This window comes from Solea solea, chromosome 21, assembly GCF_958295425.1.
Source record: "Solea solea chromosome 21, fSolSol10.1, whole genome shotgun sequence".
Classification (NCBI taxonomy): Eukaryota; Metazoa; Chordata; class Actinopteri; order Pleuronectiformes; family Soleidae; genus Solea; species Solea solea.
Window position 1 is genome coordinate 2,891,475 of NC_081154.1, and position 60,948 is coordinate 2,952,422.

The 60,948-nt window shown below is 40.5% G+C and overlaps 4 protein-coding genes and 1 long non-coding RNA gene across 5 annotated transcripts in view; 3 read left to right on the plus strand and 2 right to left on the minus strand.

Moving 5' to 3' along the window:
• Positions 1-105, minus strand: part of dcun1d3 (defective in cullin neddylation 1 domain containing 3) — an 8,084-nt gene extending 7,979 nt beyond the window's left edge. Inside the window, exon 1 of the mRNA XM_058621601.1 lies at positions 1-105. This exon is cut by the window's left edge and continues 115 nt beyond it. The gene's annotated coding sequence lies outside the window, so the exon portion shown is untranslated.
• Positions 106-372: 267 nt separating this feature from the next.
• lyrm1 (LYR motif containing 1) lies at positions 373-3,919 on the plus strand. Its single transcript, XM_058621602.1, has 5 exons — positions 373-465; positions 2,590-2,755; positions 2,886-2,946; positions 3,437-3,468; positions 3,551-3,919. Exons 2-5 carry the CDS (start codon positions 2,603-2,605, stop codon positions 3,662-3,664), a joined length of 360 nt encoding a protein of 119 aa, XP_058477585.1. The 5' UTR covers positions 373-465; positions 2,590-2,602; the 3' UTR covers positions 3,665-3,919.
• Positions 3,920-30,195: 26,276 nt separating this feature from the next.
• On the minus strand, positions 30,196-47,617 carry LOC131448525 (uncharacterized). The gene is made up of 3 exons (XR_009234203.1): positions 47,536-47,617; positions 46,852-47,050; positions 30,196-30,930 (listed from the first exon to the last, which is right to left on the minus strand). It is a non-coding gene; the product is annotated as an uncharacterized LOC131448525 (long non-coding RNA).
• kcnj12a (potassium inwardly rectifying channel subfamily J member 12a) lies at positions 37,657-39,762 on the plus strand. The gene has a single exon (XM_058621071.1). The coding sequence runs from the start codon at positions 37,672-37,674 to the stop codon at positions 38,902-38,904; it is 1,233 nt and encodes a 410-aa protein (XP_058477054.1). The 5' UTR covers positions 37,657-37,671; the 3' UTR covers positions 38,905-39,762.
• Positions 47,618-47,655: 38 nt separating the features above from the next.
• Positions 47,656-60,634, plus strand: med24 (mediator complex subunit 24). The gene is made up of 26 exons (XM_058621070.1): positions 47,656-47,810; positions 48,210-48,340; positions 49,085-49,167; positions 49,275-49,313; positions 49,408-49,481; positions 49,926-50,149; positions 50,258-50,369; positions 50,473-50,623; positions 50,900-51,013; positions 51,700-51,753; positions 51,846-51,928; positions 52,042-52,128; positions 52,320-52,419; positions 52,502-52,644; positions 52,766-52,803; positions 52,907-52,989; positions 53,139-53,317; positions 53,788-53,887; positions 54,157-54,332; positions 56,676-56,940; positions 57,832-58,013; positions 58,102-58,195; positions 58,311-58,410; positions 59,255-59,335; positions 59,560-59,708; positions 60,249-60,634. Exons 2-26 carry the CDS (start codon positions 48,211-48,213, stop codon positions 60,363-60,365), a joined length of 2,958 nt encoding a protein of 985 aa, XP_058477053.1. The 5' UTR covers positions 47,656-47,810; position 48,210; the 3' UTR covers positions 60,366-60,634.
• The last annotated feature ends 314 nt before the right edge of the window (positions 60,635-60,948 follow it).

The following is a 60,948-nucleotide window of genomic DNA, read 5'->3' on the forward strand; positions in this document are numbered from 1 at the left end:
TGCAGCTACATTATAGGCATTTTTCCTGCATCACTTCCTCCAACAGCTGATCTTCATCTCCGCCGTGGCAACAACACACACAATCTTCTCATTTCAACACATTTGAACAGCACATCACACCCGGATGCAACAATAACGTCAGAAACAATTACAAAAGCGTGTGTTTTGTGGATGACATTTCACAGAGATAATATTTAACACGGGGAAATTAAAAACAAAACAAAAAAAACATTGAATGGCTTTAACTGAACTATAAACAATACATCGTCATTTTTTTGGCCAATAAATAAAAATACCAAACCATTGCAAACTTTGTATGTGATTAAAAAAAAATAAAAAGTAGAATTTATCTTTCTTCCAGCTTCTGCTTACGTCATCAACAGGCGACACATATGTGTGTTCATTTTTCTCCTTCTGCCCTAGCCAGCAACTTCTGGTGATTAACCTCGTCTACAGACTCAGTCGGTAGGTTTAATGTCAGTGCTGTCAGTCACATATAGTTTTAATAATTGGAGTAACATGAATTTAAAGTGGTTAAAATGAATGTGCGTGACAGAATAGGCTGAGGTTTGGGCTTATAGGAAGCTCAAGGAGAGCTAGCATGATTTAAACTGGTAAAGCGAGTAAACACTAGGACTACAACTAACTAATCAGTCGATTATTTTATCGATTAATCGAGTATTCCTTTGTCCATAAAATGTAGGAACATGTTGAAAAATCTTAATCAATGTTTAATAAACTGGGAACTCATGATGTTCTCACATGTCTCCAGTTTTAATACAGATTTTTTTTTTTATCAAATGGAGCAAAGAAACCAGAAAATATTCACATTTAAGAAGCTGAAAATCTGAAAGCTTGTATCAATTGTTAAAAAAACCCCTCTAAAACCGATTTATTGATTATCAAAATAGTTGACAATTAATTTAGTCATCGATTAATCATTGCAGCCGTAGTAAACACACATAGCCAGTATGTACACACGCATCGGTTATGTAACTGTTTAATAATGTAAGCACCACAAAAATTATGTTCCCAGTCAGCCATCAGTCTGATAGCTAAGGTTATGTAAACAGTGGCGTGCACAGACATTTGCAAGGGCAGGGGAAAACATTAAAAGGACACCTCCATAGTGTTTTCTCACTGGGGGGGGCATAAGACAAAAAAAATAACATAAAAGGAATTAGTCCATTGTCTGTAGAATACATTTGTTTTACTCAAGTCTGATCATTTTTATACTCAAAGTCCCCAAATGTGTGCATGTTGCTGCTGCAGAGTAAATGTGCTTTTGCACCGCTACAGTATATATAACATTCTTTCTTAGCCAAATATGTACCTCACCTATGTGTATGTAAAGAATGCTGATGAGATGTGAAACAGCATGAGAGGACACTGAAGAGTTTTAAATGAAAAATGCACCTGTACAGAACCACAAGTTTATCCCTGAACATCAAATTTCTTCTCTGGGGAAAATTTCCCACAGGTATACAGGGACGTTGTTTACAGCACAGCATCACTTTCTATCACAGAGATTGACATTTTCTATATAGCACTGAATATAATTTCCTCTAATTTCCTCTGTCATATGTAGGGAAAGCAGAGAACTTCATAACGGCATCCCTTTTTGGCCCAATTTTTAAAATGTATATTTTGCTTTAAAGGCCACATATGAATGGCAGCCATTAGGGCACATCCTCATGTACTTTAGTGTGCGTCTTATGACATGAGTGTGCATTTTAACATGTAGTGTTTCTGTCCATTAGGGCACCAGTGCATGCCACTGCCAATGCCACTACTACAGATAAGCTCCACAGCCAGTTTGGTTTTAGGGACATCTAGTGGATTACAAAGCTGCAAAAGTGAGCAGCTTTCTAAAGCCAGCCTCCCAGTGACATGAACTTGAATATTTGCAGGTCACCACCAGCTATGTTGTTTTTTGTCTGTCAAATTCTGTCATCATTGGTATTTGGAAGTAGTTCTTTTGAATACAGAAAACTGCATACATCCATCTTCTACCACTTTATCCTCCACATGAGTGTCATGGGGGGAGTACACGGTGGAGTACACGGGTTAAGTTTCAAGGCATTAACTGGTTATGGATAAACAAACCTTTGTGTGTGTTTCCCATATTTTCTGGAAGTATTATCTAAAACTTAAACTACCCGATGAAAGTTTCTAAGAGCAAAAATGTATAATTCATATAAATTGCCAATAATCGGCTGATGCCAATTTAAAAGTAATGTAAAAAACAGCTTGATTAATTTGTCTCTCATTGATTGAGCCTTAATTCAGCGTTACCACTGAAATTTAACAACGCTGTATTGAAGTCATGTCCAAAGTACTGTATCTCAGAAGTTAATCCCATTCTCTCTATGCAAAACTCCTTTAACAATCCTGGAGCGGCTTAAATGTGCTCTCTTTGAGTCTTTACTTTCTGCTCGATGTTGCATAGTGTTGCTTTAAAGATGTAATCCTTCTGAAAATTCAAGCACAGTTATTAAGACGGAAGAAAGAAGTGACCATAAGAAACCAAAGGTACATTGTCATTGTGTTTAATTTCCTCTTTTGTGTCAACACCCATTGTTTCCTCAGATTGTGATCCCAGATGACGCCTTGCACACGCACGACAGTGCTGTCGTTGTACATGCGGGTGTTTCGCATCGCCCGAACCTGGCAGGCACAGAGTGGCTGTGAGACAGAGACTGAGAGAAAATACATACTTCAGGAGGCTCGCTCTCTGTTCAGACAAAACCAGCAGGTGTGTGTGTGTGTGTGTGTGTGTGTGTGTGTGTGAACGACAACACGCTGCTCACAAAAGAATGAAAAGTATTTTTTTTTCTGGAAGAGTGCATGACTAATCTTTTATTCTGGGCGCGCTTTTTTTTCAGCTCACAGACCAGGAGTCAATAAAACGGTGTGTGGAAGAATGTGAGGCGAGGATAGAAATAGGTAAGAGTGGAGGAGAGATGGCGTATGTTGTGCTTGCATAACTCTGGAATGAGTGTGGATAAAAAAGCAAGCCTTTAAAGCTACACTGTTAATCACATGAGAATGTCAGGATATCGTGTGATTTTTTTTTTGGCTTACATAAACACGCTAAAAAAGGTGTGAAGGGCTTAATACAGTGACACATCTGCCAGGTGCTGATGAGGAAAAATCATGTGACTAAGTGAGGGACTGTGTGTCACTGAGTTCACTAACAGAAGTAAACACTGAGCTGACTTTGTCAGTGTTGCTGACTAAAGAAAAGCCACAAAAGCAGAGCCATCAGCACGAGCAGGGTTTTTACCATCAACAGTTCAGGGAAATGTGAACCTGGTGAAATGGCTTATGCAAACACGACTTGTTTGCCCAGTTGTGTTTTTTTGTTAGATCATAAAATAGTCCATTTTAAAATGAATGATATTGGTAATAATGCCTGGCAATATTTTCATCATAGGTCTACATTACAGGAACCCATATCCAAGGGCTGTAAGTTAACATTTATTTTATTCCATATTAGTGGGTATTTTATTAAATAAACCTAATTAAATGATGTTGTTGTGTTTTGTAGACCTACTTACCGCCATTGGGCTTGGCAACTCAGAAGGGCAGGAGGCTGCGGGCACAGCAGCGCCTGAGGAAGCAGGCCAAGCCAATTTACCTACAGTCTCATGACGAGACCTGATGTTCCGTTTCAGCGATGTTCGCGAAGGGTTCAGGTTACCGAGGACAGGGAACAAGAGTGCAGTCACAGGTGCCAGCGCTCGGTGAAGCAGGAATACCTGTCGTTCAGGAAAAAGGCCGTCTTTATCAGCATCATTTATCGCAGAAAAGGAGCGCCATTGAGGCTGTCAGTGTGGTTTGACATTGTTATGTAAAGTTGAGTTTTATTTATTTTTCTGTGCAAATTTTGTTATGAATAAATTCTGATTAATCTGCAGTCTGTCGTCTTAATTCAATTTATTTATTGATGAAGTCACTTGCTTTCAATGCAACATATTTTGATGGCACTCAATAATTCTTTCTTTTCTCAGCATTTACCCTTTTCTATTCTTTAGCTTTTCCACCAGATAGATGGATGGTTTGTTAGTTAGTTAGGTAGGTACGTAGTTATTTAGGTAGGTATTATTTACTACTAAATCACACTAATATAAGGTACAACTATGGCAAAGATTCTGTAGTTATATGGGAAGTTATTGCCAAATATATGCCATAACTACTGTTTCAGTAAAGTTACAGTAAACACCTTTAGATTTACAAGTATTTACTTGTATATAATACTAAAAAGACTGACTGTAAAAACTTATATTCACTTATATTTGACCTTTTACTAAAAAGTAATGTGCTGCAAAAGCATAGTAGCCAGAAATGTAATGTAAATGTGAAAATGTTTCATATTGTGAATAGATAAGACAGATATTTCCAAGAGAGATGTTTAACAAAATGAATCACAACTTCAACGTGTTATTGAAAACATATACACATGAGTCTTGAGTAAAAGACGAGAAAGCTGTATAAACCAGTCCAGGTGAATACAAACTCCTTGACTTATATGATCACAATACAGCAGTGCAATAATACAGTATTTCCTCCCTTTGAAACTCCCGGCTGCACTGTCAGACTTCATCCACCAGGGGTCACACCATTCTTGCATACTGAGTACTGCCGCCTTCCACTCTGCAGTTGAATGAGTTCAGAACCATGACTGTGTTCATCGGTGTGCGTGGACCGCAGGCTTTGCTCAGCATTTGAAGTGCCTGTAACAAAACCTCCCGGGTGACATTAAACACACACTTTAAACACACAAATTCAACTTTTAACCGGAGTTGAGTTGCACAATTTATTTATTTCCATTTCTCGGTGGACTGTGTGACACATCTGCTGACGCGTCAGACTTCAGTGTTTGTCTGATGCACTGTAAACAACACTTGGTTGGAGTGAGGGGTGTTTGCTGCTCTCTGGAGACCACATCGATCAATGAGTGTCCTCACTGTAAGTGACCACTGATGGGAGACGAGCAGCAGCAGCAGCAGCAGCAGCAGACAACTGTCTTTACATTGATGCTGAGCGATGACTCACTCCGTTGCACTCATGCTCAACAATGATTCCTGAGTCATTTCATTCACTTGACCTCTTCCCAGCTCATACACAAAAGTGTGTGAACGGACGTGTTTTCCACATGTTTTCTCTGACTTAAGCACACAGACTGTGAATGAGGTGCACATATTGAGTTATTGTATACGCTGCCAGTGTAGTTTCACACTCTTAATTTGTTGAGTGTATGCTCACTTGCCAGTTTAATAAAAGTGGCACCTGGTGTGGTCTTCTGCTGCCGTAGCCCAATCTGCTTCAAGGTCTCCACGTATTGTGCGCTCCCAGATGGTCTTCCGCACACCTTGGTTGTAACGAGTGGTTATTCACCTTTGACCTCTGGCATTTCTTTTTCAGATCATTGTGAAAATCCCGGTAGATCATTCGCTTCTGAGAAACCATGAGAGAACAACCATGCCACGTTCACAGTCACTGAAATCACATTTCTTCCTCATCCCTTAACCATAATCATGCGTCAGAGAACCACAGACATAACCTTGTAGGGATGTAAAACAATCAATTTGTCGGTGCCTTTACGTGTATGTTAAAAGTCCAATTTTAGCCGGACTAACATACCCGGATAATACGATTCATAGTCCGATTACTCCTGCATGTATACACATCGATTTTCTCATGTATTCCTCAGACTCTGCAAGTTGTCCGGTTGCCTGGCTTAGTCTGACTACTGCCTTAGTCTGACTACTGCCTTAGTCTGACTACTGCGTTGGCTCGATTAAACTGGTGCATGACGATGAGTTGACAATAGTTTGAATGTATGGACATTGATTTATTTTGAAAGGTTACACACTACAGCTTTAAGTATATGAGGATACAAAAGATTATTTACAGCAGAAATGTATTGTATTTTTGGGCAATAGCAGCTAATTACTGGCAATTCTATTGATGTTTTATGTAGAACAAGTTGCTGTCATTTCCATACAAAAATACTGTAACAATGTTTCCTGGCACATTTCTTGCCAGGTATTTCCTATTACGTCAACTAAAAAATGTTTTACAGTGCAACTGTTTGCCCTACAGATCTATTCTTGTACTATTGGATACAAGCGTCTGCTAAATGACATGTAATGGGAAGAATTCTCATTTGAATCAGGTGGTTTATATCACCTAATTACATACCGTGTATCTACAGTGTAATTATTCTTTACATCTCATCTACTTTGTTCCTTCTTGCAGCAACGAGCTGGTTTACCCAAAGATATTGTTATAAGTGGACTATCACTAAACATTTTCACAGTTAAAGTTCAAAGTTATGTTTATCTTTAGTTCATTATTTGTTAAAATAGTTGGATATTTATGTATTAACCCCACATTTATGTCTTGTATTATTTCTACTCTTATATTTTTGCATATTTATGCCTTAAAATGGTCTCTGGTTTGCATCATAAAATATTACAGCTTCGTATTAACATGCTGATACCGATTTCAATGTCCTTACATATGCTTTCAAAATAAAAGCCCGTACAAGGGTATGTGACCCATTTCTGCTGTGACGACACACGCTGAAAACTGGATCATGGGAGGGGGTAAAAAAATGCTTCTTCCCAAAGGTCTGTCACCGGATTCACCGGAGAGGAGTGTTATTATGGTGGTGATGAATAAGCTTCAGCACAGGAAGAATATCACACAGCTCCAAAAAGAGGAGAGTGATCCATCATGGAGCCCCTTCAACCGTGTGTGCATTATTTAGGGGGTTTGGGAGTGAGAAATCAATCCTATATGAACCCAAAGATGGATCTAATGCTGCTTTCTCACATATATACAGACTCGGCTCAGCCGTTACTAAAATGTCAGAGAGTGTCGTCACTGGAAGAGTCATGAGCGCGGCGTCCGACGCGGGAATCAAACTAAACAATGCTGAACTGTATGTGTTATATTAAATATGTGTTCATCTCCAAACATTAAGCAAGGTAATTTCCAAAATATCAATATTTAACAGAGGAGTCTGGTGTATTTAGCGACAGTGCTGCTGAAAGCCGGCAACCGTGAGCCGAATCACAACTGGTTCAGCCGTATTTCAGTTCAGTGACTGTGTTAATCTTTTTAATTAACTGATTCTAATGATTTAATAACACCGGAAACTGCTTTGCTCGTCACTAGTTTGTGTGTTTGTGTTGCGTATAATACAGAACTCTATAGTGAAAAAGCTACACTTTTACCCCTCTTCCAACAACATAAACACATTTTAGCATTTCCAGTATTTTAATTTAACTAATTTCCCCAATCTCATGGTAATGTTATGACTTAATACAACACATTTCTTACCAAGAGCTCCTTGAAGGAGCTATAATACGTTAATTAAAGGTTTATAAATGCAGCTCCTCGTGTTACCCGGTTTAACTGGCCTTAATGCTCTGATGCCGATCACATTATCAGCTGTCCCGACAACACCTGAACCAGTCATTAAATAAATATCAAGCTTGTTTTCACTTTACAAAGCAGCCAAATCGTCGCACAGGATAAATAAAACAACAGTGCTACAGTGCAGAGAATGACTTTTCCATTCTCTTCTTGAATGTACAACGCAAAGCTGTAGCTCTTGATTAGACTGGTGCTGGCGCACTCGTCCTCATCAGCCGTAGTATATATTAATTAAATGGCAATCAAGCAGGATCTAAATACATACATTTCAGCAGGCATGTGGTCTCCTACGCAGATTAAACTCCCACACATGCACTCCACGCGTTCATTTTCCAGTCGCCTTCATGTAAACATAACACTAATGAAGACATTTCACGTGACGTTGTCAATAGATCTCTCCGTCTATGGTGTGTGAGGCGACACCTCGGGTTCATTAGTGCAGAATCAAAAGAAAACAAAAAAAAACAAACCTGTTACATTTGGACTGACACAAGATATTCTTTCATGACTAGGCTGTTAATTGCTTTTCCATGCCGTCTCATCTCCAGCTCCTTTGCTCACTCGCGTCCCACTCACTTTCCCTCTTGGCTTTTTGTTTGGGCTACAAGTGTCACATTGTCTCCGTTTGAGCAGAGTAACTCCTCGCCTGAGGGGTGTGTGTGTGTGTGTGTGAGTTGATACAAGTATGTTACCAGAAAATGACTTTGGTAGAAGTTTGAAGTCACTTTTTTTTATTATATTATATATATTATATATATATTATATTTTTTATTACTTAAGTAAAAGTACTTAAGGTATATGACATTTACTGTACTAAATTTTCTGATATAAAATGTACTTTTAGTAGTAGTTTTAGAACTTTAGTAGTCAGTGTTGTACTTTGTTATTTGTATTTCTAGCAAGTTGTACTTTTATGCTACTACATTTCCTCTAACTACATTTGTTACTCATTACTACCAAATACAATCAGAAGAGTTGGTATTATGGTCTGTATTGCTCAAGGACACATATAGACTAGCAGAGCCAGGAACCCACAACCTTCCAGTTGAGAGACAACTCACCCTACCAGTGAGCCACCATGGCTCAATCCTCACTTTTTTAATACTTTTACTTTTACTTAAGTACATTTTTATATCAGAAAATGACTTTTGATACTCAAGTACAGTAAATATCATCTTGTACTTTTACTTAAGTAATATTATTAAAAATAATGAGTTCAAACTTCAACTAAAGTCATTTTCTAGTAAGATACTTTTAGGTACTTTATACAAGACAGAAAGTAGTGATTGAGAACCACCACTTTAACCACCACTGATGTAATAATATAACAAATCTTTTTGCAATCACCAGAGTCGCCCTCTAGTGGCTATTCAGAATATTCTTACTTCCTGACTGATTTCACCAGGGCAACCAGTCCGGTTTTTTTCATAACTGGTAAATGGTCTCTATTTAGAACTGAAACAATTACTCGATTATTAATCGATTACTAAATTAATCGTCAAATATTTTGATAATCAATTCATCGGTTTGAAGCTTTTTTCATGATTAAAACAAGATTTATGATCGTTTCAGCTTCTTAAATGTGAATATATTCTTCGTTTCTTTGCTCCGCGTAAACAAATAAATCGTTAAAACTGAATCATTTTGGTTTGTGGACAAAAACAAGACATTCAAGAATGTTTTTTGACGTTTTCTGACATTTTATGGACCAAACCATCGCTTGATTTAGCTCTACCTCTATTTATATAACGTTTTCAGTCTTGATGAACACTTTAAAGCTGCCTCTCATAAACAGCCCCCACACACGGGGGCAGAACACCTGTATGACTTTATACCGGTGGTAAACTGAGGGCCACTAGTTTGAGAGTGCTTTAAATCACCTGCTAACCAGAGTCATGTGTGAGCCAGCGCTCGCTCTCTACAGGTGTTTAACAAAGACAGGATGTGCCCGAGGTCCAACTCCAGTGTTGGGTCACAGCACGACTGCTCCTGGGTAACTCGAAGAAGCCATGAAATATTCAGCCGCGGTCCCTTGTCATGACCACAGTATGTAAACAAACATAATGTGTGTCTGTGTGAATGCTCCTGTTAAAACAAAGATTCATCAGTAAAATACTGATGCTGCAGCTTGCTGTGTTTTTTTTAGGACATCTTTTCTGCTGAATTTGCACCCTCATTTTAACATTTCTGATCATTTAATTTTTCTCTCTCTCTCCCCCCTCAACTTTTAACTTATGTGTGCATTAACACACTGCAGTGAAAGGATATTAAAGTGATCAAACACAATAATTGTTTCTTTTATTTGCGGTGGACGGACACGAAGGTGGACGGAAAACTCATTAAAGGGGGAGCGGATGAATAATGGAGAAGGGTGTGTTGGTGCGAGCTTAGTTTACATCTTCGCTGGACGGAGAGCGGTTGTTGCTCTTCAGGGGGGTGGGATGTGGGTTCGGGGTAGGTGGAGGAGACGGAGATAAAGCGAGACAGGAGGGAGAGGAGGAGGAGGAGGAGGCTGGCAGGGCTCAGTGCCTCAGACTTGGCACGGTGCAAGTGAGGAGACAGCTTCACTGAAAGGCATCGGCAGCGACAGCCTCATCAGGCAAAAATGGAAAAAAGAGTAGCCGGCCAGAAAGTGAGCTGCAGGGAGGCAGCGATAGCATGACCATTGGCTGCACACTACAAGAAACAAGGGTTGTATGACAGAGTATTAGTGCCACGCATGATGAAAAACATTCTTATTTTGCCATAACGACCTAAACTTTAATCTCCACATGAGATTTAACGAGATTTAAGTCATATATTGTGATATTTATGCTCGCCTAATAAACAGAGACAGAGACAGCTAAAAGTAGCCGTTGACTTCAAAAAGTACTGAAAGTTCTTATTATCTGAAAATCCGGGGTTATGAAAAGACATTTCATAACACTTTTATTTGCTTATATATGAAGGCGCACATTTGTACTGTGTCCTGTTTTTAGAGGCTCTATTCATTTTGGTCCAGCATTTTATTTTTATTTTTTTAATTATTTTTTTCTCTACCCAGCATTGGCTCAGTGAACACTTGAGTAGGCAAAGCTAAAATAAACCTTTCTCTTCTACTTGGCCTGATTTTCATTATTTTATTATTAGCAGAGGCAGCTAAATGTAGCATAGGAATAATAAAACAGAAAGATGTGGCTACATGTTGTGTATCACTGTCGCATTCCATTTAGAGAGATGACAGACTGATGTGTGATGTGGAAATATGACTTGTGGATTGTTGTCTCGAGGAATGCATCAGTTTTGGTTTAAGGAGGAGAAGAAAATCACAATTGTTGACGCTATCATGTCACGATAATCACAATAAATCTAAATCACAACGCAAATCCAATCAGCTACACCCCCTAGTGCAGAGATCAGCAAGTAAATGTGGTCGAGGGCCAATTTTTTTTTGTAAGCAATTAAATATTTTGGGCCAAAACATCGTCACATCTTCATCAGACAAAACTGCCTTCAAACGTCTTCAGTCAGAAACCAACAAAGAACCCACGTTTGCTGCCTTAAGCGAACAATAATGTGTATGTTGTCTTTAAATCAGACACATGCGTGTGTGAGATACAGTATGTACCCACACTGTAAATATTTATTACTGCTACTACAACTTCTTCTTCTTTGAGCCTTACATATGCATAAGTAGTTATTTGATGGACATTTACTCCCCAAAACTGGCCAGTCACTGATACTGGCGGGCCAGTTTTGGCCCACGGGCCACCAATTGCTGACCACTGGCCTATATTGCCATGCAGTGTTTCTGGTCCTTGACTGTCAGAGTTTGTCTGCATAACCTTTTTAGCTTAGCGTCTTTTCCAAATCCATTTCATATTTCTAGTCTATTTGTGTTTCATAGTGTGATTTTATTGTCTTTGTAATAAACAAGCGATACAAACAAGGTATAAAGAGCACAGCTGAGACCACAACAGCTGTCACTGCTGCTGCTTCATTAAGGGTGTCTTGTGTACTTAATAAAGTGACCTTTAAATGTGCTCAAGGACGCACTCAACCCCCCCCCCCCGAATCTCTTAGATGTCTATTTTTATTCTATGTGGAAAAAAAAAGAAAAAAGAAAAACACGATTCACAAACTTAACATTAGACGAGCACATCACTGTCTTGTCTCTCGTAACAAGGCATATGTAAAGGATGTGCAAAAGCTCACACCTCAAGACCTGTGATTATTCATTTTCACTTCTCACATGCTTGCAGACACCTCAGAGGAGGAGGAGGAGGAAGCGGGGCGAGGCAGGAGGAGCCGCGGCGACCGAGCAGCGCAGTACATTAAGCAACATTAATTTAGTGTGGGAGAGCGTGCACCGATCTGTGGTTTCCATGTACCTGTTTTTATGCCTGGTTGTGTAACAGTCAGTCATTACTCGCCATGTGCCGCGCTCCTGTCAGTCCCCAGTCCCGGCGAAAACAGGACATTATCACGATGGAGACTCTTTATTCTCCGGAGGAGATTCCAGCTCTGGTTACCACATAAAGCATGCAACGCTGGGCACCTGAAAGCCAACACCTGCAGCCACCTACAAACAAGTCGGATTCATTTGTCACTTTCACCACACGACTGTGCTCATACTGTCAGAGTGCGCTCTCTGCTACACATGCAGCCTGTTCTCTGCCTTAAGGAACAGTCTGATAGCAACATACTTTAATTTTCCCTGACAGCTGCAAACAGATGGTGTTGATCATGTGATAGATGTGTTGGGAAAATTCAACAGAAGAAAAATCCAGCTCACATGCAGGAGGAATTAAACGTCATGTGACATAGCAGTGTGATGCTAGGGAATCACAAATGTCGCACTGACCCTTTAACACAGAGCGTGTCGCTGACAACACGTTTGATTGCTGACTACTGATTAGATATTTGCAGCTGTACATAATAAAGTGGCTGATGTGTATATTTATTACCTGGATCCAAGGGAGGAGGAAACATGACTTATTTATTCGCCTCTTTACTCAACAGAAGCAGACCGCTTTCCTTTTTGTCAATGCTGAGTTTTTGTCTCTTTTGCATTTCTCACAATAAAGTGGGACAACAGGTGCAAACTCACAGAATGACTGTGGCAGAGACGCGGTTGGTTTCGCGGCTGATGCAGCACAGGTAACCGGGTCAGAAACAATGCGCTCAGAGGGGCAGATGATTCACGTTGTCGAGTGTGACTGCACGGGCAGCACAGGAGAGTAGAGACACAAGCGTGGTTGAGAAAACACTCACGATGAGTAGGAAGACCAATAACACACATCTCTGCTTTTCAATCACAATCAGAGTCCTCTTCGCTGCAGTGAGAGCGGCCGTGTGTTGAATCTACACTGCAGATTAACATTCAAATACAGTATTTTGTTGAATTTAGTTTAAGATACCTGCAACAGGCAGGGTTGTTTGTGGTGAGAAAAAGGGTGAAGCCGTCACAAACACATGAATAGATAGAAAAGTAAATGAAAAGCTTGTATTTATATAGCACAAAATTCTACAGCTTTGACTAATTTGCCCAAACGCAGAGGGTTTGTCGTGTCAAATGTGTCAAATGACGCGTTTTTCAGGTCGGTACGACAAACCCGATTGGACGAGTTCGCTCATTAACGTAGGGTGCAAATTGCCGAAATGGTTCTATAGAGCCCTTGAGCAACGCATGGGTCTGGGAACTGTGCCAGACCTGACCTCCATGCCAAGCTTCAAGTGTTTGTATACACGTTAACTGCCTCAAAAATGGCCACAAAGCCATGGACATAATAATAATCTGAAGGAATAACGATAGGTTCCCTCGCACAAATTCGTGCCAGGAGACGCTGAATCATTAGCAGCAGCGGCAGAAAATCAGACATTAACTGATATCAACATGCGGAAAGTTCTTAAGAGTAATTAGTGCACGGCTCACAGCCGGACCACAGAGGTCACAGGGACGGTCGGCTGACCTAGATTACTAAAAATACCCCCAGCAGCACTTAATTAGTTGAGTAATGTGATTATATTGGTTGATTTGAAGGGGAAAGAGAGAGGTTGGAGTGGAGGGGGAGGAGGAGGAGGAGGAGGAAGAGGAGGAGGAGGACGAAGCTGCTGTGAGGTTATCACAGATTCTTCTACTTCTGAATAAGTCAGTAAATGAAAATGAAAAAAAGTTGATGGTTGATGATAAACTGTCAATCTTAATAAAATGGTATCATCATGGTGGGATTACACGTACAGAGCACTGGTTTTCCCTCACAGTCGCATCGTTCAGTCAGACATAAAAAAAACAAAAACATGATCAGTATTACAGCAACAGTATTAGATGCATTTTTTTCTGATATGTCTGCTTGAAACAGCATTTTGCCGTTGGCAAAATTAGCCGGCATCCATAAAAATACAACAGGCGTCAAGGCAGCAGATGGCCAATGTGGGCAATCTGTAATTAAAAAAAACAAAAAAAAAAACTGATCATGATAAATTATGCTTTTGTGCAGGTTTTTTTTGGCCCACTTCTATCACTGCTGTTACAGCTACTGCTCTCTGTTCCACCTGATATACATTAAAGGTTCAATTAAATCCATCACTGTGGCTCAAACCTCCAGTCAGACCTGGTCCCATTAAAATGCAGAGTTTAATCAAGCTAAGGCCGTAGTCTGACTAAGACAGGCAATCGGACAGCTTGCTGAGTCCCAGTATACGTGCAGAGGAGAAAAAACATTTATTGGTCTGACGCCGCCTCTGTAGGTGGCGCTGTATCTCCCTATAAGTTAGTTAGTGCGTATGGAATCAGCTTCCTGTTGACCTTTAAGTCATAGACTCCAGTCCGACTAAGCGTATACATGCAGGAGTAATCGGACTATAATCGGACTATATCGATTATATATACTGTATATAAGACTAGCTCGATTTAAGTCGGACTAACATGTTTATATGACATTAAGAAACCAAATTATTGTCTTAGTCTGACTAAAATTGGACTTTTAAGTGTTTTTTGTTTAGCTTTAATTTACATTTACTCGTACATATACTGTATCTCTAATTTCATTTTAAAATCTGAGCTAACAAGACCGTAGAACCCGGTTGCTAGAACAGTCGTCTTTGTACAGTCTATGAAATAAGCTTCCTGAATATCTGGGCTCTTTTAAAAACTTCCAGCTCATTTAATCCAGGCTTTTATTTATATTTAATTATTATTTCTTCACTTTTAACTTTCAAATTTAACTTGAACTGTTTTTTTTTTTTAAATTATTCTTGGCGTCTTTGTCGTGCCTGAATGGAGCCATATTATGCATAAAGTCGCTTTGTCTTTGCATATAACCAAATACTGAATGTCCTGTTTACTGTTAGTTTGGAGCTGTCACTTCTTTGACAGTGCAGCGATTATTACTTTGCTGGATGGTGCTGCGGTTTATAAAAGCACGGAGCACTTTATTATTCCTCGGGGACGACGCGTGAACAAACACAATGTGACACCCACCAAGGAAATACACAATGAAGTGAGACGGTTAATTGCAAATCCCATAACAACTCCTTCAATACCAGAAACGACTGCCACATGCTGTTTACAAGCAAGTACAAGTACTTAATCTAGATTACGCTGTGTGGTTATTCCTCCAAGAACATGCCGCACAAATGTATGCATTTGTCTTATAGTGAACACACAATTTAAAGGCACTGTCAGACAGAGGACAATTATATTCACAAATAATAATACAAACCTATAAATAATGCAAAACCAAGCCTGAGAGCAACGTTTTAGATAATTATGCACTTTCTTAAAGGTTGTAAGGTGGAAAAAGTGAGGAAATGCACAGTGTTGTGTAAGACTTCCCCACTTGTAATGTAAGCGAAAGTACCAATGTTGAAGTAAAAATTGCCAGAGCGCAAGAATAAGTGTATGCGTGTGAGATCGGACATGATGTCCCACTCCTGCAGATCATCTTAATGCAGCTCCCATTACACAGATGATTCCATGTTCCCTGGTAGAAAAGGCCGGGACCCAGACAGAAGAATTACATCATCCTTACATAAATATAAATGTACCATACTATATGTACTATTATAATAGAGATTTCATTTATCATAAATATTCTATGAAAGAGTATTAGGGCCACATGTAAAAATAAATAAATAAATAAAGCAGCATGAATTCTGAGAAATTTTGACCACATGTAAAACCCCCAAAAATGAAAGAATGAAAGAAAAAAAAATCCCCAGCAGAATTATGACTTTTTTCAGCCACGTGTAAAAAAAGAAGAAGTAATTAGCCCGTGACTACTTCCGGTCCAGTGAGCTGTCGCTCCAAAACTCAATAGCCAATCAGCAGGCGGCGCAAAGAAAAAACCATGGCGCAAAAAACAAGTGAATTTATTGTCTGAAATTCTATTATGACCATAGACCCCACTTAGTAGGAGGATGAAGCCTTGGTCTACAGTTCACTTGGTGGTGGTTAACCTACATCTCTTAGAGAGTCTCCCACAGAGCCTCTCTTGTGACTGGGTGTGAACCTGCTGCATTCAGCCGAGGCTTCCATGCGTTCAGGAGTCAAGAGTGTGCAATTAAATGTTCTGGAGTGAGAGATTTTTCAGCTGAGAAAAGCCCAGAGTAAGCACAGAGTGTCTTTTGGCTGTGTTGCTTCATGGTCTCTCGAGGCCCCTGTCTGTCTGTCTGTCTGTCTGTCTGTCTGTCTGTCTGTCGGTAACGATGATGCCTTTAACACATCTGTGATGGATTTCCAAAAAGTGACCTTTGTGGTCACTGTTGTGTTTGGATGAAACGGTGCCTGCTAACACCACCTGCTGCTTTTGGGTTGTGGGGATGAATGATAGTCACTTTGCTATTTTGGGCCAGACTGAAATATCCCTGGTCCTTAAAATATTTAAATGCAGACACTCTGCAGAGAATGAAGCCCGTTATGATCGTTGATGTTTGTGGTTGAAATGCACTTTTAACTATTTAAACTATTGGATGGATTGACGTGAGTGGGGAGAATTTCCCTGAGAATAAACAGTAGAAATGAAGATATGCTGAGCATCGTAAACATTTGACCTACAAACATCACAATGCTAGTATTGGTCTACATTAAGTACAGTAGCAATGTGGTAGCATTATACTAATCTTATTTCTTATGCAGCTTTGTATTATTTATAATTATATTATAATAATTCCATAATTACTTTTTTCTCAGCATTCTGAGAAACAAAAAACAATCTAACAAAAAATTCTGTTCATTGCAAACAAAAAGTGCACTTTCAAACAAATAAAATACAATATTTTTGAATGATTAAAATCCATATTTTATTTGCAATTTGTGCATTTTGATTTCGTGCTGTTCTTAAAAAGTGTTGCTTGCTTCGTGACAAGACACAAATCTAATTCCATACCCAGTCAAATGGTCTGTATTTTTCTCGTCTCAAAGCTGCTTTTACGCTACAGTTTTGCCAACACGCTGCCGGCACAACGTGGGGTTCACTAGTGAACTAGCACAGCTGGGAATGGAACCTACAACCTTCCAGTTGAGCTTAAAATGAGCTTAAAATGATGCTGAATGAATTTATAAATCACAAAAATGGAAACGACATTGCAATAAATCAAGTCTCCTAAAAACATCATTCAATATGTTATTACTCCTCATACTAATGAGTAATGGAATAAAGTGTTTGATGACAACTGTCCATCCATCAGAAACACACCCTCCCTGTGAGGTTGTCAGCGGGGGTGGAGGTGAAACACAATCCAGGAGGATAGAGTGTTTGGAGGCGATAAAGCAGCCCAGGCGATGGCGCTCGGTGGACGGTCAGAGACCGGTTATCAGGGTGCCACCGTGGCTGCCACCGCACCAGCTTCCTTACCGGCCAATTACAGTAATTAGAGGATTGTTTCCAGTCGTTGAAAGATTAAAACGCTCAGTTTCCTGGCTGCTAAGACCGCTTTTGCTGGACATGTTTCAGTATCAGTGTGCGTTGTGAAATTGTTTTTAACAGTGTGTGGAACGCATCCAATGCAACATGCAGCCTTTCCTTCTATTATATTTATACAATATATAAAAACTGAGGAGCTATGTTTCCTCTGATGAGCACAGAAAATGATGTTTCTGGAAAGGCACCACTCTCTGTGTATCAATACAAATGCTTTAGAGAACGTATGAGTAGAAATTATAGTGAGAAAGAAAAGATTCTTCTTTATTTGCAAAGTAAGCTTCACTTATGTAGCGGCACCAGATGGCTGTCTACCTAAAGCAAGTACATATCGTTACTTACTAGTCTAAGTAAGGCAGGGTTTCTCATTCCTGGTCCCAGGGCCCTGCATGCTTTAGATGCTTCCCTGCTCCAACACACCTGATTCAAATGGTCAGCTCGTCAGCGAGCTCTGCAGTGTGTGTGAACCAGGATTGAGAAACCCTGGTCTGAGGTTGGGATGGGACGACACCACTTTTGTGCACAATACTGATACCGATATCACAAAATCGAGTATCTACCGATACTGAGCATTTATGAACGTATGACGCTGTTAACAACACATTGGTGCTGAGCCATTTCAAAGACATCAAAGTCTCCTCACTGTGTAACAAATAGTGTTCTCCCAAAAACATTTACATTTGTATCTGTCCGATATCCGATCCAGTGATTTTGACCAGTATCGTACCGATACCGATTCCCATCCCCAGTCTAGGGCTTTTTTTTTTTTTTTCATTTAAAAGTAATTAGTAGACACCAATACAAACACACCTATGGGTAATATATAACATTTCTGCCAATAAACATTTAATGAATTAGCTGTAGGCTGAATCTCCATAGTAATGTGTTTTAACCTGTTTCCATCATGGTACAGTTCGGATTGCCACAATTTGGAATGGTAAAGCCCTCGGTCGGGCTAGCGTTTTGACAGTAACAGTAACTTTTCTTGGTAGACACTGCGTTGTGCGTTGTGCACGATGGCGAACAACGACATTGACATTTTTTCTACTTGATTTGTGGCTGTTTGTCCCAACAAGACGTCAAGCTTTGTATGACAATAGCCTGCGAGCGTTAAAGAAACACCAGTCACAAGGGCGTGGCGCTTTTCTGTCGCCCCATCAGCTGACTGTCCTGTTTCTAGCTCCACCCGTACCGGACTATACCATTCCCTTGGTACCTCAAGGAAAGGGTATTAAAAAATGGAACGGTTGGGGCCAGTTATTTTGGTACTATTCCTAATGGAAATGCAAAAAAACCCCACATGCCGTACCAAACCGAACCGCTCCACTCCGTTTCCTCACACTTATCAAGTCGGCTTAACTGATAAAATGTGAACTCTAATGACAGACACTTCATGATAGCACAGGCTCTAACTGTCATGCATTAATGACCGAGGCTGCTGAGGTTACCGTGCAGTGCTTTCGGCACAGCCACTCGAGCTCCTGTGTGTGTGGAAAATGAGCCAGAAATAAAACAAAATGAGAGCATGAAGCAAAACCACTTGGGACCCCCTCCTGTCCTGTCCTCTCACCGTGCTTTTGCCTCGCGGTAGCGCTGATGCAACACACTGACTGAACAATCCTGCAGCCCTGCATAGACGCACACTGCTGCTGATGCTGCTGCTGCTCGGTAACACCTTTACACACAAAGATGACATTTGCATATTGACAGAGAGTTCACGTTCTTTTGTGAAAGCGGAGGTTTAAAGAAAAGCTGGATAAAGAAAGCTATAAAAAGGATTCAGGAAATACAGCTGATGGCAATTTTGAAAACACTTCTTCACACAGAAAGATAAACATAAATGTTACTTTCCAGGAAAAACAGATATGTCCACAATTTAAAAAGAAAGATGTATGATGCAGTAACATTGGTAGAATTCTCAATATCAATTATTTAGTTTAAATAAAACAAGTTAAATGTGAATATTTTCTGGCTTCTTTGCTCCATTTGACAAAGAAATCATTAAAACTGAACAAAGGTTGGTTTGTGGACAAAATAAAACATCGGAGAACATCATCATTTCCAACATTTTTCAACATTTTCTGACATTTTATGGGAAATATATTATAAGGAGGACTTTTGGTGCCTTCAAACAGGATGTCTCGACTATCACATACTTGGAATAAAAATGCAAAGAATGAACACAGAGGGGGTTAAAAAAGACAATTCTGATCCCCATATTACTGAAAACATATTAATGTAACATCTATTTTTGAAGACATCTGGAAAAATGACACAACTCATGAACTCTGAGCCCACTTTTTTCACATTGTTTAGACTGAAATCCACTGTCAACCCTCTAGGAGACTGGTAATGCATGACTTAATGACCAAGAAGTAAGGTTTATAATCCATAAAAAACCAGCTGTGAGAGTTGTGAGAGTGTGGCGTCAGTTTGTCCGATGTGTGACCGGATGACAGAGTTTAGAAAAGGTGAGGTCGAGTTACAGGTGAGACAAAACCTCCGAGGGTGTTCGTTCTCTCCCTCTCTCCTCCTGCTCTTACTGACGTGTGCATTGTCGGGTTAATAAGAAGCTTCTCCCCATGCGTCGGTGTAATAGAGAAGACCGCTCGCTGTCAGTTTGCACCTCTTCTTTCATACTGCTGCTGCTGCTGCTGCTGCTGCTGCTGCTGCTGCTGCTGCTGCTGCTGCTGCTGCTGCTGCTGCTGCTCTGACCCTAACGGTGACACGAGCACTCACTCAGGAGGCTCTTTGCCATAATGAGCAACACCTCAACCATCGTCACTGGTATGAGCGCTCAGACTTTAAAGTAAAGCTCAATGTTACACAAGTTTGGGTTTTGAAATGAAACTTTATTCCCTTGAATGAATGAAGAGGGCCCGACTCTTGCTGCATATTATAGTTACTATATCAGTTCTACCTCATTAAAGTGACACTGACGTCACCCAAAAGAATCCAACTTCCCTTTTTGAAACCTGAAGATTTGGCAAAAGATAGTTCACGGCAAGGATTATCATAGTTAACGAAATAACGAAAAAATAAAAAAAAACATTTTCATTAACTGATAATAACTAAAACAAACTAAAATTGTAGTGAAAATGTGCTTAGTTTCTTCGTCTTTGGGTTCATATATGAAGGGTATTTTTTTTCGGCAAATTTTGAAAGGTTGTATTTTAAAATAAATGAAATGTTTTCAATTTGTTTTTGCTTACAATGCGGAACATACGGTTATGTTAAGTTAAACATGACATTCGTTATGTACAGTAGTTACTTGGGTTGAGTTGGTTCATCGAAGTGAATTAAACCTCTAGTCTTTTAATGGGTTTATTTAAAATGTTCTCATGTTTTTCCTCATGAGGGTTATTTATTATTATTTATGTTATGTTCATGTGTGTTTTTAGTCTGTTGTGATGTGATGATGATGCACATTTTGCACTTCAGTCTACTTTCCTGTAGACTTTTATATTTGATTCAGGGATGGTTATTGATCTGTCTAATAAACTTTTAAAATGGCATCTTTTGCCGGGTTTTATGACCTGGCAAATACTAAAACGAATAAAAACAAAATTTTACAAAAAATAAAAACAAAATAGCAAACCCACTCTAAAAACTAATTAAAATGAACTAATTTTAAAAACAAAAAGTCAAAACTAAATAAAAACGTCAACTGCAACAAGGCTCTTACTGGACGATACCAGCCGTTAATGACACTGGTGTCCATGTGCTGTGGATCGTATATTTTCCTCTAAACAGGTTACATCATCTACAAAATTGTCATCATGTGCTATTAAAGAAGACCGTTAACTAGCAATTGAAACGTCAACACAAGTCGTGTTGTAAATCAAGTGCGAACAGGTTAATTTTAGTCTGCTATTCAAAACAAGATATTTTTGTAACCAGTGAAGTCGCCCCCTGTTGGCTTTTCAATATTTATTTAGCATCAACCAGAAAAACCAGAAGACTATGTCTGCATGACTATGAATTAGCTGAGCTGAGCATTCATTATTATATTAAGAAACCTAATTTTAACACCAGCTAAAACAGCAAATCACTAAATAAGCTGAGAACGACTGTTTTTTTGCACGATGTGATTAAAATGAGTTCTGGTTGAAAATGATTGACTGATAAGAATCTGTGGGGGTTTGCCTCCTCTCTCTCTCCCAGCGCCCGTGTAATTCCCCACGACTAAAATAAGGGCTGACTTTTAATTATTTCACACAGCCTCAGTCTATTTCTCACTTCTGGTCCACACTCCCACAGTGAGAGGTGTTAAAGAGGGACAGCAACTCAAAAAGCTCAATTCTGAGCGCAGCCAACAAGTGAATCTCACCGGATTATCTCAGGGTCAGCGACGACCCAGGTAGATGCAGAACAGTCAGAATTTCACTCACTATCAATTAAAAATAGAAGTTACAGCAGCACAGTTCATCCATGTCAATAATCCTAGCAGGCTAAAAATTGCTGAACATCCTTTCCTTCGCCAGCAATCCCTTCAAATCCAGCCTCTGTGGAAAACAATGGGTGAAATGCTCGGCCACTGAGCACAGCTATTGAATATCTTGCTGCAGGGTCGGATGCAGTGAATTAGAGTAAAGCCTTGGTGGATGATAGAGCTGACACAACAGCGCTGCTATCACCGTGCTATCAGCTCCTGCCACGCAACACTGCCACTGAACAATGTATACTATCACACTTATGGCATTTTTTCCACTATATAGTACCGCCTCACCTCGCCTCGCCTCGCCTCAGCTCAACTCTACACAGTTTGGTTGGTTTTCCATTACAATGTAGTACCTACTCAACGTGGGCGGGGTCATCCCTGCATTAAACTGCGGGGACTTTGTTTTATACACGACACAAACAAACGAGTGACTTCTAAAGCGGTTGTTTTCGATGTTAATGAATCATTAGAATCGGTTCATTAAAAAAGATTTGTTCAGTTCTTCCTCCATGACCGGAGCACAGGCAAATACAGCCGTGGCAGGGTTAGCGACTTTATGTTGTGTTTCCACCGGCTCGGTACGGCACGCTTAAGTTGCGTTTACACTAGCATACTTACAATATTGCTTTTTTTAGTGCCTGCTCTGAGGCGATACTATGCGTGACGTCACCGGTGATTGGTCAGAGTGCCGTCACAGGAAGAGACGTCCAAACAAGCCGAACAATGCCGAATTGTAGATCAGTTAAAAAGACTTAACAATCCTGAAAAATGTGGGTTAATCTCCAACAATTACCAGGGAAATGTCTAAAATATCAATATTTAACAGAGGAGTCTGGTGTATGATCGCGAGCGGCCTCACAAACCCTGAGTGTGTTGTTACGTGCCCACCAGTGACATGTGGTCCTGTTAGTGTAACTGTTAGCAAAGATGGCGGACACTGTTTACATTCTGGGAATGAGGACCCGCCCCCCTACGAGTGGCAGTTTCAAGCCTCGGACAAAGGTTCAGACCAAGTGTCATTGGTGGGCATTCCTTTAAAAACATAATTTTTCTAAGCCATATACAGTATTTTGTACATTTATAGACTGAACTGTTACTTCCTAAATCACTTCATTTAATAATACATTTAAAGTTACTTATCTTTTGACTTTTCAGTGTGATGGTTGGTGAAAGACTCAAAACCCATCTAAATAAACATGATACTGGCATGCCCTCTTTATTACAGCACTCGCGTGTAAGTGATAGTATAGTAGCTCAGTTTTATAAACAGTATCTCACGGCTCTTTCCAAAAAGGCCCCAAACCAGCAAGGACTAAGTGGCATTCCACCATATGCCTGCACAAAACCACCATATGCTGCACTGGGTAATTCATTTATCCGAGGCCACAGGGCCTTCCCCCCCCCCAGTATCTCCACATACTCGTCATATTTCAACACACTTTTGAGCCTTTGTTCCACCTTCCAGAGCGGCTTTGGCATTTCTGTGTATAATCATATGTGATGTAATCTTTGGCTCCTGAAAGCTCGCAGCCACTTAGTGCAAGTCTGTAGATTCTGTCATGTATCTAATTTAGCAACATTACAGATGAAGCCGTGTAGGTGTGACAGCGACTGCTAGTGTGAAGGAGCTTTTATAGAGAGAGCGAGAGCAGAGCAGACAGTGAGGAAGCACTACAGAGCGGCTGCTTGGAAATAACGGGGTCTGTGGTGCCACTTAGAAAAAAAAAGGGTCAGCTGCTGGTAAGTTAGGGTAAAATTAGGGCTTCGCTGGGCTCGGCTGTGAGAAATCGACAGATGGAGGATGGGCTCCCAGGGAGCCAGGCCTGCTACAAATAGCCCACTGTGCAGTGCACACACACACACACACACACAATCTCCTGTATGCAAATACATAGCTCAAAAAGAGACGTTATAACGAAGTTGAAAATAACTTCATGAAATATTCAACTTTCACATTAACACGTTAAGACTTTAATTAAGCTTTGGGCAGCGAGGCACATCATTGGCTCTGCTCTCCGTGATTTATGATGAATGCGATCCGAGTCTTGACCTGGTTTCGTTTAGTCGTGTCTGACGTCCGGTCCTGAGCACAATGACGCGACCGCCCCAGTGTGAGGAACATCCACCGGAACTGACCAATCACATCACAGCTGGACCATCAAGGTTAAAGGAACAGCTACACTGGGGAAAGGGAGCTCTTCACTGCTCTGCCTGTCCCCGACACTGTTTAATGAAGTTTGTGTGCCATGTCTGGCAGTTGCATCATAGTTTTCATTTAGTTCACAGGGAACAAGAGTCTGCGTCAGTCTAGCGATGGAGTACTTTTTTTGCACTTCATGCCAGTAGCTGCGATTTCTGAAAAGGAAGTTTGTCGTCATTTGTATATCCTTGTATTTTTGAGCACTAGTTTTTACTTGTGTGGTTATCAGTGGATCTCCATGCACAGGCTCAAGCAGATTATTGTCTTCTCAAACTGGATAGTGTTCACCACGCAGCGCTGAGATTACAAAAACAAAAACCTGGGTATTATTCCTTTCTATTTGTCTTGTCTTGTAACAAGGAAACATGGAACGTCACAATCTCCGTTCCATGATTGCTTTGCAATTTCTCGTCCCCAAAGTACAACCTCAACTGGACTAGAAAGCGTTTCGATTTTCACAGTACAAATACTTCCATACTGTACTTTACTTTGTTATTTATGTCTCACAATTTTTACTTTTACTTCACTAAATTTCCTCTAACTATCTTTGTTACTCATTACTACCAAATAAAATCAGAATGAGAAGAATAGTTGGTACTTTTATACTCATTCACACACTTCAACATATAGACTAGCAGAGCCAGGAATTGAACCCACAACCTCACTTTGCTCACTTTTTTATACTTTTTTTTACCTCTAAAACTGAAGTACATTTTATATCAGAAAATGACTTTTGATACTTAAGTACAGTAAATGTCATCTCATACTTTAAGACTTTTACTTAAAGTACTAAAAATAAAGTCATTTTCTGGTAAGATACTGATACTTTTACTCAAGTATCACCTTTTATGTACTTTTTAGTACTGGATTTCCGGCGCCTCATGCATGGAACAAATTACATCTTTTTATCTGAACTTAATTTTAAGTTGTTTGTTGTTAGTAATGTAATTCAGCTGCTGCCCAGGTCTCACTTGGAAAAGAGATATTTTGATCTCAATGGCACCAAAATGGTTAAATAAAAGAAAAGAATGGTTACTGGTTACTTCTTCTTCAGATACAATGCGAATGTGCTCCCATTCATCCACGTTTGAACCTCTTGGACCACTGTGGAAACAGTGAAACGATGAAATTAAAGTGGACCCTTGTGAACGTAAGCAGACATACGGACACAGAAGGTCAAGGAGAAACACACGGAAATACCCATCACCCGACATCCTGGCATGTACTACGTCAGGGGATAAAAATAAACTATGATGTTGCTCCTTGACCCTGTTTTTACAAATAGTATGAAATGTAAATGTACTTTCCCCTGAACGTAAAGGAAGAGAGAGGCAAGAGCATTTGATCACAGCGGTGTCGGCGTGTCGTTTGGGTGAAGGCAGAGGTCAGGGTCAGCAGAGGGAGAAGGCAGCTACGGGGGACACTGGATCCTGAGCCGATTAATTCTCCCACCCCCAGAGTATCGATGGAGAGGCAGACAGGAGCGTTTTCAGCAAGCTGTCAAGGTGAGGACACGTTGAACTGTGCACGCACAAACCGCCGCCCCCAGCATCGCAACCACACAGACCATTAGCTAATGAAACTTCTGTTAACGGGTCGGAGTTTTGGTCAAGGTAATTTGTTATGGAAACATTCTTTAAAAGTATTAAACTTACATTCAAACAGTGGTCAAAAATTAGATACAGGGTTCTTTTGTTGTAAACCCTTGGATAATTGTAATAAAAATAAAATTGCAGCTCAAATTTAGGGCTGCAACTAATGCTTATTTTCATAATTTTCATGATTGATCTGTAATCATAGAATAGAATAAAACTTTATTTTGGTATTTACATTTGGTCAGTGTTTCTCAAACCTGGTTCTCAAATGTCTTTGTTTTGTCCACAAACCAAAAATAATAATTTTCTTATTATTTATTTGTTGCATGAAGCAAAGGAACTAGAAAATATCCACATTTAAGAAGCTGAAAAAAACTTGATTTATTTATACCAGTCAATTTATCAAGAAAATAATCAACTAATTATGAAAATAATCATTAGCTGCAGCTCTAATTGCATAAAAGGTTTATAAAAAATGTTGATCAGTGTTTGTCAAACTTGGAAATGATGACGTTCGCAACATAAATGATTCCCTTTTAATGATTTCTTTGCGATATGGAGCAAAGGAACTAGAAAATATTCACATTTAAGAAGCTGAAAAACTTAGTTTACTTCTTTAAAAAACACTGTAACCCATTCAATTATCAAAATAGTTGACAATTAATTTAGTAATCGATTAAAAATCATTGTACTAAATGCGTAAGTACAGTAATACCACATTTCTAATGCTTGCTCACGAGATACACGTGGCAAAAATGGGATGAACGAGAACAGTTCCAAAGCCTGAAATAGCTGCAGCAGACGAGCGTCTGAGAGAATAATGTGACCACGGTTCTTGGAGACGTTTGGAGCGAGGGGAGGGAAGGAAGGGGAAGTTCAGTTCAGGGCTCCTCTGGGCTTCCACATGACTTCAGGACTAATTAGTCTGAGACAAATGAGGAAGGTAAAGAGGGAGAGAGGAGATGATCTCTGAGAGAGAATGGAGTGGTCTTTAAATATCAACCATACAAATAAAACAAAGTTTATAGTTTAGTAAAGGACCAGTCTGTAAGAATGTATTCCCCGTAATCGGAGGACTCCTCAGCTCACCTTTGCCTTTCCCACATCAGAAAACTACGGTGGCCTTTGCATGCCAGAAAGGGTGAAAACACTCTTTCATAACTCCCTCGACGCTTGCATTCTCCCTCCCTTGCTGTTTCCTACTATTTCTTGGTTTGCTTACAATGAATGGAACCGAAATAGAGATATTCATTCATGTGCATGGGAGGGTGCGACGTAATTGGCATCATAATAGCACATATATTCGCAACAAGTCCGGTGCGCAAAGACCTCAAGGCTACAAGATTTAGTTCATTTGTATTTTAAAGCGATAACACACGTAAAATACTTACTTTCTGCCAATAAACCTTCCTAAATGTTGCACATTGTACCTTTGGATCCACTTTTAGGAATTTATCAAGATGTAATGATGGTTTTTTTTATCTGCTCATCTATCACAAACAAAATCTCTCATACACATGACTTCGTTAACTTCAAGCATCACAATCACAAAAAAACATATTCCCCATGTATCTCACTCAACGCCGTGGATGATATTTCTTGATTATGATGGAGGGAGATTGAGCTGTCAGCAGCAATACGTCGGCCCGAGGCGATCGTCGCAGTGAAAGATGAAATGCCACGGTCGCTATCATCAGAAAGACTGTGAAAATGTTTATTCTTAGGGATCGTCTTATTAATGCAAATGACACCCTGCTGAATACAACTGGCAGGACAGAGGGCTCTCCTACTCTCTGTCTGCTCAGCTGCAGTTTTAATAGCAGGACACTTTCAGGCTTTTCTCCAAAGATCGAGTCAGATGAGTTCAGTTGCACTGCAGCTGCTTTCAAACCCCAGGCAACAATAGTTGCTCTGGAAAGTTCTGGAACTTCTAGCCGCGGCTTCCTAGTGACAATTTCTGAATAATCTTCACGTGAGAACACAGCAGGAAACGCTTCAGACAATTCAAGGTTTGAGAATCCTGCCTCCCACAATGCTCCTGCTGTAGAAAACATTTGACCCAGACAATCTCCTGCTGCTTTTGTCATACGTGAAACTCAAGAAAAACTCATTCTTCCAAGTATTGTTCCTGAGTTTGTCTCTAAAAAAATGTTTGGTATGGTCGTTGCAAAAAAGAGTTCTTCTTAGAGATTGGAAATCAGTTTCTCCTCATCTTAAAGCATGGTTGAATGATATGGTTTCCTGTATTTATCTGGTGGAAATTCGATATACTCTGTCAGACACTCACCACAAGTTCCCTGAAGTTTGGGGACCTTTTATTGAGTACATTCAAAGTGATAGACTTTGCCCCCTGGACTAGTTACAATCAAGCGTCTTCCTGATCTTGGCTCTCTGGACTCTATCTTAGACTAAACACCAGTCCATCGCAGGGACACATATAGAGACAAACAACCATCCGCTCTCACACCTACGGCCAATTTAGAGTGTCCAAATGACCTAATCCCAATATTGCATGTTTTTGGACTGTGGGAGGAAGCCGGAGAACCCGGAGAAAACGCACACACACACACACACACACACACGGGGGGGGGGGGGGGGGAGGGGGACATGCAAACTCCACGCAGAAAGACCCTTGTTCCGACTGGTTGGCGAAGTTATGCACTGGAACTATAAGTGAGATAAAATGTAATTCCCAAAGCATGCTAATAAACTACATATTCCATTTATACAAAGCATGTTTGTCTGTGGTGAGTCATGTCAGCAGTGGCCTTAGTATTGTCAGATACTCTCGCAGACCAACAGCCTCCCCCTTCTCTTGTTCTTTCTCTCTTTGCTGCATTTCTACCACTTCATCTTGGTTTGAAAACATTGAAAACACGGGTGTCGCGCGTGTAGCCACAGAAACGGGAGTGAATCCCACTTAGATCTCCCCGGGAGGCAAAAACCCTTTCATTTAGACACACGTGAGCTTCCACCTGTGATTATAGTGCAGTTACATAATGAAGTTCGTGAGCGTGAATGTGTGAACTTTGTGATCTACTGTTCTGCAGGCTTGCAGCGCCGCGGCGTTGAAGGCTCGCATTATGCAGGAACTGTTACAGTACCTGTTGCCGACACAGAAAAAGGAAAAAAAGGGACGGATGCTTTGAACTCCATTAGTTGCCGTCCTCAGTCAAACACAATAGCCTGGTGATGATCACACACAGGCTCTTGCAAATCACCCTCAGAAGTCTGAAATCAGAGGCGGCGAGGGAGAAAGAATAGGAGCACACACAGAGAGAGAGAGAGAAAAGAGAAAAAGGGAGGGAGAGGGAGAGAGAGAGAGAGAGTTCCTGCACTGATGAATCATTAGTGATAAAGCTGGGGCTGAGCCAGTACGGCTGTTTTTAGAAACTTCTCACTCGTTCAGCCTCCTCCTCCTTTACTAATTGTCATCTCTTTTTTGCGTTTGACTGATGACTGGCTCTCTGAAAAGACGCGAGAAAAAGGGAGGAGTGGAACACTCGCACTGTTCAAAACTGTCAAGGGTAACAGCTATTTCTTCAGCGGTGACACGGTGGGGCGGGGGGGGGATGCTACAGCAAAACCAGGGACACTGCAGAATTCTTTAGGAATGACGACACACTGAGTTCATAGTCGTGTGAAAACAGCTCTTCCTCTGGTGTTACCCGTGTTTTCCAAAAAGTCTTCAACAGTGGGTAACACAATAGTGTAATAGTATGGCATTCATTTCATAACGCCGATGGTTATATCATGGTAAAAACGCAATTCTTTAGTTGTCAACAAGTGATAGCTTGATGGTTACCAAGTTAATTTCACTCACTTGTAGTCTATTGTAATTCTGATTACCGAGCTAAAATAACATGCTATTAGTGTCATATTATCTACCTTTTTTTTTTACCACACTGCTACAATTGGAGTCACCAAATAAGATGGTTCTGCCATAATATTAATTATTAATAAACGGTTGTCTTTCTAATTCCCTCTGCACATAATAGCATAGCGCTGCGACCAATCAGAGCAAATGAAGAAGGCGACGTAGTTAGAGCGACGGAAGAGAGTCCATGGGCGAGTGTTTTGCGTGTATGGTGTTGACAAATGTTATGGTAATGGAGCCCAACAACGGTTGCCATTCTTATTGAAGAGAGATTACTGCACGTTGCTAGTGGTCGGTAGAGAAAACACCGGCAAAGTCAAGATAAATGAGACCATGAGCCTACCCCGTCGAAGACACCTGGGGCTTTGAAAAGGTTCTGCCAGTTATTTACCATGTCGTTACTGTTACTTTAATGTGGCTTGTCAAAAATAGATAACCCGAAAAACCCGAGTGCTTGCCACACTTCCAATTTCGATGTGTTTGACACGGGAATCCGCACTGTATCGTCTACTGATTACCCGTTGGTGACAAGTGTGAGAGGCGTCACTCTGCAGGCAGCAGTGTGTTACACCGATACACCGATACACACTCTGCACAGAACGAAACTCGGTCGCATTGGAAACACACAACAGTCGATATTCTCACCTGGTCTCGCAAAGGTCAGGTGCATTGGTCTAAAAGAGGAGACCTTATAATGAACCAAGCCTTCACTGCGACGAGAACGTGGTGGAGAAAAAGAGGAGGAGTGAACTCTGGTTGGTATTGTTTGGGACGTCGTTGTCATCCTCATAATGTCGCCCTCGATTCACTTTTGATTAACAAGTGATTCAATACAATGGCGCATTGTCTGCTTGTGTTTTCTCTCAATGATACGTCTGCGCATCAAGTTGCTGTCAACTGGTAGTGCCATGATGTGGGAGGGAGGGAGAGAAAGAGCAAGAGAGAGAGGGGGGAGGAGAAAAGGGGGAGGCAGGGAGGGAGGGAAGGAGAGAGGCTGCAAATGGCAGCTTCTGTGACACCACGGGAGGGAGGGAGCAAGAAATAGACAGAGGGAAAGAGTGTGATGGAGAGAGAGAGAGAGAGAGGGAGCAGTTCACCTAGATCAGATTGCAAAAGATTCATAGAGAGAGCTGTTCAGTTAATAGGTGGCGAGAGAGAGAGTATTGTGATGTTTTATGGGAAACACAAGGGACAGACTTCAAGTTGGTAAAGATGAAGGATGACCAGAGGACCAGCTGAAGGAATTTCCTCAGAGAGATGGAGATAAAGAAAACTTCTTTACCTTCTGTGAAATAACCTGAACATTTCACCGGGAGAGAGTCCTCATTTAACACTGCACACCTGCTTTGCTCACCCAGCACTGACTGACCAGCAGCAGCAGCAGCAGCAGCAGCAGCAGCAGCAGCGTGGCCCCCGGGTTCTGCTTCAGCCACTGCATCTCATCATCATCATCATCTCAAGAGCTCCTGAAACACACAGAGCCGAGACGATCAAGCTCAGGATGAAGAAATTCAAAGGGGGTCTGTGCCTCGTGCTGAAGATGACAGAGTGGATGTCTCCAGTTCTAGAGTAGCGCACCAAAGAGAGAGAGTGAGGGAGCAGCTGCTGCGTGTGGCAGATGCAGAGAATGCCTTAGTCTGGTTAACAGGGACACCAGGAGAGAAGATAATATCATTAACTTCTGCAGCCTGGTGAAGGACGGGTAGACAAACAGAAACAGGTAAGAGAAGGTCAGAAAACTTCATGTGTCGCCTCTATATGTGTCAAATGTCACAGGTCTGTAGTGATATACATGTGGCTGTGGGTGACAATGTCTACTTTGTGTGCAGTCATTGTATTGGATGTTATCAATTTGTTTGAATTAAGACTTGAAGTTTGACCGTTTCTGTTCATTATGGCCCAAAAACCCAAAGCATATGCATTTTCATTTTAGTGCGAATGTTGATAAAACATGAGAGGTACATAAAAGACTAAAATAATGAAAATAATGAAATGATTTTGATGAAAATGGATGGTCTAAGGCTCTCACACAGGGTTTAACAGCTTCTATTACCTGACCTATAGAATCTCGGAATGATCAAGAAGAGTTAAAACACAAAGCTGAATTGCAGCGCGGAGGCAAAGACGTGAATCAAACGTAATCGGTTAAAACAAAACGATGCATACATGTGACATCCATCGATACAGCATCTTTGCATTACTGTTTCAATGACCTAATAATGTTGAAAATCATGACACTTAATCATAGATCTGCGATAAGTCATTTTCAGCCTCTAAAATGTGGAAAGTCGCTGCTTTTGTATTCTAACCTGTGACGGTTATATAATCCAACACATTCAAAATAAAGCATCCCTTTGAAATAAAGTGTCATCACATATAGATTAAGGCCTAGACAGTAGCGTATCCAGCAGGACCACAGACCCTGTCGATGTAAACACTCGTGTTGCTTTGTATCCCTTCATACACGCAGCTATTGTGATGAATTGACTGGTAAAGACTCTCAGACGAGTGTTACATCACACAACCAGGAGTAGCAAGTAATTGTACTGTACTTCTAATAAAAACACTGGAGGAGCACAGATATTGGCAGGGTCCACTGGAGAAAGTGTTGCTTCGGGTTTTCCGCACATAGAAGCGTATCAAGAATGTGAGTGTTAAAAAAAAAAAGAGAGAGAGAAAAGATGAAGGGAGGGAATATTGTGCACGAGTTCATCCTGCTTTTCAGTGAATCGTCAAATGGTTCTTCCCCTGTATTTGACCCAACAGGGGAAGAACATAGTCACAACATGGTCACTTTAATTAACAGGAGTTATTATGGGTGATTCAGACATTTTTTCTTTATTTTAATGGGTACAAGTGATTAAAATAAAAAAACTGCACAGGTGAAGATCAAGGAGAGCCCAGTGAGAGGCTCACATGTGGGAACGATCAGTCAATAAGAGCCGGGGTGTTTGCAGGGTGCAGAAGCTACAGGTGCAGTGCAGTTCTTCTTCTTCTAACTCTTCCTGTTCCTGCACATGCACCAGCTGCGAGAAGGTGACTCAGACCTTTCCTGTGTTGCCACGGCTCTTCTGACAAACACCTGACATGTAATCTCAGCACATACTGAGATTAGCCTACATACTGTACATCTGTACATGCTATGGGAGGAATAGAAAATGACTGCACTACAGCTGAAAAGAACAACAAACAACAAAAAACGACTTTTAATATACGGCCGCATCTACAGGACGCATCCCTGTGCGGTGAAGTGGTGTTGCTTTCTATAGGAAAATACCTGTAGGTCACTTGAGATGAGATGTGTTACGCATGGTGAGCTACAGGAAAACACAACGACACCTGAGCCTGGACTCTTCCTTCACAATGGCCTTGGGAGGTTTGCTGGGTCCGCGGTGGCGGAGCTCAGTTTTCGGGCGCGCTGGTCTCGAGATGAAGTGCCCTCTTCCACCCCACTTCATTGTTTCTCCCAATCCCCTGCCATTATTTTTTGCACATCCAATTATTCATTCTATTCATCCTAATCATCTGCAGGCTTATCAGCCCCCCCACAAGTTGCTCTTGATCCCCCAAGACGACACACAGCCATCAAGGTCACAAAAGGCTATTCAAGGAAGTGATTTAGTGCGGCAGTGATTTGGGAATTAACCACTAGTCTTAAAGAAGTCAATGGAAATTTAAAACATGGGTTTGGAACATGCTGGAACTTAACCCACATTAAGTTGTGTTTTGTTCATTCATGTGCATAATTTGGGGTAAAAGCTAGTTTTAATCATGTATTTTGAATTCCCGTTAATGAAAATGTTATTTAAATGTTCCAAACGAGCGTGAATATCCTCTACCTGTAACAAATGTGAAGATTTTCTGTAATTTAATTGAGGGTAATTTAAGAATATATATCTAACTACAGTTGCTACTGTTAATCCAAGTTAGAAAGCTGCAGGCAACGATTCATCTTTAAGCACTTTAGCAGACTCAAAACAAATATACACAACCTGATAATCAGAACTTATCTAATGACACCAATGGAGCGGGAGGGTTTTTACTTGAATTGGACCAATTCACTTTATTCAGTTACGACTGCACAACTACAGTTCGATATGGAGTCTGTGCACCTTGTGCAGCTGCTCAGGTGAGGTGTATGGTGGAGTTCATACTCGGACTCAAGAGTCATGCCAACTGTATGAAAACAGTTTAGACAGTGTGCTATATGTCAAACAGCTGCTACATGGATGAACCAAGGAACACAAACCTTCTTAATTGAACAGTAAAGTCTAATTAGTAAGCATAGGTGATCAAAGGTGTTCAAGTTCTAGAAAAGATTAGACAATCTGATTACTTTCCAAAATAAGGTTAACCCTTTAACACCTAAGCCTCAAAATGTCTACCTGGACCTTTTTTTTGTGTGCTTATTTTAACCATAAAAGGGCCAGAAAATGCCCATTTTTCTAGAATAACTTTCAATATCTGGCAGTTATTTTCAGTTTACTAATTCAAAATGATAAAAAGCTAAATGTTGTATTTAGAAAAAATACTGTAGTTGTACACGAACACCAGATTTTGCTTTACATTTAAAATTTGAACAGTATAAAACGTTATTATTTAAAATAACATTTGCTTGAGTTTTTGTCTGTGCAAAAACAAGCCAAAAAAAACTTGTGTACAGGCGTTTTTTTTTGCCAGCATCCTGCAACAGTGCAAGTGAAATTACCGTAATAACCATTTTCATCTTTCAGAAACCATTGGATTTTTTTCCCAAGAGCACAAACTGTCCTGTAATTGCGATAATGCAAAAAACGTGTCATCTGCGATACACTTGGTCAAAGGTAAAAAAGAGAGATTTTAAAAGTGTTAAGATACATAAATTAACATAAATATCACGGCGCTACATTATGTTTTTCCTGATAATGATACAAATTTGTGCCCTGAGGGACAAATTTAAGATGATGGTACATGATGGAACATGAAGTAATCTGGCTCCAGATTAGGAAAGTTTCCACCTGAAATAGTGTAGTGTGAGTGAGGAGGGAATTAGGGTTGTGAATGTGTAGCAGACTGCAGGGCCACCTGGGATTTGGGAGCACACATGAGTGAACTGTCAAGATGTCAAATCAGGCAGACACACACAGAATGGATGTGGATTAGCGGTAAAAGCTGTCTGCGCCCAGAGGGGCCTCAGTCGGACCCCCGTGGGTAAAAACTCCTTGACCCTGCCGCTCATCATCCAGTGCAGTGGCCAGGTTGTCTCCTGCCCAATCAAGACTAACGGCTGTACTCATATGTCGCAGATACCATTTTGACGCCTTTGAGTATATGCAATAAATATGTCAGTGTCTCATAGCACCTGCCATTTTATTAGGCACATACGATGGCACATGGTGTGGTGCGTTGCTGCTGCAGTCCATCTCTTTCAAGGTTGAACGTGTTGTACGTTCAGAAATGGTCTTCTGGTTGTTATTTGGGTTACTGTTGCCTTACTTTTGCCCACAGAACTGCCACTCACTGGATATTTCCTCCTTTCCAGACCATTCACAGTAAACCCTAGAGACGGCTGTGTATGAAAATCTCAATTGATCGACAGTTTCTGACATACAGACCAGTCCGTCTGGCACCAACAACCATGCCAAGTTCAAGAGTCTTGTAAATCATCTCTCTTTCTCCATGAACTTCAACTGCAACTTCTTAAATATTTCTACATGGCTAAATGCAATGAGTTACTGCAATGGGGTTGGCTGTAGTCATAGTAGGGATACTTGAGTAAAAGTACCAGAAAAGGACTTTGGTAGAAGTCACTTTTTTATAATATTACTTAAGTAAAAGTCAAGAATATGACATTTACTTTACTTAAGTATCAGTATTGAACTATAGTAGCTCAGTGGTAGGGCGAGTTGTCTTTCAACTGGAAGGTTGTGGGTTAAATGCCTGGCCCTGCTAGTCTATAATATAGACTATATAGTGTCTTGCTTAAGGACACATAATATGTATCCTTGAGCAATCCCATGTTGAAGCATTGAATGGGTGAAAGGCAAAAACTATAGTGTAAAGCAGCTAATCAAGACTAGAAAAGCTCTGTATAAATACAGACCATTACCAACACTTCTTCTTCTGATGTTATTTGGTAGTAACAAGTATCAAAGATAGTAAGAGGAAATGTAGTGGAGTGAAAGTAAACATTGCTAGAAATGTAAATAACAAAGTACAGAGATATGATTTTTGTACTTAAGTACAGTAACAAAGTATTTGTACTTACAACACTGGTTGGCCGATTAGATATTTGTATTACAAAGCAGTTGAACAGGTGTCCCTGGCAAAGTGCCAGGCAAGTGTATGTGGTGTACCATGGGAAGACGCTATAGATGTACTGCATCTTCGTGGTATGATGAATAATAGTGTAAACTGTACAGAACAGGGTCAGATAGAGCATCTGGAATTGTGTGTCTAAGCATTCAGTGGCAGACATATGTTAACTTTTAACAAACACACACACATGCACTCCATTAAAAAAATATTATACCCACAATCATTTGCCAAACTTGGGCAAAAAATGAAAAGATAGCGAAGCACAGCATGTCTATTGGATATGTGACTGATTACATATACAGTATGAAATGCTCCCAGTAAAACACCTAATAAATACTTATCTGATACACCTAACAAAGAACAAAAGAACTCATTTCATAAAACATCAAACCAGATACAACGAGTGGCTCTCACGCTTTTTTCTTATTTCATTACATAACAATAACCATCTGGTAGGTGATGACTTAATTTGTCTCCACTTCCAACCTTTGTTTGATAATTTGAAAGAGAGAAAAAAGCACAGGAAATGCCATGTAATATAAGTGGATCAGCTTAATCACTAACCCAGCTGACATCAAAAGACACGAGGGCCCTTCAGTGAGGGCCAGTTGGCTTTTGAGTCACGAGGTTCTAAAGAGAGCAAGACTGAGCAGAGAGGGAGTGTGAAACAAATAGAGAGTCTCAAATTAAAAGATAAATCTTCTGCTGGACAGAGACGCATGAAGCACAGTGGAATTAGACTGTGTGTTGTGGCAACTGGTTTGATAACTGGTCACTAAGATCAGTCCAGTCAAAATCCTTGTCAATTTAAATAATTTTAAACATAGCATAAATGAAGTAGCCAATGCTAGCTTCAGTTGCTTTGAAGGTCCATCCATCTATCCATCCATTGTCTACAGCTTTATCCTCCACATGAGGATTGTGGGTGACTGGAGCCAATCCCTGCTGACACAGGCAAGTTGGGGTGCTCCATTGTTAAATAAGCAGTGAGAGTTAGTGCCATCTACTGGTGAGATTGCAGAGTGCAACAGAGGACTCCTCTGCTCACTCCTGTTTTTCCTAAAACGTGTCAGGGAGCTGCAACGGCCTTCATATCCCTGAAAGGATGGGAAACGCTCTTTCACGCCTCTTTCTACTCCCCCACTCTCTCTGCCATTTTGGGTTAATGTTGGCTTCAGATGTTTGCCCGTTTGTGTAGTTAGCAAAGCACGACTGTTCGGGCTGCTGTAGAAACATGTCAGTGTAAGACGGTGGCCTCAGTAAAGCAAGCCTCTTAGCTGAAGTACATGTTTAAAGGCTTATTCTAAAGCTGCACCCAAATGATTTTTATGACCACACATTTGCCTATTTACCTCCTAATAGATACCTTTATTTGATTGATAAATGTATACATTAAACGTTTTTGCCTTACCCTATGTTCTTCTTCATCTATAGTATTTGTTGTCACTTGTAAAACAGGTTTTAAGCTCAATGTGACCTCCTAGTACAATTTAAAATGTAAAAAGTACACAGACAGAGGTGACATTAGCAGTCATCTTTTTGGGCCAGGAGACAAACGGTGTAAGTCGCCACAGGCTTGCATGGTTTGATCTTTGTGTTGATGTTAAACAGAAAGGTGATTTGACCATTATGCCACAAAAAGATGCTCACACTGTTTTCTTCTCCTGATACACTCTACAGGAATTGGATCAAAAAAAACAAAGCCCCCATCCAGCTCCTCATCTGACTGACTAAAATGCCGTTTAACCAGTGATCGAGCGGTGAAGGGCCACAGTCGCACTCCTGGACTCCGGGCCTGCCCGCCTGCTCCTCACCCTACAGCTGGAGGCCCCGCAAGGAGCATGAGCGTAGGAAGAATCAACCGCTACAGCATTGTATCATCTGAGGAAGACGCCCTCCGCCTCACTACCATGCATGGCATGAACGGCTTTGGCAATGGCAAGATCCACACACGCCGCAAGTGCCGCAATCGATTCGTCAAAAAAAACGGCCAGTGCAATGTGCAGTTTACCAACATGGACGAGAAGTCGCAACGCTACATGGCTGACATCTTCACCACGTGTGTCGACATTCGCTGGCGATGGATGCTGGTAGTCTTCACTCTTGTGTTTGTCGTCTCCTGGCTGGCCTTTGGGTTAGCCTTTTGGGTCATTGCTCTGTTGCATGGTGATCTGGATAACCCAGCAGGAGATGACAACTTCACTCCATGTGTTCTGCAAGTCAACGGATTTGTGGCCGCCTTTCTTTTCTCCATCGAAACACAGTCGACGATAGGCTACGGTTACCGCTGCGTCACGGAGGAGTGCCCAGTAGCTGTCTTTATGGTGGTTTTCCAGTCCATTGTAGGGTGCATCATTGACTGCTTTATGATTGGTGCCATCATGGCCAAGATGGCGAGGCCTAAGAAGCGAGCACAAACACTTTTATTTAGCCACAACGCTGTCATTGCCATGAGGGACGGAAAGCTGTGTCTCATGTGGAGGATAGGCAATCTTCGTAAAAGCCACATTGTTGAAGCCCATGTTAGGGCACAGCTCATCAAGCCTCGGGTCACAGACGAGGGGGAATATATTCCTCTAGATCAGATTGACATTAATGTGGGCTTTGACAAAGGCTTGGACAGGATTTTCTTGGTTTCGCCCATTACTATTCTCCATGAGATTGATGAGGAGAGCCCCCTTTTTGGGATTGGCAAACAGGACTTGGAAACAGCAGACTTTGAGATTGTTGTCATTTTGGAAGGCATGGTTGAAGCAACCGCCATGACCACACAGGCTCGCAGCTCCTACTTGGCCTCCGAGGTCCTTTGGGGCCATCGGTTTGAGCCAGTTTTGTTTGAGGAGAAAAACCTGTATAAGGTGGATTATTCTCACTTTCACAAAACGTACGAGGTACCGTCCACCCCCCGCTGCAGTGCCAAGGACATGGTGGAAAACAAGTTCCTAGTTCCCAGCTCTAACTCCTTCTGCTATGAAAACGAGCTGGCCTTCCTTAGCCGTGATGAGGAGGAGGAGGACGTAGGTGGAGGGAGCAGAGTGCTGGCGAATCTCAGTCCAGACCGGAACAGCCGACATGAGTTTGAACGCTTACAGCCCAACAGGGCACTGGATCAAAGGTCATACCGTAGAGAATCGGAAATATGACCCCTATCCACTGGCCCAGGTTGGAGGTCATGTCAATGTTCAATAACTTTATCTGAGGATAATTATGCCGAACAATGCAAAGTGCCATAGGAACTGACTACTGTGAAAGATTGGAAGCAGAAACAGGACAACAATGCAAAAGGGATTTGCATAATAGGAATGGAGCGAAGCACGAGTAGAAATTGTGGTAAGGAATGTCTACAATCAAGGAAAAGGCTAGAGAAAGACCTTCTTCCTTCATGGAAACTTGAATCTTTTTTCACTTGGTCATTTTGAGTTAAGCGTGTTCAACGACATGCATCAAAAACTGTTATGACAGAACCTTTTAATCTAATTTTAGGTGTAAATACGTTTCTTAGGTAAGTTATGTTTTGTGTGCAGTATCAGTTTCCAAGAATCACCTCTTAAAAGAAAATGGAATTAGCTTTTCCTACTTGTTATTGGGCACAAATACAATGCGTCTCTTCAGAGCCCACTTGTATTACTGTAATGTGCCGGACCTGTGTTCAGTGACACATTGAAAATTCATGCACTGCAGCATTCAGATGCAATGAGCCATCATAAAACAGCAAGCCACTGAAAACAACATCGTTCAACACCCTTGTGTTGACATCGGTGTGATCTCAAAATGAAGGGAGAACAAGCTATTGCACTATAAGGAACATGGAGGAAAATGCTGATTGACAAAGACAAGCTATTTATTAAATCCCAAAATGCCTCATATTCTAATATTTTATTAAAAATGCACAAGCCACCAACATCGTGCCCCGCTACGTGGTCAGGAAAAAACAAATCTAAAGCACAAATGGCAATGAACCACCTTTAATGAACATTTTGCAATTGCACAAACTTAAATTCAGGTCTTTACTGATAAAGAAATTGTATTTTGTAACCTGTCTGATGCATCTCAAAGTCTACCTTAATTTCACAACATGACCAAATATCCAATCAGCACAGTTTAACTAAAACCTGTATGTTTTCTTTCAATATGGAAAATACACCTGTACAAAATGGTCTGAATATATATATATATCACACTTTATGTGTTTTTGTTCTTTTTGAATATGAATCTATGCACATTGTTAATCTGTTTCAGGGGACAGAAAATCAATGCTCCAGTCCAAGGGGTCGGAAACCTTTTTAAATTTTTATAGCATCCTTTAACAGCCATACTAAACTGAACTCATTGAACACTTGCATCACATTAACCTCCCTAACATGATGGCCGGGGGCTGCTTGTTTTTTTGGTGAGCCATCTGATGTCAAATGGTAGTGATGATGATGATGATGATGATGATACTGCTATCAGCTGGTTTGCTTCAGTCAATCTTGAGTGAAACTGACACATTTCAAGAGCTTGTTTTTGCTTTTTCAGTCAGGCACAACAGCTGGTTCTAAATTAAACACCTTAACAGATATGGTTTTGTTTTTTTGTTGTTTATTCTCATGTCCTGAAACCTCTCGCCAAATGCCTGAAGGAGTTTTTGCAAACTCACCAGCATTCAGATGTCATGGCAGGTTTTTGTTCTTGCATAGTTTAATACAGTAAATGCACACACTTTGCTCACGTTGCACAATTTTACTTCTACGTCTGTCAAAACACTCCTTCACAAATTCTCCTTCTGAATGAGGTTTCAGCTTGTTTTTTTTTTTTTTTTTTTTTTTTTTAAATCGTGTAATGTTGACACACTAGCATTTCCTGTTTTTTTGCTTTTCTTGACGGTCAATATTGGCGCTTTTCCACTAGCACGACTCGACTCACCTCGCCTCGCCACGTTACGATTATTTTGCTTTTCCATTAGAGATAGTATCTGGTACCTGGTATTTTTTTTTAGTACCTGCTCTGACAATGTTCCAAGCGAGCTGAGCTGACACTATGCGTGACGTCTTCAGACTGCTGGCCACTGATTGGTCAGAGAGTGTCGTCACTGGAAGAGCCATGAGCAAGAGTCAAACTGAACAATGCCGAAAAGTAGGTCAGTTTAAAAGACTAAAAAAAATCCTGAAAACTTGCATTATTCTCCAACATTTAGCACGGAAATGTCTAAAATCTCAATATTTAACAGAGGAGTCTGGTGTATTTAGTTCAGTGACAATGTCAGATGGAGTCTGTGCTCCAGACATGCAGGAAGTACTGAACGATTCTTTTTAATTAACGGATTCTAATGTTTCAGTTACACCGCAAGCAACTGCTTTACAGACACTAGTCACTTATTTGTGTGTGACGCGTGTAAAACAAAGTCACAGCAGTTTCATGCAGCCGTGCAGTGATGACTGCGCCCACGCTGAGGAGGTACTAATGGAAAACCAACCAAACTGAGTCGAGTCGGGCCGCGCCGTGCTGAGGCCATGATGACACTTTGTAGCTGCAAGTGTGTTGCGTTATCTGTGATCATGACTTGGACGGAATTGACCACCCAAAGGTTTTTATGTTATTTTTTTTTGGTTCTAAAGAAAACCCTTCTGTCATAACATTTTTATGCATTTATTTCAGAGTTGCTTTTTTGTATTTATAATTTGTCTAATTGGCTGTATACATCCTTAAGTCCAGAGGTTCCCCGCCCCTGCTTTAATGCGTAAAGCTAGGAATTTGCACAATTTCCCAATTCCTTTGGTACATTTATAAAACGTATTCAACAACAGTTAAACTAAATGTAAAGCTTAAAATGTGCCCAGGGTAGAATACAAGAATAAAAGTACTTAGGTGTTTGGTTTAGCAGTTTTTAACAACAAACCAACATCTATTCCAGACACTAAACAAGCAAACATCATAATAAAATAAAATGAGAGTATGGACTTTGTGTGAGTTAAAGTTGTCCAGACATATTAAGCACCGTAATTAAAAAATATTATTAAAAAAATGTATTATTGTAAGACAAATCTATCCTTTAACAAATAAAATAAATATCTTATAAGACTCAAGACTAGATAAAATCCCTAGTACTAGATAAAATAGTATATGAGATGTAAAACGTCCTCGTTTTTAAACGTGCACAGTCAGTAATTCCTCTGGCATTGACAAACATCACACACTGTAGATAACTAAATGCATTTCAGCAATATTATGCTAACACAGCAAGTTAAGACATTGGACCGAGGTCTGAATGGAAGCAATAAACTCTTTGACGTACAGCTTTCAGAAAAAAAAAGCCTATTTAATAATTGTTTCTTATACACTGAACAGGCATATTTATACTTTTTTGATTATTCAGACACAACACACGGAAGTGACAGTAATATTGTACGTTATGTTATGTGCAGACGTTAGATTCTGATTTGATACCAAAGTAATGGGGCGCAGTAAAGAGTTGAGAAGATTTGGAAGGATTGTTCCCCATCTTCCTAAAAATAAAAAAGATCAATCATATTCCACAGGTGTTTGCAAATGCTCTATTTGTAAAAGAATGTAACATGAATGATGGAATCAAATCTATTTTAAATTTTAAAAATAACCAATGAACAAATTCAGTTGTGTATTAAGTGGTAGATTCAAAACATTGCTCTCATTTTACAATATACAAAATAATGATGCATGATGACTTGTTTTTCCTTTTGCATGGACATTAGCCTTTGACAAATGATCCCTTATTCTAGATTCCTCGTCAGAATGTATCATTTAAACCTAAACATCTTAATGTTTCCAGTTCATCTAGTGTCACAATGAGACACGGAAATGTCTGATGTTAACTTTCACACATAATGTATGAAAGGATGTGTGTGAAACGACGGGAACCTGCGGGATATGGTGGAAAAACAAAGAGAGAGAATCATAAAATGGTTGTTATGTTGGTCACAATGACTATTCTTGCCTCTATATAATATGTCTCAGTTAAACGTTGCTTCTTCTTCTTTTCTTTTCTTTTTTAGAAAACTGTAGAATGTAGTGACATATGAAGAGCATTTATGTCTAATAAGTGAAGCGTTCTTTACCCGACCCTACACAATTATTATGCTCATTGCCTTCTGCGAAGGTTCTTTAAACTGATGTGTGAAATCTCTGCACCTGCTCACAAAATCGTGCTTCTACGCTGCATCAATTAAGTTCAATAAAACACACATCAGTTTAAAGAAAATAGGTTTATCGTGAAAAGAAGCATAACACTATATAAAATATATAATAGGGAACATCCAGGCTGAACAAACATGCTTATTTTTATACAAAGACCTTTTTGATAGAATATAGCAAACGATATTTATCTGCTTTTATTAGTAGTACTGCAACTAAAATCACGACTGAGAGAGGCATCAATTTGATTCTTGCCTCTGCTTTGGGCGATTTACTTTCTGTTTCTCATTTCAGCACAGATGAGCTCATGATCAAACAGGTATTTTCTCTTAAAGGGATGATTGAGGGGAGAAAAACACAAACCTTTGACCTCTGTAGAAGTCTTCCTATGTCCGGTCGATGTGTACTGGGCCTCTGAGTTTTAAAGTCATTTTAAATTATTCCAATTAAAAACTAATTGTGGAAAAAAAAAAATCTTGTTTGTTTTATGTTTTTTATTTTTTTTTTTTCGCATTGTCCACAAAATCCCGACTGTGTCGGAAAACAAACTGCATATATCCTCATGCTAATTAATGGATGAAGTGGAAGCTAAAGTAATACATCACCATAAGTGGTGGTTTTGAGATGAGGGGGATCGGGATTGGTGTCACCACAGTCAGATGACTCCCTGGTCCTGGGCCAATTATTCAAGAAGGCTCATCAATTAATCACTGTGACACACAAACAACCAGCAGGGCCAGAGGTCTTTTGGCCCTGCTGATCACGGCAGGAGGCCTCCAGCGGACGGATCAATACAGGACCAACACATGAAACATCATTATTATTGAAATGTTTTAAATTTTAACATTTTACATGTCACAGTAACAGTACAAATGTAAATAAGACTACAATTTGAATTATTTGAATTTGTCTATGTCGTGTGACCTTTACAGTGTTATATCTGCAGATGTTTGGTTACCGATGTTAAGTCATGTTTTTAAGTGTTTCAATATTGACTTCACCGAGAGCTTCGCTGCTGACCAACGTCACCGAGATCTGCCTGCAAGCTGGACACTCGCTTATAGGGCTGAACAATTTGAACAAATTTGATCAAATGTGTGTTTACACATCATATTCTACAGACTGAAGGAAACATCTTTGTTTGACAGGTTTAAAGCAACGATTGCGATGTCATGGGATTACGTGACACAAGAGGTCCTGGATAATTACGAGCATGGAACTGTTGTTGTCTTGTCTTGTTTGGTTGCTCTGTGCGCTTGTACTTCATACTTTCTCTTTTAATTTGTACTTTTGGCGACAGAAAGTTATAGCACAGATGACCAAAAAGAAGAAATATTATATATTATATCTTTAAATAGTTATATGGAGGTAGTAGCAAAGTATTAGCAACAATTATGAGAGAAAACCGTACAGTTTAATCATGGTTTGCTTGCAGCTGCTGTTGCTATGAACGCCCCTTGGTGACAGCCTCTCCCTCCACACTCACAGCTCCTGACAAATCAAACCTACTAAATGCCATATGGAGACGGTTGCGTCATGTGACCAGATTTTTAAATTCTTTCCTTTGTTCTTCCCTGTTTTGTCGAGATTATGCAACATTAAGTTGACACCCAGAATCCCCACGAGAGGGTCGCTTCTGCGATTCCCAGGGAGCTGTTGATTACGCCAGCTGTGGCCTGGACGCTCACATTTTGAGAAACAAAAATGCTTACACCTACTAAAGGCTGGGGAGACAGATAAATGATGTACAAGGGTTCCAGGAAATGGCCTTGCCGGGCTCTCTGCCAGCCAGCCCATATAGACTAGTTATAATTAATGCTGGAACAAATTCCCAGTGGCACCGACTGATGATGGTTACTCTAAAATGAGGGAAAATCGTGTTGAAGGAGCTATATAAAGCCCTTCAGTGTCAAGCCACATGTGGCTCTGTAGCTTAACACTTAGTATTATTTCTTAATTGCCGTGTGAGGCTTACTTAATCAAAGTTCTATGGTTCATGTTATATATTACTTATTGATTCATTTATGAATTAAGCAGCCATTCATGCTTTTTCTGCCTCGAGAATCTCCACTTTTCAAATGAAGTAAATTAATAATGCAATTTAAATGTAAAGATGATGGGCACCGCCTATTAAATCATGATATTCTTTGACTTGGCCTGCATTAGGCCAAGAGAAAATGACTGTTTCCATTACAAACAATCATAAGATTTGTCAGAACTGAGGTGAATCACATGATTCATAATTGCACGGGTCTTTCTTTCGAGGAAACACATTCACATCCTTTAGAAGACATGAACAAAAAAGAGGCAATTATGATACTGCTAACATCTGTGTAACATCTACAGTTGAAAGGGGTTTTAGTTCTTAGAGAACCACTTATCTTATTAGACCTGTGTACATGGTGTCGGTGAGAGGTTTCATTCAATGTATTACCTTATAAACATGTGCACACATATCTTTATAAAGTATAAGAACTGCAGGGAATCCGTGAATTGCACACTTCTAATACCCCTCTTATACACTTGGCTGCCATTCCCTGTATAGTGAGCCAAGATGGAGGAGATCCTAATATTCCTCTGTGTCGAAACTAGCATGTTTCTTTTTGATGTTACAACCCGAAAACAACACACGCAACGACCAGAATAAAGAACTGAAGGGTGAGAGGTGAAAGTCAAGTTGCTACCGACTCAATGAGTTATGGATAACGATGACCTGGATGAATGAGAACCTACACAGACAACCATTGACACGTATTTGGCCTTATCATCCACTATGCCACATTTTACCAACAGTTCAAGAACAGTAGCTTTTACATAAGTCGTCACCGTCCACTGACGAGCCAGCAGGGGCGGAGTTCTAACCCGAGAAAGGGCTATCATGCAGCATTAAACATGGCAACGTATCGTGTGTCTGATCTTCTCTCGCTTACAGTAGGTGCCTCTAGTCTATCCTGATTCATGAACTAACGTGAATAGAAAGCCTGAGGCGACATGAAAGGGTCACTCTCATTTCCTGACTCCTCAAACCTGGGTAATTACATCTGTGTGCCTAAAGGACCTAGGTGTGTTTTCTATGAAGAGACAAAGGACAGAGGAGGACGGGGGGGGGAAAGTGGTGCAGAAAAACAAAATCGCTTACTGTGACAGATACATATTTCTTCAACTGCTCAGAGACATAAACATGAAATATTATTTCCATTTACTTATTCTGTTTCATCAGGGCTTTGAGTATCCTCTTCTGCCCTTGTGTAAATGATCGCATATTTCATGCATCAGTTACAAACTTCTCGTCAAGGATTTGATTCATAGCTTCCGCAAAAATACAATAGGTACAATCCACACAGTTCTGGGGATTATTTGCTGAAGTTCGAGGATTAGCAGCTGCTGTTCAGCCTGCTATAATGGAGCACAGAGGGTTTTTGTTGTACTCAAAGTGCCTGTAAAACTACATTTTAGAACATCTCCTTTAAAATAATACTCATGATATCAGCAGAGGATGTTATAAATAGTGTCTTTCCTCTGGCCAGCAACTGGTGAATATTCTTCTTCAAGGATTTAATAGGCTTTAATTCACAAAGAGGCAATTTTGGGGGATGCTGAGTACCATAATGCTGAGTACCATAAACCAAAGGTTAGTGAGCTCCAATGTACTCAGGGACCTTCAAAATGATCTAAATCCCTTTGTTGTATGAAGACAATAAATGCGAGTCAGCAAAACCTGGTCTGTCTGTCCTAGCAGTGAAGTCATGACAACAGACACGGGACTGCAACAACAAGGCTCTATGGTCCCCCTCGAAAAAAAAATCCAAAAAATCTATCAGCATCCATCTCTAATCCAGCACTCGTGAGAAAGCAACAGAGATATGATCCTTCTCTCCCCATTTACCCCTGTGTGCATGCATACACGTCACAGCCTCCTCTTCCCTCTGTCCCCAGCCTACCTAGACTATGCCATGCATGGGTCATCTCTGGCTGGCTGGCTGGCATTGCTCTGTCCCAGGGTGCAGACCTCGCCAACGTCTCCAGTGTCAGGCAAAAAGAGGGTCTTTGTTGGTGCAGACGGACACAGGACCTCGCTCACAGGGGTAGTTGGGTGTTTCTGATATGGTGAACAGTATCCTTTTTCAACAAAATGAAGAACTGAATGCACAAGAGGAGATAAGACGGTTAGAAAGACTGTAGATCATGCCAGAGTTGGTGTTTTTACATGATAGCCATTTTTAGTGCTGTGTGGGGACATGGCTTCTCTCTTAAACCCGCAGGAAAGGAACTTAAATCAAACATTGCACTGGACTTATTCATGTAGTAGAAGTGTTAAATGGCATTAGGCATTCTTAATCTTGCACAGAAGACCAACTGCAATGAATCACAAAGTAATACACTAAAACAATCAATAAAACAATTATAAAACTGACTTTAATTATATTTATACTTTAATATGTCTGCTGTGAAGTAGCAGATACCAAAATTATCGCTGACTGTTGAGCACGTCAGGTTTCAGGCATCAACTCGAATGACTTACATGTTTTTTTCCTACTTATTATAATGTTTAATTTCATTTTATACTCAATTACAAGCTTTATGTTTTGGTTGCAGGGCAGAGTGCATCATTACTTTGAGCTTACCGTCTGAAGAACCAGTGAAACAGTCGAGTTTTACCGGCTAAACTTAGCAAAGTGCGACATCCAGTGCTCTTTTTTAGCCATGACCACCCAGTTGTTTCACGCGGATTGATTGGTCCGCCTGCCTCTCCGCCAACCAATCAGCGACATGAATACTGAAAGCGTCACGAAATTGACCAATGAGCGCACACGTATTTTAGGACAACAATAATGTACCTTACATTGTGAAGCGGTAACACTACAAACTAGTGTCGCTGTGAAAAAACTACAAACGTGAGGTAAATATATCACATACTTTTGTTCCGCAGTGTGCTCGAGGTTGCTCTTATTGTGCTGTGTCATTCCAGAATGCGTTCTTCCGCAGCTAGCTAGGCAACTTTATTAGTATACACAATTGAATGACTTCCCCCAGCTAACGGCTAACGTCAGCGTCAAAGCTCATAAGTGTAGCACAGTGTTTTATAGAAATATCCACTTTTAAATAATGTCAAAATACCGCGACCTAATTCACACCGGGAGTTTGTGCGTAATACGACGTTTCTGATTGTTTTTACTGCCAAGTTTTTAATATCATGTAGCATCGTTATGACCGGTGTCGTAATGGACACGACACGACCCCAGCTTCCATGAAGGTGTAAAACCTTGTATTATTTACAAATGTGGGGGCACGTTTGCAGGATGAAGGTGGTCAATCTGAAGCAAGCCATTCTGCAGGCATGGAAGGAGCGATGGAGCGACTACCAGTGGGCGATCAACATCAAGAAAAACTTTCCAAAGGGAGCAACATGGGACTACCTCAATCTCGCAGGTATGTGAAAAGAAAACGGTGTTGTGGTCATTAATTGATGCAATTTAACTTGACCTATGTCAGCTGGGATTGGCACCAGTGCCCCCCTGCTACCCTCATTGGTAGAAGATGAGTGAATGAATGAATGTGTTAAATGTGCTCATGCTCCTGGAATGAAATGCATTATTTTCATTACAGCAACATAGTTTTCATCCATCGATCAATCTCCTGCCACTTTTTCCTCCACCTGAGGGTCGTGGGGGGCGCTGGTGCCAATCCCAGCTGACATAGGGTGAAAGGCGGGGTACGCCCTGGACAGGTCACCAGTCCATCACAGGGTCACAATATAGTTTTATTTAAATTAATCTTAATGTCCCCTTTAAAACATTTTCTTTTAATCTAATTTAGTTTAGTTTTAAATAAATTAATAACTAACTGCACTGTCTCTCATTGCAATTGTCTGACCGATTCTCAATTAATTTTCTTCCCATAAAGTAGTAGTTGTTTTAGGGTCTTGTGAGGGGGGAGTTAAAGTAAAGTGTACCAGGTAGAAAATATGAAAACAAATCAAACATGGAGTTCTTGGCCAAACAACACTTACAGAAGAATCTTAATTTATTGCACTTGAAGCAGTATTTGAGATACACTTGTGTTTAAGAATCTATAAAAAAACTTTATTAAGCATATTCTTACACTTATCAAAATATTATCATGACTTACTTATTAATTATGCCTAATTGTGACTCTGCTGTTTGTTTCTTCCAGAGGCTCTCATGGAGCAGGCAATGATTGGTCCCTCTCCTAATCCCCTTATTTTGTCTTACCTTAAATATGCTATAAGTTCACAGGTAATAAGCTCACAAGAAATAATGTGTAACTGAACCATTTGTCAAACTGTCATTGAATACAGTATATTGGTATATTTGTTGTGAACATTACCTTCCTCTGTCCCTAGATGGTGTCTTACTCCAGTGTCCTTACAGCCATCAGCAAGGTAATTTAAGCTGCAAGACAATTATACCATAGTGCATTTTAATGTAACATACAATTAATTTCAGATGTTATAATAGATCTTTGTTCCTTTTTAGTTTGAAGATTTTTCTCGAGAGCTGTGCGTCAAATCACTGTTGGACATAATGGACATGTTCTGCCACCGTCTCAGGTATGGGACATTTTCCATTGGCAGCTGTGTATCGTCATCATTTTCCTCACTAAATAATATCTGCATTGGGATCTTTCACATTGCAGTGTATTGTAAACTCCTGAATGTAAAATCAAATAATATTAAAGCTGCATGAGAGAAACTGCTCAAAAACATTTGTGCCAAAATAGAGCTAAACCGGTTTCAGTTGCACAAATGTTTACAGCGTATTCTTGAACATGAAACTTTCTTCTTCTTTAGTGTTTTACGGTAGTTGGCATCTGTTACGTGGCTTTGTTCTTTTAAATAGGTATAAATAGTTATACCAAAATGTTGAATTGGTATTTTATGTTAAACTATAAGTCTCTCTTGCTTTCCATGATTCCCTTACTATTTCTATTGTATATTATTATTTCATTTTGTGAATTTTTTTTAAACTGATTTCTATCTTTTCTGACTGTGAAGCTGTCACGGGAAAGCAGAGGAATGCATCGGCCTGTGTCGGGCCCTGCTGGCAGTGGTGGTGTGGCTGCTGCAGGGCTGTGGCTGGTACTGTGACAAGCTGAGAGAACTAGGCCCAACAGCCAGCACAGAGGCCAGTCTGCGAGCCTGCCAGGAGAGGCTTTACAGTATGATGAACTGCAATAAGAACAGAGCCTTGGTTCACATTGCCCGGCTGGAAGATCAAGGTGTTTTGAGGATTTAGTTTGCTTTTGTGTGTATTAGCTACAAAATATAATGGCGATTCTTCCTTTACCAAAGCTATATGAGAGTAACCTGCTGCTGTTCTTCCACAGGATCCTGGAACAATGTAGAGCAGGCAGTGCTTAAAGTGACCGATGGCCTCAGCGTCGTACCTAACCAAACACTGAGGACTAAACTGGAGGAAAGTTTGTCACTAGTGAAAGGGTAAAGATTCCCATCCAATTCCCTGCAAGTGAATCTGTATTCCGCTGTGAAGACCATCACAGTGAACCCTCCTTCTGCTTACTCCCCGTTCTTCCTCGTTCAGTATTCCAGTGATGCTGTCAGTTCAGTGTGAAGCTCCGCTTCATGCGTCCTTCCCGTCAGTCCACGCCTTCATCATGCTAGAAGGGACCATGAATTTAACGGGGGAGACGCAGCCACTTGTGGAGCAGTTGATGATGATCAAGAGAATGCAGGTAAACATTTGAATATTTAATATTTATGTATTAGTCTGTGTTGTTGTTTTTCTCTGTCATGAAAAGAATGAAAACTCTTTCAGAGAAAACGTCAGCTTTTCATGTACAAAGTGACATGATTTGTCTGCTCATACTCCTTTTATTTTTAAATTAAATGTTGCTTAGAGAACCTTTTGTAACATTTGTTACAGAGAAGTGCTATACAAATAAATGTATTGTTGTTTTGACATTAATAAGTCGATGAAGCAGTGTTCTCAATGTATTTGTCTCCCTCAGCGAATTCCTGCTTCTCTTTTTGTCCTGGAGATTTGGAAGGCTTGCTTTACTGGCCTCATTGAGTCACCAGAGGGCACAGAGGAGCTTAAATGGACTGCCTTTACTTTCCTCAAGGTAAGTTTTATTTTAAGTGGCTATCAGTGTGAAATTGGGCCTGTTTCTTGCGATTGGTGTGAGTGTTGGTTGTATTTGTGACTTTTAATAAACAGTAAAAGCCACTATTTAGGGAAGACTACGCTCCATTATTTTGATCAACTTGCTCATGCATGTTCCTGACGTCGTGCCACTGATTTTGTTTGCACTGCCAATTTTCTACATAAGCGCCAGTGTTGATAACAAGCTGTCAGAGTTCACTGTGCACTGTAAATCCAAGGAATTTGAGCAATATTTTGCAGAACTTGACAGACTGAATATATTAGACCCTTTCAATGACCCTGCTGTGCTTTTCATGCAAAGTATGGGAACAGCCAGAGAAAGATTCCGTTATCTTTCGGATAAACTTCCTCTCATCCTTCTCTGTGGAATGCTTACACATCACATTAACAACATGTAAAATAAACAAGATATTTAAGAGTATTAGCTTTGAATTCTGTACCGGATATTAAGTGATCACTACACAAGCAGAATCCGTTGCTTGTTGATTCCCATCGCTCCCGTCTTAGCTCGCTTTGAATGCGTTCTATGGCAGTGATCCACCTGTGCTCTCACTCAGGATCTTTGGTTGACTAACTTTTAAATACTGAATTTTATTGCAAGCTTAAAAACAAGTCACCTGTGTGTTTTTTGCTTCTTTATCCCAGATCCCACAGGTTTTACTCAGACTGAAGAAGTATCCTCAAAGTGAAAAGGGACAGGTAAAGCAACAAATCAAAACAATCATAGCAATAACCATAAACCACCACCACCACCACCACCACCACTTTTAAACATGACATGTATATTCCAGGACTTCATGGATGATGTAAACATTGCATTCCAATATTTACTCAAACTCACTCCACTGCTGGACAAGGCTGATCAGAGATGCAAGTAAGTTTTCCAAAAATCATGCAATCCACCATCTTTACCCTATTGAAAGACCGGCACCATGACATTTCTAATTTTCTGTATGTGTTCTTTTGCTTCTTTTCACTTGACTGTAGTTGTGACTGCCTCAGCATGCTCTTACAGGAGTGTAACAAGCTCGGTCTGCTGTCGGATACTAATACAGCCACCCTCACTTCAAAACGGTATGAGTTTCCAACTGAGAATGAATACCAACTGATGTGTTTGCCATATACACTGTGTTCACACCGTACCCCCCAACCCCTCCTCTTTGCACTCCTCTTTCTCGTCATTTTCTCTCCCTCTCTGTGTTTTTTTTCTCTCTCCTCTGTCCTATCCCTCTCCTCTTGCACCTTTGATTCAGGACCGAGGACAGGGAGCTCGCCCCAAGGCTAAAGACCGCAGAAAATGCTAACATCCAGCCCAATCCAGGTCTGATTCTGAGAGCTGAGCCAACGGTCACCAATATTCTAAAGGTAGTTCACCACGGCCTGATTCTTAAGTGTACAGTAGGACAATAGGAGTGTGAGTTACAGAGTTGTCCTTCTTGACCATTAGACAGTCGATGCAGATCACTCCAAGTCCCCTGAGGGCCTTCTCGGGGTCCTGGGACACATGTTGTCTGGGAAGAGCCTTGATCTTCTCCTGGCAGCAGCAGCAGCCACTGGGAAACTCAAATCCTTTGCCCGGAAGTTTATTAAGTAAGTTGATGCAAAAAAAAAAAGCATAAAATGACTTGAAAACCATGTTATAACCCTACCTAAAGTGTATGTGCTTGCCCCATTGGAAATTCCTGAGGATGATTTTTGTCTTTTGTTACAGGCTTAACGAGTTTCCCAAGCACATCAGTGGAGAAGGATGTGAGTTTAAAGACAGGAGTGACGTCTTCCAATGTGGGATTTTTTTCCCCTGCAATTTAACAACTGAGATATTAACACTCGTCTCTCTCTCTCTCGCTCTCAGCCAAGTCTGCGTCAGTCCGGGCCTTGCTCTTCGACATCTCCTTTCTCATGCTCTGCCACGTGGTGCAGACATATGGTTCAGAGGTAAATTTATGGGACCCCAAACTCACTATACAGTAAATTTGCCTTGGCTCAAGATGACAACATGATATTATTAATCCATTTGGGTCTGTGTCATTTGTCGGTTTTGAGTGCTTTAACCTTATTTGATTCCTTCCGTTTGCCACCGCCAGGTGATTCTGTCGGACCCCAGTCCTTCAGGGGAGACGCCTTTCTTTGAAACATGGCTGCAGACGTGTATGCCCGAGGAGGGGAAGACTCTGAACCCGGACCACCCTTGCTTCAGACCTGAGCCTGGCAAAGTGGAGAGCCTGGTAACCTTGCTGAACAACTCCTCAGAGATGAAATTAATGTGAGTTCAAGACTAATGCAGTGTTTTTATATGTATGTGTGTATATATATATATATATATATATATATATATATATATATATATATATACACGTTGTTTGACTTTTTTTGGAATCTGTCGAGACACAGCGGTGGAACGTAAGACCACTGAATGCAAGTCGTATCAATAATGGGGAATATTAATTAATTATATTCTTATAAAATTAAGAATATAATTATATATTTATATATTAATTATATATTATAATTATATATTATACAATTAATTATATATATATATATACACACACATTATATAGTATATTCATTTATTTATTAAAACTAACTCCAACTGTGAAAAAGTGTTTTTACTGTGTCTCATTTGGTCTTTGTATATTCATTTCAGTCTAATTTGTGCAATAGAAATTTCTTACTTATGGCAAGTCATGCTCTAAATATAGAATTTCCTCTGATGACTATGTGTGGTTGCAGTCAGGTGAAATGGCACGAAATTTGCCTCAGCATTCCAGCCGCCATCCTGGAAGTTCTGAACGCGTGGGAGAACGGCGTACTGTCTGTGGAGGCAGTACAGGTATGTGTTGCTTTCCTTCTAAAATATTTATGAGATTTCATGAGATATCAGTTGCTTATCTAACATCGGTAACCTCCCTTTGACACATTACTCAAGTGAGCATGATGAGTTCTGTGGAAACTGTGGTGAATTGCAACAGCAATGACGTCCCGGATGCGACTTCTCGATTTTTCCGTCGTCCATGGAAGCACTGTGGTCAGAATCCTCTCTCCTTCCTTCCTCTTTTCTTCCTCACTTCTGTCATCTCTTTTCTTTCTCTCTGAGTTTAGAAGATTACCGACAACATCAAGGGAAAGGTGTGCAGTATGGCCATATGTGCAGTGGCGTGGCTGGTGGCTCACGTCAGGATGTTGGGGAGGGATGAAAGAGAGAAACCCCAGACGATGATCAGGCAGCTTGTGACTCCACACTATGGAGAGAACACTCTGCAGTTTTACAACGAACGGTACAAGAAAACACCACACACTAACTCTTTACAACCTCAACCCATGACCAGACACTATGTTTAAACGATCTTTTAGGCCTGGTCAAACTTTCTGCATCAGCTTAGTGTTCCACACATGCATCTAGAGTTGTTCCGATTCCGATACCGGTATCGGAAATGCCTCCGATACTGCCGAAAATGTGGGTATCGGTATCGGCGAGTACTGGAGTCCATGCACCGATCCGATACCACGTTATTTAATAGAGCTCCGTTAGCTCTGACGCAGTTCTTCTTCGCCGCTCTTGAAACAGTTGCGCTGTGCTGTTTTAGAGGCGTGAAGAAGAACGGATCACCCGACACCTGTAGACAAGGAGCTAACGTTAGCTCATCATGTCGGCGGTTTGGCAGTATTTACCAGTTAGCTCCGTTAGCGTTGTTAGCTGCGCTAGCTCCGTTAGCGCGTCTAACGTCAAACTGGAGCGGCCCGTTTATTAAACGAAAAGAGCAGCGCTACAACTAACCAGCGTACCTGTGTCCTGCGTATGTATGCCTCTGTTTTTAAAGTTTAACGTTACTTCAGAGACTCATTTTAACAATCTGGAGTCGAGTAAAAATGATGTCACGCGCGTCCTTTCCCGGTCAGTCGCCATGGAAACATGAAGCTCTGCCAGTGCTGCGGTGTTTGGACCAGAGTGAAAACAAACGTACAAGCTGAAAAACTAAATAACATATCACTGGTAAAAATAAATGATGTCCATTTGCTGTATTCGTTCATATTTTACAGAGGGTTTAACCTGAGCCAAACCTTACCACCAATGATTTATTTATATATGTGTATATATATATATATATATGTGTGTATATATATATATATATATATATATATATATATATATGTTTATTTCGGTCATGTCAGTTAGATCACTCATCATCACACATCATCTTAGTGTAGTTTAAACAATACACATAACCAAAAGGGAAAGCCGGAGAAGCAAAAGCTTATCTAGTTCCGTCCCCATTACCCACAGAATACATATTTTCATCATACAATACATCATTTTTCTTTTTCTTAAGACATTTTGACAAAAACATGTTTCAGCATCAGGTAGCACTCAGAGATGCAGTCTAGCTCTAGACAGTCAATCAGACTCCATGTATGTCAGCTGTTGTTTGGTTACATTTGCTTCCACTGCCGTATCCTCACGGTGTCTACAGATTTCTGTCTCTGACCTTTGTCATACTTTCCTCCTGGGTCATTCTGTATCGATTAATGGTCATCTCTACATACTTCTTTTTAAATACACTCCGTTTCATCTCCTCATCCAGATTATTCCACTGTCTGACACCCGTGACTGATACGGTAAAGGATTTGGTGATGATAATCATATCACAGTCATGCAGGCGTAGTATGATATATATTTTTTTATAACACACTGGTATCGGTATCGGTACTCGGTATCGGCCGATACCCACAGCACAAGTATCGGAATCGGTATCGGGAGGGAAAAAATGGTATCGGAACATCTCTACATGCATCCTTGATTTCACATTTCATTCAAGTTTCAGGCTGTTTTTTTATGTCCATGTTAGCTTTGAGTGTTTTGCTGTACAAGTGTGGGTACAGATGAACTTTACTTTTTTTGCATAACCTCAAGCAAGTTTCCATGGTTACCATCTTTTTTGTCGAGTGCCACCAACTGGACTGGAAAGCGTTGAGAACAGGGATTATGTGCAATTGGTGCATACAGTCCACACAGATTTAAACTGGGAGGGTGTTTGCTTTTGTTCATGTAGGGCAGGGATGTTACTAAATTTTCCTTGCAGCAAAGTTACGAATGTCTCAGTCTATTTTCAATTTTCAAAGTAGGATACTTTTAATACGGAAAATAAATCGTGATCTGTGCCGTACATAAAATGAGTACTGTAGCTGGCACAATGAACTTGTTACCTACATTGCAAGTAAAAGAAAACATGACCAAATTCTCAATTATTAAAATAAATAAAAAGTGCAAACAGAGCTTTAAACAGCCCCTCTCTTCACATTTCTTTTCTACTTCTCTTCTTGATCACAAGACAGTTGAGATAATGTTTCAAGTAAAATAAAACGGTCACTAAATGCCTACATTCCAATTCATCTTTTTGTTTACCTTCAAGTAACGTCTCTGTAGCAGTGTTCAAACACTCCTTCACAACTGTTTTTCTTTTTTTTATGTTGAAGAATGAACCTATTGTTAATTCACTTTTAAACGTCCACACAGACCACATCAGCAACGGGTTTATGAACGCGCAAAGTATGACCAAGGCAGTGCACGTCATTGTCGCATGTATTAACAGTCACATCCTCTCCTCATGCTCTCCCCCCAGCGTGATCATTATGAGTTCCATCATGGAGCACATGTGCGCGTACGTCTTCCAGCAAACGGCCACAACTCTGCGGCCGCCAATGGAGGGCCAGGAGCCCATTCCTTACCGCAACCTGCTGCCCGCCAAAGAGCCCATCCACACGGCCCTCAGCAAGCAGTTCCAGACTGTGCTGCGCAAAGGCTGGGTGGACAGCCGGGCCCTGCATCTCTTTGAGTCTCTCCTCAACATGGGCGGAGTCTTCTGGTTCACTAACAATTTGGTCAAGGTAGGAAGACGAATATGATACAGCTACTAAACATGTTCATTTTCTCCATTAAACATTTGGTAAACGAATTAAAGAAAAACAACAGCCGTCCTAGTGACATCTGTCCAGTCTGAATAGCAGACCCAAACCAAAAGATTATTTATTGTAAGACAAATTATTTTTATATTTATTTATTATTATTTTATTTGTTGTATTGACTGATTCTCAGCTCTACTACTTTTACCACAACCATTTACAGAGAATGACATTTTGTCTGTGCAACAATAACCTGTTTTTCAAAAAGCAATGATCCTTGAATGACTTTTCTCTTGTTCACACAGTACAGAAGTCACTTTGGGTTTGGGCTTACTCACTCACTCATTCACTCCATTCACTCATTCATTAGTCGTTCACTTTTTTCGTCATCACTACCCGCTGTCAGTCTACCTCGGCAGTAGAGCTAATCGATTGCTTAATGAATCGTCCACTATTTTGATAATCGATTCATCGGTCTGAAGCTTTTATTCATTATTAAAACTGGATTTCTGATTGTTTCGTTTCTTTGCTCCACATAACAAATAAATCATTACAAGTGAATCATTTTGGTTTGTGGACAAAAACGAGACATTTGAGAACCTCATTATTTCCATGTTTGACAAACACTGATCAACATTACATTACACAACATTTTTAACGTTTTCTGACATTTCTGTCATGAAATTAAACTATAGATGAATCGATTATGAAAATAATCGTCAGTTGCAGGTCTACTCGGCTGTAATGCATATTGTGTTGCTTGCATCACATGGTTGTATCTCACAGGACGTCCTGGATGAAGGATGAAAACTGAAGTCGAGTCTGACCAACAGATGGATGAAGGTGTGTAACTGGAGCACTTCATCTTTATTTCAGGAACTGCTGAAGGAAACTCGACAGGAGTGGGCCAACCGTGCGGTGGAGTTACTCTACAGCATCTTCTGTCTGGACACTCAGCAGATCACCCTCACTCTGTTGGGGACCATCCTGCCCAACCTGCTCACAGACGCCGCCCACTGGCACAGCCTGGCGGATCCACCCGGCAAGGCCCTGGCCAAGTAAGCGGAGTGTATGAACGTCGACGAGCCGTTATGTTTATTCCCCCTGATGTCGAGTGTTAACGTAACCGTCCTGGTGACTCCTCAGGTTGTCTGTGTGGTGTGCACTCAGCTCTTTCTCCTCTCACCACAAAGGCCAGTTCTCAGCTCGTCAACGAAAAAGGCAGCGAGAGGATATTGAGGTTAAAAAAAAAAAAAAAACTCACAATCTCATTTATTATTTAAAATATTACTTTCAGCGTGAGAAAGCAAGTTTTTCTTATCATGATGTCTAAAATGATTTATTATGGGCCACAGGATTACAACAGCCTCTTTCCCCTGGATGACACTCAACCATCTAAACTCATGCGTCTGCTCAGCTCCAACGAGGATGAGCCTGTAGCCCTTTCCAGTCCAGGTCAGTCTATTAATATTAGCTTTTTAATAAACAGTTGTATTATGAAACCTGTGCTAGTCTGAGCCGGGGATTATGCGAATGCCAAATGGTTTTCAGAAGTAAACCCGACTTTCTGGAGATCCTGTTACCGGCAAGTTGCTTCTTGTAAGCATTTTTCTCGAAGCCCTTTGACCCAATTTTGTCTCAGCGTCACGTATCTGTTTCTTCTCTCCCCTCAGCAGGTTCTTACTTGAAATTAGGCTTTTTCCTTAAAACAACAAGCAACAAGGCCGTAACTGGGAGCAACAGCGTATCTGTGTAAATCCTGACTAATATAAAAAGTTTTTATATTAGTCAGGATTTACACGGATATTAAAAATCTTTCAGTTTCAGTCTTTGACACACCTAGTCTGAGAAATCACCGCAGATGGTGTCGGGGATTAGAACATTGCATGACTTTGTAAAAAAAAAAATATATATATATATATATATCAGCTGATTTTGCCTGGTGAGCTCAGACTTGCCCTTTTTCCTTTGTTAATGCCAGTCATTTAGAAACTGTACTGTAACTACTAAAGAGAAGGCGTGCTTTTGTTTTGATTTGAATAAAAAAAGAAAAACCTGACCTGCATCTTTTTAAAACGAAATTCTCAGGAGGTTATTTTAGGATCAGCTCATGATTATGTAACTTTACAGTGGATGAGACTTTCACAATCTACAGTAAATTCTTTATTTTTGTCACAACACGGGTTACTGGTGACTTCCCTGTTATTTTGTTGCGTGTGTGTGTATAGGGTTTTTAGAAACACCACAGAAAACAAAAAAGAACTGTCATGTGTTTCTCACGTCACACGTTGTATCACAGGCGACCGATCGATGAGCAGTTCCCTCTCAGCCTCCCAGCTCCACACTGTCAACATGAGGGACCCTCTGAACCGGGTCCTGGGTAAGAAGTTTGTCCACCTTTCTTTGCGTCTTGAACCTCTGTCTGGGTCCCATTTAAATGGAAGCAAATCCGTATCATAGTGAGAGAGCTAGTACAGTTGCATAAACACATTTGCCTTTTATTCACTTTTGTATTTTTGGCCAAGTTTATTGGATAACACTTCATTTAAAAAAGTCAAGATGATGTGTGTACCACCTGTTCTCATCTCTCCTCTCCTCTCCCAGCCAACCTATTCCTCCTCATTTCCTCCATCTTGGGCTCCAAGATGGCTGGACCTCACACCCAGTTCGTACAGAGTTTTATGGAGGAGTGCGTCGAGTGCCAGGAGCAGGGAAGTCGCGGGAACATCCTTCAGTTCATGCCCTTCACAATGGTGAGTTATGAGCTGGAAGGGGGGGGGAGGTCAAGATGGGAGAAGATAACCAAAGAATGAAGATTTTTTTGCTTAAAAGTGTAGTGCGTAACTTTTATGAACAAATGTTGGTTACGTTCAAACCTTTGTCACATTAGTCTATACCAGACCTCTGCGTTTCTTAAAAAATAGCGGGGTTTCTTTCTCTTGTTGCCCGGCAACATTCCTGCACTGCGCATAGGAAGTGATTTGTTGTGTTTCGAGGCAGAGGGAGGTATCGGCAATAATATTGCATTAGTAAAGTGTGTGACGTGTGATGTAAGATGGACGGATTGTATGAAAACAAATGTTCTTAAATGGTTACGAAACTGCAGTTTTAAGGAAACAGTTTCACTGTTTGTGTGTGTGTGTGTGCATAGTGGAAGCATGTGATCATTTTTGAGTAGAAGAAACAAACAAATGAAAATGAACTGGAAAGTTGAGGGTTAGAATGCTCTTTTCTTCTGTTGTTTCTAATGAAAAGCTGAAAACTATTGTTTCTCTGTGTTGTCGCATGTGCAGGTTTCTGAGCTGGTGAAGCTGCCCGCTCTGGCCAAACCCAGAGTCGTCCTGGCCATCACTGACCTGACACTGCCGCTGGGGAGGAGAGTGGCTGCCAAAGCCATAGCTACCTTGTGAACAGTGCGTCATCTAACGTCAGTATTGCATAAACTGTATATTATTATTATTATTATTATTGTTATTGTTCAGCCCAGGATTGAGTCAGCAGAGAGATGGCAACACAACGGAATACTTTAATAACTGTTTTGTGCCTGGCAGGATCGTCCATTTAAATGTTTGTTGTAAAAAAAAAAAAGACTTCTGTAAACACATTTTTACCGCTGTCTTTTTAGAGCTTGTTTTCCACACATGAAAAAAAATGTACATAAAATTTGGACTAAAATTTACTCTGAAGATCCCCTTTTTCTTGCTTGTCAATATTTGCATCATACATTGTGTCAGTTGATTGGTCACACACTAGTGAGACGACCACATGACACTGAGTAAAAAAAGGGACCGTGGGGATATCATGTGACTTGATATCAAACATCCACGACTTCCTCAAGGAAACCGGGTGGCAGAAATACAATGACACACACACAGACACAGACACACACACACACACACACAAGAAAAGTCTATTTCACTTTTCGTTGCACTTCTCTACACCAGCCTGCTTTAAAGTCACTGGAATTTCTTTGACGACGCGGAATCATTCGGC

What these genes read in the sequence shown, in the direction of transcription:
- med24 (XM_058621070.1), top strand. Translation starts at nt 48,211, where the DNA reads ATGAAGGTGGTCAATCTGAAGCAAGCCATTCTGCAGGCATGGAAGGAG. An exon ending in GCCACCCTCACTTCAAAACG is followed by an intron (nt 52,129 to 52,319) that starts GTATGAGTTTCC and finishes GACCGAGGACAG; the next exon opens with GGAGCTCGCCCCAAGGCTAA. An exon ending in CGGTCACCAATATTCTAAAG is followed by an intron (nt 52,420 to 52,501) that starts GTAGTTCACCAC and finishes CTTGACCATTAG; the next exon opens with ACAGTCGATGCAGATCACTC.
- kcnj12a (XM_058621071.1), top strand. Translation starts at nt 37,672, where the DNA reads ATGCATGGCATGAACGGCTTTGGCAATGGCAAGATCCACACACGCCGC.
- lyrm1 (XM_058621602.1), top strand. Translation starts at nt 2,603, where the DNA reads ATGACGCCTTGCACACGCACGACAGTGCTGTCGTTGTACATGCGGGTG. An exon ending in TGTTCAGACAAAACCAGCAG is followed by an intron (nt 2,756 to 2,885) that starts GTGTGTGTGTGT and finishes CTTTTTTTTCAG; the next exon opens with CTCACAGACCAGGAGTCAAT. An exon ending in GGAACCCATATCCAAGGGCT is followed by an intron (nt 3,469 to 3,550) that starts GTAAGTTAACAT and finishes TGTGTTTTGTAG; the next exon opens with ACCTACTTACCGCCATTGGG.